The 72089-nt window shown below is 43.2% G+C and overlaps 1 protein-coding gene across 2 annotated transcripts; it reads right to left on the bottom strand.

The window, feature by feature from the left end:
• Window positions 1–19689: 19689 nt before the first annotated feature.
• Window positions 19690–41828, bottom strand: LOC143985802 (carbohydrate sulfotransferase 4-like). 2 transcript variants are annotated; one of them, XR_013276048.1, is made up of 3 exons: window positions 41704–41787; window positions 25205–25292; window positions 19690–19828 (listed from the first exon to the last, which is right to left on the bottom strand). XR_013276048.1 is itself a non-coding variant. In XM_077484748.1 (2 exons), the coding sequence occupies exon 2, from the start codon at window positions 31568–31570 to the stop codon at window positions 30452–30454; it is 1119 nt and encodes a 372-aa protein (XP_077340874.1). In that variant the 5' UTR covers window positions 31571–31583; window positions 41704–41828; the 3' UTR covers window positions 29857–30451. The 2 variants fall into 2 exon arrangements, 1 of the variants encoding a protein (XP_077340874.1); XM_077484748.1 differs by lacking the exons at window positions 19690–19828; window positions 25205–25292 and adding an exon at window positions 29857–31583 and having other exon boundaries at window positions 41704–41828.
• Window positions 41829–72089: the final 30261 nt, after the last annotated feature.

Below are 72089 nucleotides of genomic sequence, written 5' to 3'. Positions count from 1 at the left end.
CGCCGCACACCGCGTCCCTGTCATTGCGGCCAGAGAGAGCGTCGAGTCAACATCTCAACAATAAGAACAAGAAGAAGAGAAGGCGACGGTGGCGGTGATAGAAGACCGGGCCACTGCTAGTAAAAGAGCTGGAAGAAGGCGCGGAGGCCCGGAAAGAAGAACCGAAGAGGGAACCAAGACCCCCCAAAGTCGAGCTCCTCCGCTAGTAAAAGAGCTAGCAGAAGATAGCGGAGGAGTCCAGCGAGAAGACTCCCCAAGACGGAAGAAGACCCCTGGAGCTGTGCAATAAATTAATAAAACATTTTTTTACATTTTTTTCACCAGGTGAATGGATGGGATAGGGTGGGGGGCCGGTATCTTATTAAAGGGGGCTCCCGGGTTCCGATAAGCCCCCCGCCCGCAGACCCCGACAACCAACGGCCAGGGTCAACATGGGGACAAGGTGCTTTGGGGCGGGGGGGCCGCACGCCCCCCTTTCCCAAAGCACCCCCCATGTTGAGGCACGCGGCCTGGTACAGCTCAGGAGGGGGCGCTCACTCGTCCCCACCCCCTTTCCTGACTGGCTGGGCTGCGTGCTCGGATAAGGGTCTGATATGGACTTTGGGGGGGGCCCCACGCACTTTTTTTCGGCGTAGGGCTTCCCCTTTATGTCCATACCAGGTGACGGGGCCAGTGAAGTGTCTATCTCACCGCCAATAGAGACGACATTGACCTCCTTCGCTAGTCCCGGCTACCTGGAGCCGTGTTCAAAACAAACGGACTTTCTTCCGTGTGTGGGCAAGTCCGTTCATTTTCAAAAGTACGGCGAACTCCCGGCAAAAGTCCGGCGGTGTGTGGACAGGTCCGCTCATTCGGATAGTCTGGCGGACCTCCGCTTCAAAGTCCGGCAGTTTGTCCGCCGGGCTAAGTCCGCCGGACAGTCTGATCTTGTGTACGTGGCACTACTTTGAATAAATCCAGAGAATAGCCATTCACAGCTGGATCTTCACTCTAGTTGGATAGTCCCTCTCTCACAAGGCCTAGCAGCCTACAGGGTGTTTAAGTCAGGAACACGTCTCTGCCACAGACTTTGTCATAGAAGATGAACAAGGAAACTTGTAGAACACTCGTGTGATACCAGTATCTTGCAGCCGGTCTGGCAGTACTGCACAATATTGGATTCACTTAGGTCCTTCAGCTTTTCCAGGCTCTTACTGAGAAGCCAACCCTTGCATGGTCTTCTCCCGAAGAGTCCTCCCATGGGTAACTACGAAGTTGCTGGGCCTCTACACAACTTGAGAAGCAAGAACGCCCCTGCTTGGGACAAACATAGATCAATACTCAGACAAAATATATATATATAATATATACAGTGGGTGCCGCCGATATTGAGACACCCACGAGCCCCGAGCCCCGTTGTGGGAGCCAGCGCCGAGCTATGTCGCTCCTCCCACTCGTCGCCCCCAATACATTCCTATGGATACGCTGCATCTCGCAGAGGCGGCGAGCGTGGGAAGCACAGAATTGCAGCAGTGATTTCCAGCGCAGCACAATATTGGCGACAGGTACTGTGTGCGTGTGTGTGTATATATATATATATATATATATATATATATATATTAGGGCTGTGGAAATTAAAGATTAATTCCTCGATTATTCGTTAATTTGTTTGAGCAATCAAAATTCTTTTGACCGGTACTCACCTCTCCGCCGGTTTCCAGGTTTCCAGGGAGTTCCGTCTGAGATCCGGTGATGTCATGGACATCGATGTCACTGGACTCCTCCCCCTTCCCCAAGTGCCTCCATCTGCTAACAAAGGGAAGGGGGAAGAGTCTGGGGACGTTGAAGTTCTGATTGAATGTAGCGCGTACGGGGGAGGAGCTCCGCATGACGTCACCCGCTGCTGCCCTACGGAACTAACACGATTGTCGGCTTTACATGCTGTGTTTTTATCATCTTTATGTAAGTAGCTTGTGTTTGAACACAAAAATTTAAATCTTATACTTAAAGCGGAGCTCCACTGCCTAAATCATTTTTTTTTTTAATGCAATGACATTGATTAAATGAATCATAATTAGTACTCACTTGTCCCATTTTATAAGTCTTTACCATATCGATTTTAGCTATATAAATGAAGTTATATAGCATCTGTTCGGTGGTTTTCATCTTGCCTGTGGGCATGTGAAGCCCACAGGCATCCTCTTCTGGGATACAGTGTCCCTTTAGTCCCAGCATGCACTGCACACTGTTCTTCCGATCTCGCGCATGCGCAGTGACTTCAATTCGGAACGCAGACAACAGCTCAGGCCGCCGCAATGACTCCTGGGAACTATGACACAAGCTCCCAGGAGACAGTGCGGATAGGGGATATTGTGAAGTAGCCGCAATATCCCCGCCCATATCCGCGATCACATACACAGGAAGTCCAGCATGTCAGCAGAAAAAAAAAGGTACTGTAAAAAAAAACAACTACCGTTTTGGATAGATTCGTTAGTATATGCATTTTAGATTATATGTTTAAATCAGGTGGAGCTCCGCTTTAAGCAGTGAGCACTTAGATCTTTTCTTTCTACCCATGACCTGGCGTCCTTGCTGAGATCTAAGGAGACGTGAGAGAAGTTTATGGTCCGTGTTCACCCTTTTGATACCCGCTTGCATGACCACCTGTTTGCACAGGGGTCCATGCCATAAGGTGAAAGTGATTAGTTAAACCGGAGGTGGAGGGATTGTTGTCACGCTACTGCGGAAAAAAAAAATTACTTAGGTCAGTGCTACAGTTTGAATTTATAACGTATTTGTGTGAACTGTGAAGTTAAGTCATGAATTGTGGAAACTAACTAGTGTTGGGTGATTGTTTATAGTATATACCACATTTACCACTGACTAATGCAGAGTTACAATGCAAGGAGATCAGCTAAAAGTAGTTGGATCTGTATGTGCGTTATAATTAATCGAAATTAGTCGATTAATCGATTTAAAAAAAAATAGATTAATCGAACGCAAAAATTTCATTTCATTTTCATCTACAGTACTATTTTCAGGACCTGACAGCAGAGGGCGCCAATGTATTAATTTAAACATGTGATAGAGGCAACTCTTCAAGTTATCATACAGACAGTAAATAAATTGTTACAAGCCGGAGAGAACCTATCAGTTCTCTGAATCCTCTTATTGTAGCTCTGAGTTTGGGTTTCTCTGAGGGAATCTCACTAGCAATTGGCTTGATAACCGATCGCTCAGAATGGTGTCAGAATGACTAAGGCTGGCCATAGATGATTCCTTTTTTTTTAGATCAGTCAAAGGGCTGAATATAAAAAAAAAAAAATGTCTTCCCCGATCCACACCAGCTAATCAAATGAGTTTTGTTCATTTGGCAAAAGTCAATTATTATGTAGCGCTGATATCCTTGTCTTCTGATGTGTATTAGCATTATAATGAAAGTCTATGGACGGTTCTATAGCTTAGTGTTTGGCGCCATCTAGCGGCTAAATACTGAAAGTGAACTTAAATGATACTTGGCTTTCAAGCATTGAACTATTTACAGGAAGTGACTGTTATTTACATTGGATAGTTGACCCCTTTACCCAGGATGCTGAGTGACCTACCCATGGACACTCTCTCTTGCATTGCATGCTGGGTAGGAGATAAAAGGACCCTGAGCAGCAATTTTAGGTCTCTTGGGAATGCATGGCCTGCCTGTGAGGACTTGTGCAGAGGCCTCCCAGAGGAAGCAACCTGTTGCCTGTGCGGAGTGCAACCCTGCTCGGTCATGTGAGTGACCTGAAGTGACAGCGACATAGAGATCAGATGGAGAGGATCCAGAGATGATCATTTGAGCATCGGAAGACCAGGTCCACCTGTCGGAACGGGACGGAGTGATGAAGCTGGCTGACGCAGAAGCAAGCTGCAACTACTGGACCAAAGTTATCACACCAAGGTTCCGATCCAGTTGGTGAGCGGGTTGCTACCCACCGTTTTCTAAACCATTGCACCTACTCAGACTTATATACAGGCCTCGCTAGGATACTTAGTCCCACGGGGGAGGAGTATAGCAACTGACGCTAGGCAGGCATAAGGCCTACTTACTATCACACTTCAAGCACTGCATTATATTTGTGGAAACAACACTAGAATCATTCCTAATTCAACTTTGACTGCTTTAACCTTGGATTACAAATTTATATGGAGTTACCCTTGCTAGCGAAGATCCAAAGATAAAGACTGAGTACTTTACGTCAGATCTCATGCATAGCTATAAAAGTAGGGGGAGCTCCCATATTATATATATATCGTTTGAAACTGTTTTATCGAAGTTCATTGTCCTGTCAATCTATGTTGGATGATAGTACAATTGCAGTAACCTATTTACAATTATATATAGTAAAATATACTTTGGTTAAGTACCCCGTTGTGTGGAGTATTGTTTTCTCCCAGCAGGTGGAGGCAGTGGATTCTGAGAGAACAATACAGGTATATTGTGATATATTATATTGTACTGTATTGTATTGCACCACAGCTGTGTCAAGGGGACTGAGGCAAGTTAGTGGGGTGTTGCTACTAGATTGCAGGCCCAAATCAAACCAGCTGCTCCTTAGGGAGTCAGTCCTACAATTAGGTTGATATCTGTTGAGCAGGAACAGCCATAGTTGGATTGAAATTCAGCCAGTACCCATACCTCCCAGCTGTCCCTGATTCCGAGGGACTGTCCCTGATTTGGAGAAATGTCCCTCTGTCCCTCATTCCTTCTCATTTGTCCCTCATTTTGGTCTGATCTATATATCGTTGTATATAAAATGCACTTTTTATCTTTCAAAAAGTGTTTCCCAGTGCTAAATCTTCCATCCAAATTCTAAATTGCTGCAATTGTCAATTTTAAAAACCAATATAAAGGAATATTAGTGGTAAAAAAAGCACTTGTAGATTTAATTAACCTTTTTTTGGTTATATTCCCTTTAAGGGGCGTAGCAGGGGGCGTGTCCTATGCCTACATACATTTGCTAGTAGGTGTCCCTCATTCCCATCTCAAATGCAGTACCTGCTGAACCCGCTGAATTTCCATCCACCTATGGCCAGCTTAAAGCGATTGAAATGATCACCTTGTAAAACAACCCATTCAGTTTAACCACTTCAGCTCTGGAAAATTTACTCCCCTTAATGACCAGGCCTTTTTTTGCAATATGGCACTGCGTTACTTTACTTGAATGCCACCTTTATTTACATATCAATGCCGCCAGCCGCAGCTATTTACTTATGAATGTCGTTATTTTACATGGAAACACAGGGTCTGCAGGTGAGTACACAATAATAGGGCAGAGCTGGGCAGCTTTAGTAGCAGTAACCGCGACAAAATCGCACCGCGTTTGATGTGCCATTAACAAATAATGGCATTGCAAACGTGCCCTGTGTTTTGCCATGGTTTTGGAATCGCGGGCAGAATTACCTGATTCTGGGATGCCCAGGTGTGAATGGAGCCTTAGGGCTCTTAGTGTCGGCTTCCAGGCCCTGCTCCTAACACTATATCGACTGTGCGCTTGGCGGGCAAAAAACCCACCTAACGCACAGAAATTTCTGGTATTCTGCGAACACCCGAACGGGCGATGTTCAGGCCCAACACTAGTTAGGATCTTAAAAGTAGAACAAAGTAAGTTAAAGTGGCTGTAAACCCTTACATATACCCAGTGAAGTGGCCTCAGGTGATACACAGAGATGAAAACAAATCCTCCTACATAAGTTTTACCTGCTTATCTGCAGTCTTCTCTTCTCTACAGCTGAGCTGTCAGAAAAAAAGGGGGGGGGGGATCTGAAATTATACTCTGCAGAGGTCAGTGAGTAGATCACTGAGAGCTGATTGGAGGGAATGGGATACATCCCCATTTACACAGCACACAGGGACAGAGCTCAGGCTGTCAATCAGCTGGAAGTCCCTCCCCTGTCACCATTTTTCTCTTGGTGTCAGAAAAATTTGTCAAAAGTGACTATGCTGATAGCAGAGGAAGGAGACAGCAGACAGAAATAACACTTATGCCGCATACACACAATCGGACAAACTGCCAGACTTTGCAGCGGAGGTCCGCCGGACTTTCCCAACGAGCGGACCTGCCCACACGCGACCGGACGTTTGAAATGAACGGACTTGCCCACACACGGAGTAAAGTCTTTTCATTTTGAACGTGGCTCCAGGTAGACAGAACTAGCGAAGGAATTGAATGTCCCCGCCTCCATCAGCGAGATTGACACCTCGTTAGCCCCGTCACCTGGTATGGATTTAAAGGGGAAGCCCTACGCCAAAAAAATGGTGTGGGGGTCCCCCCAAAGACCCTTATCCAAGTGCGCAGCCCGGCTGGTCAGGAAAGGGGGTGGGGACGAGTGAGCGCCCCCCCCCGAGCCGTACCAGGCCACGTGCTCTCAACATGGGGGGTGGTTTGGGGAACGGGGGGCTCTGCGGCCCCGCCAGCCAAAAGCATCTTGTCCCCATGTTGGTGAGGACAAGGGCCTGCGCGGACTTCTTCTTCCCAAAAGTCCGGCGGACTTAGAAAGAAGTTTTGACTCAAAATTATCCGCCGGACTCGACAGTCTGGAGAACAATTCGCCCGTCTGTGTGCTAGTCCGCCGGACTTTTGAAATGTACGGACTTGCCCACACACGGAGAAAAGTCCGTTCATTTTGAACGTGGCTGCAGGTAGACGGGACACTCGCTAGTCCCGTCACCTGGTATGGATTTAAAGGGGAAGACCTATGCCGAAAAAAACGGGGGTCCCCACAAAGTCCATAGCAGTCCATAGCAGACCCTTGTCCGAGCACGCAGCCCAGCCGGTCAGGAAAGGGGTTGAGGATGAGCGAGCACCCCCCTCCTGAGCCGTACCAGGCCGCGTACCCTCAACATGGGGGGTGCTTTGGGGAAGGGGGGCCCTGCAGCCCCCCACCGAAAAGCACCTTGTCCCTATGGTGATGAGGACAAGGGCCTCTTCCCGACAACCCTAGCCGTTGGTTGTCGGGGTCTGCGGGTGGGGGGCTTATCAAAATCTGAGAGCCCCCTTTAGTAAGGGGGCCCCCAGATTCCGTCTCTACCCATTCACCTGGGGGAAAAAAGTGTACAGAAAAAAAACACAACACAAGTTTTTAAAATACTTTATTAGACAGCTCCGGAGGTCTTCTCTTCTGTCTTCGGGGATCTTCTCACCGGACTCCTTGGCTATCTTCTGCTAGCTCTTTAACTAGCGGAGGAGCCCGGCTTTCTCCTTCGTCGCCGCCGCTGTCCGGGGGTCTTCTGGCTTCGGGGGTCTTGTCCCGCTCTTCAGGGGTCCTGTCCCGCTCTTCGGTTCTTCTTGCTGGGCCTCCACTTTCTTCTTCCAGCTGTTTTACTAGCATTGTCCCGGTCTTCTTTTTCTTCCAATGTTGACACAACACTCTCTTCAGCCTTAATGGCAGGGACGCGTTGTACGGCGACTTATATAGGGACAAGGGGCGGGGTCACCAGGTGATGTCATATGGTGACCCCACCCCCTTATGATGTCACAGCCCACAGGATGCTGGGACTGTGACATCATAAGGGGCGGGGTCGCCATGTGACATCACACAATGACCCCGCCCCTTGTCCCTATATAAGTCGCCATACAACGCGTCCCTGCCATTAAGGCTGATGAGAGTGTTGTGTCAACATCGGAAGAAGAAGCAGCGACACCGACAGAAGACCGGCCCAACGCTAATAAAAGAGCTGGAACTGCCGAGTCCGGCGGACAATTTTGAGTCAAAACTTCTTTCTAAGTCCGCCGGACTTTTGGGAAGAAGAAGTCCACGCAGCCAACACACGTGCAGATTGTCTGGCGGACTCTGGTCCGCCGGATAATCCGATCGTGTGTACGTGGTATAAGTGCTCTGGATTGAGACAAGTACATACTATACAGGGATGTGCTTTGTTCATATTTCATGTCTGAGGTTTACAACCACTTAAAGTAATTGCAAAGTTTTTTTGTTTTTTTTAAATAACAAAAATGTCATACTTACCTGCTCTGTGTAAGGATTTATGTACAGAGCAGCCAGATCCTCCTGGCTCCTCCTCTTCTTTTACCTCAGAGAGCTGCCTTCCATGAGGGCACCCGAGCTGGCGCACTCGGCCCCGCCCCCCGGCTCCCGTCTTACTGGATTTGATTGACAGCAGCGGAATCCAATTGCTGTGCTGCTATCAATCTAACCAATGAGGACCCAAGACAGCGGCTGGAGCTGCTGCGCTCATTCTTGTCGCTGGAACAATTGGGTTCAGGTAAAAAAAAGGGAGCTCTGGGATTGAGCTGCAGCACAGAAGACTTTTCACCTTAATGCATAGAATGCAGCCTCGAGACTTTACAACTCCTTTAACTTGTATTAGTGATTTTCTTCTGTGTTCATGACGCTGATCACAACCACGAAATATAATGCAGGAGGAGCTGCAGCTACATTGTTCATTAGAATATTTCAACCACGGAATTAAAGAGTAACTTTTGCAAGCTCACCTGCATGCCTCTCAATTTATTGAGCTGGGAATGAGGGACACCTATCAAGTATGCAGGCATAGGACACACCCTGGCCACGCCCCCTTAAAGGAGAATTGTACAAAAAAACAAGATTGGCTAAACCCACAAGTGCTTTTTTTACCACTACTATTCCTTTATATTGGCTTTTAGAATTTACAATACGGCCATTTACAAAATGTTTAGCACTGGGAAACACTTTTTGATAGAGAGAAAGTGCATTTTATATACAACGATATATAGATCAGACCAAAATGAGGGACAAATGAGAAGGAATGAGGGACAGAGGGACATTTCTCCAAATCAGGGACAGTCCCTCGGAATCAGGGACAGTTGGGAGGTATGGGTACTGGCTGAATTTCAATCCAACTATGGCTGTTCCTGCTCAACAGATATCAACCTAATTGTAGGACTGACTCCCTAAGGAGCAGCTGGTTTGATTTGGGCCTGCAATCTAGTAGCAACACCCCACTAACTTGCCTCAGTCCCCTTGACACAGCTGTGGTGCAATACAATACAGTACAATATAATATATCACAATATAGATCAGACCAAAATGAGGGACAAATGAGGGACGGAGGGATATTGATCCAAATCAGGGACAGTCCCTCTAAATCAGGGACAGTTGGGAGCTATGCACCTGGCTTAGTGCGTTCCCAGACTCTGACTGTCACTATTGCTAGACAGCTTGATCTGCATGTAAATGTAGAGAAAGGTATAAATAAAGATATGTGAAATAAAATGGACTCTATATACCTAATACTATCATTGCCTGCCAGATTCAGCTATCAGAATGCAGAATCTTGTTGGGATATTGGTCCTTAAGGGGCCCCTTAAGGACCAATATCCCAACAAGATTCTGCATTCTGATAGCTGAATCTGGCAGGCAATGATAGTATTAGGTATATTATATATATATTCACACCAGACACTGCATGTTTACTGCAGCGGTCTTACAAGCACACTTTTTTTTTGATAAAAATACACTTTTTTGAATTAAAAAATAAGACAACCTGCTCATGGAAGGGCAACAAACGTTTACCCTTAAAAATATCCGTAGGCAACATTTAAAAAATTCTGCAGGCTGCATGTTTTGCGTTATAGAGAAAGTCTAGGGCTAGAATTATTGCTCTCGCTCTACCAATCATGGTGATACCTCACATGTGTGGTTTGAACACCGTTTTCATATTCCGGCGCTACTCACGTATGCGTACACGTATCACGTATATCACTTCTGCATGCAAGCTCGGCAGGACAGGGTGCATTTTATTGTAATATTTTTTTTTTCTTATTTATTTTACCTTTTTAATTATTTTTAATTTTTTTAAATGTGTAACTTTTATTCCTATTACAAGGAATGTAAACATCCCTTGTAATAGAAATAAAGCATGACAGGACCTCTTAAATATGAGATCTGGGGTCAAAAATACCTCACATCACATTATTTACACCAAAATGCAATATAAAAATAAATACAAATTTTTGTCATTTGAAAATAAAAATAAAAACTGGCCCTTTAAGAGCTATGGGTGGAAGTGTCGTTTTTATGTCGCTTCCGCCCTGCAATGATATGGAGATGGATGGGGGCCACCTTCCCCTCACTCGTCTCCATATCAAGCCTTCTCCGGTAAGCAGCAAGGCACCGGAGCATGGCGGGAGGGGGAGGTCCCCTCTCCCGCTGCCGATTAAAAGTGATCTTGCGGTGAATCCACTGCAGAGACCACTTTTATCTGAAAGCGGACCGCCCGCCGAAGAAGATGATACCGGGGTTATGGCAGCTAGCATAACGATATCCCTCTTCAAAGTAGCGACATAAAATTGGGTTGGGTGGTCCGTAAATGGTTATTGCACATTTGCATGCAGTTGACGTACGCTTTTCTATCCGCATTTGTTCTGTCACTTCCATCTCCTTTTTTTCTTTGTGCATTTATGAGCACTGTGATGCATTGTGGTGCGTTTTAGGGTTGCCATCTCATCCCTTTAAAACTGAACATATATTAATTACACGGGTTCTGTGGCTGATTAAGGTGGCAATTAAACTCACTCGGTGCCTTATCTGCATTAAATCAGCCACAGAACCTGAGTAATTCATATGGGTTCGGGTTTAAAGGGATGAGGTGGCAACCCTAGCGTGTTTGAGTCTGTTTACATGCATTTGCAGTGCGGAAAAATGCAGCATGCTGTGATTTTTTTTTCTCTGCATTGCACTGTAAGATGTGACCTGTGCCCATAGGATCACCTGGATTTTGGACTGTCTATCAGTGGCGGCTGGTGGTCGGGTCATCGGAAGCACTGCCCGGAGCACTCATCCCATCTATGGCGGTGGCTTCTCCTTCCTCTGCTCTCCTCCTCGGCATCACAGGTGGCTTCCCGTAACATAGGCATGTTATTAGAGCCCATGCTTCATAAAAATATCCACCCCCCATTGGAATCCATGCACCTGGCACCCTTTATGTAGCTCAAGGGGCCGTACGCCTGGATGATTCCCGTGCGCCCCTAATGAATGGGCCGCCACTGCTTTCTATGCAGTTGGAGTGCAGTCAAAAATGCATCCCACTGCATCTTGTTTGAATGGGCCCTGTCTGCAGCAACGTCTTCAATTAATGTTTTTTTTTGTGAAGCTGGCGACATCTAGTGGTGAGAAAGGAGTGTTGTAGGTGAGGTGTGGTTGGTAAGGATGGTGTCTGGAAGGCAGGACTAATCATGATCTTGTAGTGGTGTATTAGCTAGACAAACTATATAGCCCAAAGTATGTGGAAATTTTTCCAAATTACAGAGTTCAGGTGTTTTCAGTGTATGGAAAGCCATTTTAGATAACTGCATGCTACCAACCCTGTGTTTTGGCCCTTTTCTGTTCCAGGATGACTGTGCCCCTGTGTACAAAGCCAGCTCCACAAGGACATGGTTTGATGAGTTTAGTGTGGAGGAACTTGAGTGTCCCACACAGAACCCTGACCTCAACTCTATGGGACATGACAAGGGATTCCCGAAGCAAGAAAGGCAAACTTATATGACAGCACAGCAGACTTGGCTGACCAAGGAGACATGGGGTCTCCAAACTTTCTAGGCAAAGGGACAGTTTACTGTCCTTCGGGCTTGGGGGGGGGGGGGGGGGCAGACTGTGGCCATTGGGAGTAGAAAGTGTCCCATCATTGGTTTTGATGGAAGGAATCGTGCCCCATAGTTGATATCAATAAGAAGAATAGTGGCTCATTGATGGTGTTAGTAGGTGGAATGGTGCTCCATCGCTGGTTTCAGTTGGTGGAATAGTGTCACATTGTTGATATCAATGAGAAGAATAGTGGCTCATTGATGGTGTTAGTAGGTGGAACGGTGCTCCATCGTTGATGTCAGTTGGTGGAATAGTGTCCCATTGTTGATATCAATGAGAAGAATAGTGCCTCATTGATGGTGTTAGTAGGTGGAATGGTGCGCCATCGTTGATGTCAGTTGGTGGAATAGTGTCCCATTGTTGATATCAATGAGAAGAATAGTGCCTCATTGATGGTGTTAGTAGGTGGAATGGTGCGCCATCGTTGATGTCAGTTGGTGGAATAGTGTCCCCTTGTTGATATCAATGAGAAGAATAGTGGCTCATTGATAGTGTTAGTAGGTGGAATGGTGCTCCATCGTTGGTGTCAGTTGGTGGAATAGTGTCCCGTTTTTGATATCAATGAGAAGAATAGTGCCTCATTGATGGTGTTATTAGGTCGAATGGTGCTCCATCGTTGATGTCAGTTGGTGGAATAGTGTTCCATTGTTGATATCAATGAGAAGAATAGTGCCTCATTGATGGTGTTATTAGGTCGAATGGTGCTCCATCGTTGATGTCAGTTGGTGGAATAGTGTCCCATTGTTGATATCAATGAGAAGAATAGTGCCTCATTGATGGTGTTAGTAGGTGGAACGGTGCTCCATCGTTGATGTCAGTTAGTGGACTAGTGTCCCATTGTTGATATCAATGAGAAGAATAGTGGCTCATTGATGGTGTTAGTAGGTGGAACGGTGCTCCATCGTTGGTGTCAGTTGGTGGAATAGCGTCCCATTGTTGATATCAATGAGAAGAATAGTGCCTCATTGATGGTGTTAGTAGGTGGAATGGTGCTCTATTTTTGGTGTCAGTTGGGCTGCAGTTTGGCAACCACTGACATAGACTAATGTCCTGTCCTCGGACATTCCAACGACAAAATCCATGGGATTTTAGGGTGGCGGGCAATCTGGCTCTAACGGTCGCATTTTCCGACCAAAAGCTCTCATCGGACATTTGCTGGTGGAATTTCCGATCGTGTGTACGTGGCATAACAGACACAATCTGGCAGGATCACTAGCAGACACTGATGTTGCTAGTGACACTAATACAATGATCAGTAATAATACTGTTCACTGACACTGTACTAATGACACTGGCAGGGGAGGAGTTAACATCTAGGGGCAATCAAGGGGCTAACTTTGTGCCTAACTATGTGTAATGTATGTAATGTGTGCTGCTTTTCTTTTACTATCTGGCTGTTTTTTCTCCCTTGCAGGGAGAAGAACGAGCCACATGGCCACACCGAACTATGTAAGTGACTGGCCACAGCCGGTCAGCTGCTTTCAGATTAAATCATTGGCATGCGCTAACCCTAGAAGAAGACCAATTATGCACATGTACGTGGTGGTGCTTGTACCTGTCACACATTTGCAGTATATTTACTGAGCGGTCAGCAGGTGGTTAATTCAGTCATTCGCTTTTGTGAACATACTTCAGCTTCTGCTATTGAGGTCTGTCAACAACTAACATATTCAACAGAGCAGCAGAAAAAAGACAGAGAATATATGTGAAAAGAAGTCTAAAGATTGACATGTTTAAGCTTAATAATCTGTTGGTTTATATATTGTTTGTTTTTTATATCTGTTGCTGTTGTTCTATCTATCTATCTATCTATCTATCTATCTATCTATCTATCTATCTATCTATCTATCTATCTATCTATCTATTCATGATCCTGCCTGCTTTGAGGCTGGCTTTTTTCAGACTAAACCCATGGACGGAGTTGTCCAATTAGCACTTTTGTGCAGACATTTCAGCTTGAGCTATTGAGGTCTATTAACAACCACAGCACAGTGGCCTATTGGTTAACGCTCTGCCTGGCAGCACTGGGGTTATCAATTTGAATCCCAATTATGACACTACCTGCATGGAGTTTTCATTTTCTCCCTGAGCTTGCATTGGCTTTTTTCTTAATTGACCTTAGTATGTGTATGTATGAATGTGAGTTAGGGGCCTTAGATTGTAAGCTCCTCAAAAATATATGTGTGTAAAGAGCTTCATATATTGTTGGCAACATACCAATATCTGTATTGAATAAACTACCATCTGTCAGCAATGAGAAAGAGGAAATGAAGAGAAGATTAAGGTTAGGTTCACATTACTGATTGTCAGGAATGCGTGCAAAAACAATCACACGCTTTCCTGACACACAAAGAAACGCACAGTCATTTAGGAAACACGCTGTGGTCATATCTGCAAATGTGTGCAGAGCACCACGCAGTTCAATGCAGCGCATCAGAAAACAGAACTTGGAGCGCTACTCAAGACTCCATAAAACCTCCCCCCTGTAGTCCAAAACAGTGATCGGGTGCAGGCTTGACTTTGTCCGATTGTTTGTAGAGAATTCCGTTCGGACAAAGTGCCACGCATGCTCAGATCAAATTCCTAGACCAAAGCTATTGGCTACTAGCCTGAACGTAGTCCCGTCGTCATAAAGGAATGTCATCATGTTTCGAACGATCGGGTTTTCCGACAACTTTGTCCGACCGTGTGTATGCAACACCAGTTTCGGACAAAATCCGACGGATTTTGTTGTCGGAATGTCCGACCGTGTGTACAAGGGCTAATATTTCATAATTACCTAAGGAAAATAAAACAATAACAATTTGGTCCTGACCTTTATTAACCACTTCCCACCCATAGGGCGTCATATGATGTCCTGGACTTTAAAGAGGAAGTAAACCCTGATGGCTGCTTCGTCGTTGAGAATGCCGCGCTCAGTGCGCCTGCGCGCCGCTGTCTACGGCGCATGCGCCGTAGACAGCGGTGCCTGTTTTCGGGCAAATATCTCCTAAACCATATAGGTTTAGGAGATATTTCTTGGACCTACAGGTAAGCCTTAATCTAGGCTTACCTGTAGGTGAAAGTAGTTTGTAAGGGTTTACAACCACTTTAAGTGGTGACATTGGGATGATGGTTGCAGCTACAAGCATCATCCCGGTCTTTCTTTTCAGCCGGTAATTCCTTACAATGTAAAAGCCATCATAGCGGCTGATCAGCTGCTGGATGGCTCTTACATGCAGCGGGAGAAGACAACACCCACCCCCGCACCTTTTATCCCCAGTGCACACGGTCGGACATTACAACTACAAAATCTGTCAGATTTTTTTCCGACAGATTTTGGCCCAAACTTGTCTTGCATACACACAGTCGCACAAAGTTGTCGGAAAATCCGATCGTTCAGAACGCGGTGATGTAGAACACGTATGCCGGGACTATAAAGAAGGCAGTAGCCAATAGCTTTCATCTCGTAATTTTTTCTGAGCATGCGTGGCACTTTGTCTGTCGGAATTGTCTACACACAATCAGAATTTAAATTATCGGATTTTGTTGTCTGAAAATTTTAGATCCAGCTCTCAAACTTTGTATGTCAGAAATTCAGACGGAAAAAGTGCAATGGAGCCCACACACGATCCGATTTTCCGACAACAAGCTCCAATTGCACATTTTCTGATGTAAAGTCTGACCGTGCACACAGGGCATAAGGGCTCTCCCGCGTGATCGGGGTGACCACGCAGCACCTCCAGGTTACCACCATAGACTGAATGGTGCCCGGCCATCTCTATGATCCTGGGAGGCCAGAAGCAACATTGAGACGCAGAGGCGTATCTAGTGAGAATGGCGCCTATGGCAAGCACTGAAACTGCACACCTGTCAAAACATTTGAAACCCATCTTTCAGATAACCTTTACAAAAAAAAAACAGCTAACAAAACTAGTGAAACTCTTTAATCTTCCAATTAACAAATTATGGATTGGCACTACATAAAAAGTACAACTGCACCTTCCTTGTTTTCACTAATGCAAACTGGTCTATGATGTGCTCAAGGTCAATTCACCCATAAATGCGGCCTCACCAGCACCCATAAATGCAATAACATCAGCACCCATTAATATTGTTCCAGCGCCTCTAACACTGTACAGAGGCAGAGAGGGAGTAGGATCACCAGCGGCCGAGTGCCCTAGGAGGCAATGTGCCCTAGGCGGCTGCCTAGTTTGCCTAGTGGTAGTGCCGGCCCTGTCTGCTTGGCACACACGCACAATCACACATGATGACTTTAAAGCGGAGTTCCACCCAAAAATGGAACTTCCAATTTAAGTGAAGGTGATCCCCTGACATGCCACATTTGGCATGTAATGTTTTTTGTGGAAGAGCGTCTACCCTCTTTTTAGAGGAATCCAGCTCCCACTTCCTCCCGGGGCACTGCAAGATCACCTCTCCCCCCTCCCTCTTGGCAATCATCTGGGACACGTCAGAGGTCCCAGATGATTGCCCGGCCAGTCACAGTGTGCAGCGTGGCTCGTGCATGCTCAGTGCGTGCCCGGCTGTGAATGCTGGTGCCGCAGAGAGGATCGGGGCTTCGTTCCCCTGCATCGCTGGACCCTGGGACAGGTGAGTATGCGCTTAATACAAGTCAGCAGCTACACTTTTTGTAGCTGCTGACTTTTATATCATCATCATATGCGATTATGCGTGCGTGCCAGGCCCAAGCAGAAGCAAGCAGCCAATCAAATATAGTGTTCAATATGGATTGAATAAATATGCTTAGCCATAGATATCATAAATAAAGTGTAACAAAGTGATCAGATAACAGGAACAGATACTACTTGCACAAATCACTTTATTACACTTTTTATGATATTCATGGCCAAGCATATTTATTTAATCCATATTGTTTGAGCACTGCATTTTATTGGCTGCTTGCTTCACTTCTGCTTGGCAGTTGGCACTGGTACACATGCTCATGATGATGATGTTCAAGTTCATGATTGCTTAAGTACTAGTACCTGCTCGGCTGCAGTGCTAATCCTTGCAGTTGCTGCTGCCTGGGGGTTCCCCATCATCCAATTTTTTTTCTCTCTAGTCACTCTCGTCTCTTCTCCAGCCTCCAGGTTCCCCTCTAGACTCCTCACTGGTCCTCATGTCGCGGGCACTTCACAGACCCGGGAAACACAGCACACAATTGTTGGCCAACAATCACAAACGTAGTGATGTACTTCATGTTTTTTCAGCTCTTTAGCTAATTTCGTGTTAGTAGATGTTTGGTGAGTGCTGATTCACGCTTTTCAGTTTGCGCTTTTCATTTCACACTTTTCATTTCGTGCTTTTCAGTTAGTTCCGGAATGGCCGTTCATCAACTAGTCATGTTGCGGAATCGGAAGAGATAACTTGTTATTTATTATTGGCCTTGGAGTTATTGCTGTGACATTATTTTTTTGGTTGAATAATAATGATTTGATTCGGTATATTTTCTATATTTTTGGATGCATAGAATGCACTTTTTGGTTAAGTTCTATTGGCAGATAGTATGTCTAATTTTTTACTTTTTATTTTTTTAATGCACAATAAAGAAAATTGTGTAGAATAATACTTGGCTATGTGTTTGACTTCAAATGACATTTTGGGAGAAGGCAGTTACATTTTAAGAAATACAATGTAAAATTGACAAGGGGCACCAACATAATGGTGTTGTGGTAACTTGCCCCCCAAAAAAAGAAGAAAAAAAGCATAAATAAAAATATATAGATATATAGATGTAGCACCCTGATGTTTAGGCAGGGTTGCTCTGAAATGTATTTGCCAAGTGATAGCTTCCTTGGCTAATTGTCAGGAGGTCAATTGATTTTACCCTAATTCTGGAATTGATGCACTTCCATCTTCTGTCACTAGATGGCCAGGTATCTGATCACATTAGATAAGAAAAGGGCATTGCAAGGTCAGATTAGGAATGAATGGGGTGTCTCAGCCAACGGGCCGGGATCTTCTTGGGCCCCTTGGCAGGCTGAGACAGTCTATTTATTTGGGTGGAGTGAGGTGATCAGGGTTCTGTGCCACCTGGATGGCTGTCTGGGTGGACATGTGTTGTATTGCCCAGGCTGCTAGGCCAGAGACCTAAGGCCTATCCCGGGGACGTCTGCCTGCTAGGCTGTCTGAGGGCTTATCCAGAAGCAAGAAGCAGTATAGGGTTGAGACTGCTTGTAGTCCAACCAAACATAATAGTTCTGCTGGCTGGAGAACCACCGCATACTAGCTCATTATGAAATACTTACCTTAGAACGAGGCCCCCGACATCTGGCCTGATCCACGCCGAGGGAGCTGACATGTTCCCTCTGCGTTTCTTCTGGGTATCGCGGCTCCGGCGCTGTGAGTGGCCGTAGCCAGGATATCATCACTCCCGCGCGTGTGCGCGGGAGATTCCTTTCCGGCAGGGTCCACCGTCTGCTGGACTTTCAGCCAAGAATCCCCTGTGCACATGCACCGCTGCAGTCAGCGGCGCATACCGAGGGGAATATCGGTATATACCTGTACGGTACCTGTACGGTTTAGGAGATTTTTTTTTTTACCTACACCTTATTATAGGCTTTCCTGTAGGTAAAAGTTCTAAAAATGACTATACAACCACTTTAATAACAAACGAAAACATGTACACAAAACCACAATTCGATCTCTTTTAAACAAACCTGTCATACGGTCTGAAGGACACCGTTTATTTTATATGTAATATGATTGCTCACCAAAATGGGAGTTCAGGTTAAGAATTTACAATGGGGCAAGGCGGCTGGATAGGAGAGGTGGAAACATTTCACAGGTGAGAACATGCTGAGATTATCCATTACCTGCGCAGTTACTCGTTAGATCAGGAATGTACCTCCTCCTTTGTGTTTCCACTTCACAGATCAGTACATGGGTGTGTGGTTTAGGGACATAAATTGCACTGTTTGTTTTTGCAATCAGTTGGTGACGGTTTCCCAGGTCAGCACACCTCCACGAGGAAGTACTCCAGACTTCCTATAAAAATTTTTTTATTTAGCCGAAAAAAGACGGAACTCCTCACCCGCAACATTTTTGATCCAGAGGCTCGTAGGGGAAGCATCACGATGCACCAACTCCAGCCAAACTTTTTTGCAGGGATGGATTAGAACAGTCTTTCTCAAATTGCTCTTCAGAGAGCATCACATGTGTGAACAAGCCCCTAATTATTAAAATATATATATATAATTTTTTAATATATTTTTTCAGTCTTCAGACACTAGATGGCGTTAAGTATTACAGTAAATGCCTTTGATAATTAGCACCATCTAGTGTCCAAAAGTAGTAATTTCCTGTTTTAAATCAAGAATTGGGGACTCTAGGAATACCGGGGCAGTTGCTGAGGCTGCTCCCTTGGTATCCACACCCAAAAAACGCCGGAGGAGCCCAATGACCAAAGGATCCGGGCAAATCCAGCGCAAGCGGGACCCTAAAAATAGGGACCCACCAGGGCGAGCGCACATCTGCCAAATGGGAGAACACGACAAGGGATCCAAAGACAGACCCAAACTGCCCCCAGGGGGGAGCGGATCTCCTTTGCAGCAACACTATTGACAAAATATAAAAATAATTAAGACAATAATATTAAAGACACAGTACAATCAAAATAGTAGTATAGTAAACAAAGCATGGGAATAACCCCTACTTATGCATCACGACGACATAAGGAATAACAATCCCACTAAATATCGTGGTGAAAAACAAAAGATAATTAGTTATATAACTAAATATAAAAATAGAGGAACTCAAAAGGAGGACACTCACCCCTGTTGCTGTTCAGAGGTAGGTGCCTCATAAAACGGGTGTGTTATCCACCCAATGAATATAGCAATAGACTGAGTATAGCCTCAAGTAAAAAATAGACACAATACACATAACAGTACCATCATCCCAGTTGATAATTGTCAAGAATTGGGTACTCTAGGAATACCAGGGCAGTTGCTGAGGCTGCTACCTTGGTATCCACACCCAAAGACGTTTTTATAAGGACTATCTTGGGAACTTGATAGAAAATGCACAGAAAAAAAACTTGTATAAAAAATTACAAATGATTTAATAGAGACAAAAAGATGAATCCAACAAACATTCACAATGCTAAAATCATATACACCGCAGTTTAACAAACTACCGACGGGTTGCCCCGTAAGGTTTCTGTTGAAAAGGGTTGTAGGAAAATTTGCTCTACCGGTTTCGTGGCAAACCGCTTCTTCAGGAGGATAATCTACAGAATGAATAAAAATATTTACAAATAATCAAATAACAGCAAATAATATAATAGCATAACAGAAGATTTACAATAATTCAAACAGTAAGGGGATAAGCTCATCCTCAAAAGAGGAAGCAGTAAATCACAGGACCCATCATTGTACCCCCACGGCAGATGCAGGGGATTGTAAAGGACTCTTCAAATTTAAGCAGATATATATGGTATGAGAGTTATAGTGAGATGAGACACTAACCCATACACACCTAAAGAGCAATATATGAGTGAAAAGGGGTGAGAAATTAACTGTGTGCCTAAGGGCTGAAGAAAACAGCCTAAAGAGAAGGGTGCTTAATTGTGCATCCAGGTGCCCCAAACATACGAAAATTATATCACCAAGATACCTAACCAAATTAGGATGGAAAAGAATAAGGAATAAAGAAACTGTGAGAAGGGTGGATCCACCACAAAAAATAGAGTGAAAAGGAAAGCGTTGGTATCTATTTACTCGGTGTAACATCATCTTTCACATTATATGCAAAAATTGGGATAACTATACTGTGTTTGTTTTTTTTGTTTCATGAAAGTGTCCCTTTTCCCAAAAAGTTGCGTTTAAAACACCAGTGCACAAATACCGTGTGACATAAAATATTGCAACAATCGCCATTTTATTCTCTAGATTCTTTGCTACCGGTAATATATATATATAATGTTTGGGGGTTCTAAGTAATTTTCAATTCAATTGCAAAAAATAGAGATTTTAACTTGTAAACACCAAATATCAGAAATAGGCTTAGTCATGAAAGGGTTCATATCAATTCAAAATGGCCCCCAATGTATGTGTTTCCTAAAATACACCTCCTGCTGATTTCAGAGAAGCATCTATGACTTTGCATAGCAAGATGGAGCAGTGCATTTACTATGGTTGCTTTTCTAATTGTGATAACATGCAATGTTATCTAGACATGCAATGTGATTTATTAGCACATTGATAAGAGGGAAAAGGGGGCGCTAGGGAAGTCAAATATAAGCAGATTAAACTTTAGCTTTAAATACATTGAAAAATACTCTTGAAATTACATTAGAAGCTGTCTGAGAAAGTAAAGCACGCTAAAAGATCTCAAAAGGCAACATCTCATGCCGTGATCTAAAGAAATTGAGAAAACCAAATAATTGAGAAACAATATAATTGACATGTATCAGCCCTGGAAAGAGAGTTACAAAACCATTTCTAAGGCTTTGGGACTCCAGCGAACCACAGTGAGAGCTATTATCCACAAATGGAGAAATCCTGGAACAGTGGTGAACCTTCCCAGGAGTGGCCGGCCTCCCAAAATCACTCCAAGAGCACAACGACGACTCATCCAGGAGGTCATAAAAGAACCCAGAACAACATCGAAAGAACTGCAGGCCTCCCTTGCCTCCGGTAAGATCAGTGTTCATAATTCAACAATAAGAAAGAGACTGGGCAAAAATGGCGTCCATGGGAGAGTTCCAAGGCCAAAGCCACTGATGACCCAAAAGAACACAAAGTCTCATCTTACATCTTGATTATTCCCAAGACTTTTGGGTAGGGTTGTCCCGATACCACTTTTTTAAGACCGAGTACAAGTACCAATACTTTTTTTCAAGTACTCGCTGATACCGATACTTTTTTTGAATGTTATGTGACAGTTTTCAAAGCACAATACAGATTAGGTGGCACTGATCTGCAGCACTGATAGGATTAGGTGACACTGATATGCAGCACTGATAGATGGCGGGCACTGACAAATAGCAAGCACTGACAGATGGCACTGATGGCTGGCACTGACAGGTGGCTGGCACTGCTAGATAGCTGGCACTGATAGATGGCATTGACAGGTGGCGCTGGCACTGATAGATTGCACTAACAGGTGGCTGGCACTGGTAGATGGCACTGACAGGTGTCTGGCACTGATAGGCAGCACTTATGTGCATTGGCCAATGATAGGTGACATTTATGGGCACTGATAGGCAGGCCAGGCACTGTCATGCCATGAAGAAAGGCTGTCTGCGATACCCATCTTGGTACTCCTTGCACTCGGCCGCATTAAAAGCAGCAGCGGCCATCTTGTTACACCCAACGCGAACTAATGGGCTCAGTGTAATAAGATGTCCGCTGCTAGCTTGCTGCAGCCAAGTGCAGGGTGTACCATGATGGGCATCGGGATGTCCAACCACTGACATCGACACAGAGCGTCACTTCTGTTGTTCCTAGCTGCTGACTTCCGGTTTCGCAGGGTCGTTTTATTCATATCTCCCATGTATCGGATCCTGGCATCGGGAGCATTTGCGTGAGTACAAGTACTCTCGCAAATGCTCGGTATCGGTCCCGATACCGATACTAGTATCAGTATTGGGACAACCCTACTTTTGGGCAAACATTCTGTGGGCCGATAAGACAAAAGTTGAAGCTTTTTGAAAGATGGGCATCCCGTTACATCTTGCATAAACCAAACACAACATTTCATTAAAAAAAACATCATACCAACAGTCACACATGGTGGTGGAAGTGTGATGGTCTGGGCCTTCTTTGCAGCTTCAAGACTTGGACGACTTGCCATCATTGATGGAACCATGAATTCTGCACTCTACCAGAAAATCCTGAAAATGTCCGGCCATCAGTCCATGACCTCAATCTCAAGCGCACTTGGGTTATGTAGCAGGACAATGTTCTGAAACACACCAGCAAGTCAAGCCAAAATTCCTCGACAGCGATGTGAAAGACTCATTGCCAGTGATCTCAAATGCTTGATTGCAGTTGTTGCCGCCAAGGGAGGTACAACCACTTATTAGGTTTAGGGGGCGATTACTTTTTTACCAGGCTGATTTGGACAGCTTTTTTCCCTTAATACATAAAATCAGCATTTAATAACTGCATTTTGTATTAACTTGGGTTATCTTTGTGTAGTATTAAAATTTGTTTGAGGAGATAAATCATTTAAGTGTGACAAATATCTATCTATCTATCTATCTATCTATCTATCTATCTATCTATCTATCTATCTATCTATCTATCTATCTATCTATCTATCTATCTATCTATCTATCTATCTATCCTGTTAATTCCCTTGAACCCTTCCCCTAATATGTACAGTATATCCCACCAGTCCCCAGTAAGATTTAGGTCACTCAAGAAAACATTCACTGCAACTCCTCCCGTGTTTGGTGGAAAGTTCTTGGCCTGTGTCCCCCCCCCCCCACCCCCCACGCAGTGACGGAATTATAGGGGTCACCAAGATCGCCATGGCGACCAGGCCCCTTGCTGCAGGGGGCCCTCAGGCCCCCTGTACTTTTCCGTAGGAGGGGAGGCTGAGAGGAGCTCCTCTATCATCAGTCGAACTGAAATCGGCTCTGTGCGGGAGCTCCTCACATTAGGGTAAAGTGTGTGCTCTTTGTCTCCCCCTACAGTGCAGTACCCGGCAGGAAGAGCCAAGGTACTGTAAATGTCTGCCGTTTTTTTTTTTATAAGACTAGCTACTGCATTTGTGTTTATATGTGTGTGTGTGAGCATGCTTGTATGTGTGTGTGAGCATGCTTGTATGTGCGTGTGTGAGCATGCTTGTATGTGCGTGTGTGAGCATGCTTGTATGTGCGTGTGTGAGCATGCATGTATGTATGTGTGTGTGTGTGTGTGTGAGCATGCTTGTATGTGCGTGTGTGAGCATGCATGTATGTGTGTGTGTGTGAGCATGCTTGTATGTGTGTGTGTGTGTGTGTGAGCATGCATGTGTGTGAGCATGCATGTATGTGTGTGTGTGTGTGTGTGAGCATGCATGTGTGTGTGTGTGTGTAAGCATGTATGTGTGTGAGCATGTATGTGTGTGAGCATATGTGTGTGTGTTCATATATGTATGTGTATGTATGCATGTTTGTGTGCGCATGTATGTGAGTGTGCATGTATGCATATGTATGTATGTGAATGTGCATGTGTTTATCAGTGGCGGTGCATCCAAAAGGGTGCACAGGTGCCACCCCCTCTCTCCAGCCACACCCTCTATGACCAATGGATAGATTCATGCATAGCATAGCATGAATCTATCCATAGCCACTGCTGGCACCCCCATATTTAGGTGTCTGGTCCCTTTTGGGGTGTCGGGCGCCTGAATTACAGCGGCGGGGGGTGTTTTTGCAGCACCTGATTAGAGCCATGGGCTCTAATAGGCTTCAAAATAGGTGAACTGCGAGCGCCATGCTTGACGCTCACAGTCTGCCCAGGTGTGTTAGAAAAGTGAATTAATATTCACTTTCCTAACACTGAACCGCCTCTCCACCAATCAGGTGTGCGGGTCTGTTACCCATCACCTGATTGGCTGAAACGATAGGCGCAGCTATTGGACGCCTATCAGGAGGAGAGGACAGGAGATGAGGATGGCAGGAGATGCATGGAGGACCCCGCTCATGGCCGTTACCCGCTGCCCCACCCAGACAGGGTAAGTGGCGGGCAGACAGCGAGCGGGTGGTGGGGATTCACAGTGGCAGCATTTGATGGGCACACCTACAGCATTTGATGTGCACAGTGGCGGCATTTGATGGGCACAGTGGCAGCATTTGTTGGGTACACTGGCAGCATTTGATGGGCACAGCGGTGGCATTTGATGATGGGCACAGCGGCAGAGTCGGCACAGCGGCCTAGAGGCGATTCAGTTCGCATTGTGCGCTATATAAGTATTTCATTCATTCATTCATTCAGAGTTTGATGGGCACAGCGGCAGAATTTGATGGGCACAGCAGCAGAGTTTGATGGGCACAGTGGTGACATTTGATGGTACAGTGGTGGCGCTTGATGGTACAGTGGTGGCGTTTGATGGGCACAGTGGCTTTAATTGATGTTTTTTAAATCGGTTCCTTTATATGCGGCCACCCACTTGAGACTGGGCCCTGGTGTTCCACCATCGGGCTCGGAGAAAAGAGCCCTGTCCGGAGGTCGGGGGGGGGGGGGGCCCTCCAAGGTTTCCTGCATCGGGGGCCCTGAAGGTTCTAGTTACGCCACTGCCCCCACGGTAACATATTTCCAAACACCATAACTGCTTTTTATTATGTATTTTACATATTTACTGTAGTTTAAATACTTTTCTTTTATCTTTTTAATTTGTATGCCTTATAAGACCATTCCTGCTCAAGTCAAGCAAACAAAGGCACAGACGGCAATGCAAATTGGGTAAGATCGTTGCCAGCTGAGAAGCTGCAGGATGGACCCAATTGGTGGGGCCACAACATTTGGTGGAACACTAATTTCAATCTTCTTTCAGTCCTCTTTTTCCTGTGAGTTTTTTTTCCTAGGACACGATGGAAAGGGCATACAGCAGCATAAATTAAAGCGGTATTATTAAACCCTTCTGTTTTCCGCTGGTGATCTGACCAGTAACATACCTCCTGTATTATTGAGACACATCTCTAGATGAATGAGAACAGGAGGCTCAGTAGAACTTGAGCTGTTGAAAAACAGTGGACTTGCTGGCTGGAGAAAGTAGAAAATAGAAGAAATAAAACCTAAAAAATAAAATGAATGCAGCCATCACATCTAAAAATTAGTAAGCTGCAATATAATAAATGTTTGTTTTTGGTTTAATACTGCTTTAAGAATACAGACTTACAGCCATAGGCTGTCCACTTATCTCCAAATGAAAGGCACACTTACCAACACACCTCATTCTCTCCAGTAACAACCTTCCAATGCCAGATTTCCTTTCCCCTGCTGTATAAACAACTTCCTTTTTTAAAACACATTTTATTTACATTTTTTTATTATTAATATTATTTTTTCTTCCTAAGGCTGCCCCTGCCCTGGTCAAGCAAACACAGACAGGGATAGCAAGGCTGAAAAAAAAAATGCGCTTCCTGGTATGAAGGATGTACCACAGGTAATGGCCTACCTACTGCAGGTGTCATGTCAGAGCGTTGTGGGGGTTTGGTGACCAAGAAGTTCACTTTTATTAAAATAAAGCATAAAAGAAGAGAGCGCAAAGCCATCCAAGTGTAACTCGGCCTTAATGTGGTACAGTTAAAAACACTACAATGGCCAAACTCACATTCTGAGTGACCTGAGGAAGGAGGCCAGGCCTCCGAAACTCATTGTCATGGCAACTGTGTAATGTCCTCACTCTCTTCCCCCCTGTATCGTGTGGGTTTGCGTGCCCTCAGAGAACAGCTCCGGCTGAACTGGGCGCATGCGCATTAGGATCTGCACATCGAGCGTGGTGGTGGATAGCCTTGGATGTGCTGCCAGGATCCGGGCAGCTAGCTTGAACGTCCCAGGCTCTCCCTTTCATGTTGAGGTGGTTTTAGGAGTGCGGCCACGGTGGAATCCTTATACTGCCTCTATCTTCACACAATGTGAGTTTGACCATTGTAGTGTTTTTAACTGTACCATATTAGTAAGTCAAGTTACACTAGGGTGGCTTTGCGCTCTCTGCTTTTGTGTATTGTCTAGATGTGTTCCTGCCACCCAGAGGATCCATAGAGAGCAGCAGCACCCTTTGACTTGTCTAATTATCACCAATAGCCAGCTGGGGGGCTATACTAAACTGTTGCCCAGCACACCTGCCAGTTTATCTTATTGTGTGTATTTTTTTACTTTTATTGAAATGAATCAAGCTTGGATCACAGATGACTACCAAATCCCCGCCACTTTCCTCACTGATGGTCACCATTGCTGCCGCTGAGGCTAACATTTCTGCCTCTTGGGACCTTTCTTCTTTAATCACGTTCCCCTCCTTCCCTTGACCAAAACGAAATGACCCCCCTTAAATCCAAAAAGAGCTGACACTCTAAGGCCACTTTCACACGGACGGCTGTTCCGCCGCAGTTTAGCATGTTTATTTTTTTCTGTGAAATTCAAGACTCCAGGCACAGCGATCAGCTGCATTTGTACAGTGCAATTACCTGCGTTTATGTGCGTTTCTGTGCAGTTGCGTTTAGCTGCAGTTATCTAATATAGTCGTTCCCATAGCAACCCTTTTAAAAAAAAAATTTTTTTTTTTGGTCCCTTGAATCCCTTCTCACGCTGCTATCTGCAGTTGACACAAAAGACTGCGATTACCTGCGGTTATGTGCATATAGTTGCGCTACATCGCACCTGGACGCATTCAATTCTATTTTTGCTATTCGCACCGAACCGCATGTAATGAAATCGCAGCTAAATGCAGTGTGTGAATGGGGCCATAGGAAAGAATTGTGTGCTTTTAACTGCGGTAGAAAACTAGAAAATCTGCAGCTAAAAGCACCATTGTGAAAGGGGCCTAATGCCGTGTACACGCGATTGCACATTCCAACAACAAAATCCATGGGATTTTTTCCGACGAACGTTGACGGAAATTCCGAATGTCAAGAACACGGTGATGTACAACGAGCTGAGAAAATGAAAGTTCAATAGCCAGTGCGGCTCTTCTGCTTGATTCAAGCGATGCGTGGAACTTTGTGCGTGGGAATTATGTATTATTATGTACACACGATCGGAATTTCCGACAACTGATTTTTTTGTCAGAAAATTTGAGATTCAGATCTCAAATTTTGTGTGTCGGAAATTCCAATTAAAAATCTCAGAGGGAGCCTACACACGGTCGGAATTTCCGACAACAAGCTCCCATCGAACATTTTCCATTGGAAAATCCGACCATGTGTATGCGGCATTATTCTTTTGGAAGAGTACTCTTTGTGTCTTCTGTTTATGGCCAATTTGGCCTGTTTTCTCAGTCTTGAGAGTCTCTACATATAGTCCTGTGGTTGTTTTGAAAATGTGGTGCCCGAGACCCAGGGCGTAGAGTTGAGGGATCTGCCTAGTATTCAGAAGTACATCTGCCAAGGGGTAATGACTTTGCTGCAGTGCAGTTCCCAAGTTGTGGGTACAGTAAGATGTATATTTATAAAGCAATGAATGTGACTTTCACCAAACATTACTTGGTGGTGAATCAGTCACTGTCATTTAAACACATGCACCAAGAACATTCACCTGCATCGTATGCTTCATGAATGTCATATTCACTCCTTCAGGCCCCATTCACACCTCAGCGTTTTTCAATTATTCTCTGTGGAGACGGTTCACATCTCCACTACGGGTCGCCTCAAGCGAAACGCCTGAAGCTCAAAAAAGTTCTGGAGCTTTTTTTGTAGCCTGAATCGGGCAAATTTTAGGGTTTTTGGCATGTTTTGATTTCCATAGAGATTAATAGAAATGCGCCCGGGCTTCTTTGAGCCTTGTACCTCTGTCACCACATTCAGGTGTGCTTGGACCAGGGCCGCAAGGGAAGCCCTCTCGTCAACTCGGCCTCCAACCAAGGTACGTGACACCCTAACGCCTAACCCCTAATCCTAATCCTAACCTTAACTCGAACCCTTTACCCTAACGAAAACAAATAATAATAAATTAACAATAATCATTTAAAAAAAAATGAAAGCTAATGGGGAAGCTAAAAAATCTGAAATACCTAGCAACAAATGATGCAACAGATGATAGTTTTCTCTATTTGGTAATAAAAAAAAATGCCAAAGCTCAAAAACGATGCATAGAAATGCGCAAGGCGTGCATATAAATGTGCCAAAATCACACATTAAAACTCGCCAAGAAATGCCACAACAAACTCTCAAAGACACTGCGCTCAGGTGTGGGTGCAGCCTTATAACTACTTGCCTACTGGCCACTTTTACCCCCTTCCTGCCCAGGCCAATTTTCAGCTTTCAGCGCTGTCGCAGTTTGAATGACAATTGCGCGGTCATGCAGCACTGTACACATTTGACATTTTTAGCATTTTGTTCACACAAATAGAGCTTTCTTTTGGTGATATTTAATCACCAGGTTTTTCTGTTATCAAAATTTGCAAATAAATAATCTTTCTTCATAAATTTGGGTCAAAATGTATTCTGCTACGTTGCTTTAGTGATAATAACCTATGCTCACCCCCAGGACTTTTCCCCATTCTCTCCCATCCTATAGAACTCCCTACCACAGCCTACCCCAGCCCAACCTGCATATGACTATTTCCTACTCTGCTTGCTTTTAGACGATCTCTGAAAACCCTTCTCTTCAGAGAAGCCTACCCTACCTACACTTAACAACTGTACTTTTATTTTCTCCATCAGATCATTCCCCACAGTTATTACCTTTTGGATCACATGACCCTTCCTCCTAGATTGTAAGCTCTAAGGAGCTCCTGTATTGAATATTGTTACTGTACTGTCTGCCCTAATTTTGTAAAGTGCTGCACAAAATGTTGGAGCTATATAAATCCTGTATAATAATAATAATAAAATCAGTGTATATTATGCCGCGTACACACGAGCGGATTGTATGGCATACTTAGTCCGTCGAAACACATTTCAGCGGACAATCCGCTCGTGTGTGGGCTTCAGTGGACTTTTTCAGCGTGCAGTCCGGAGTACTAAGAATTTCGTTTTTTCCGAAATTCTGTCCGTCGTACTTTGGTTTCAGCGGACAATACGGTCGTCAGTATGCTAGTCGGACGGACTAAGAATGGTGCATGCCCAGAAAGGATTTACAGGGCTTTGCTGTGTCTTGGACTTCCTATTTCTAGTCCCGTCGTACGTGCTGTACGTCATCGTGCAAGCTTTCATCGGACTGTTTGGGTATCCGTGTGTGGTCAAGTACATTCAGTGGAAAGTACGACGGATTGTCCGTCGGATTGTATGACGGACTAAGTACGCCATACAATCCGCTCGTGTGTACGCGGCATTATTTAGTCTTTAGGAAAGTTATAGAGTCCACAAATTATATCTGGAAAATCGATCAGCCCTGATTTACTAACCTATCTCATTTCTTGAGGCCTGAAAATACCAGAACAGCTCCATCACACGCCAAATGACCCCTTTTTGGAATGTAGACAATCGACGGTATTTGGTAAGAGGCATGGTGGGTTTTTTGAAGTTGCAATTTTTGTCACAATTATTTGGAAAATAGTGTTCATAGTGTGCAGTGACACACTATGAACTGCAATTCAAAGAACTCAAAACTTAATACATACTTTAACATAATAATATCACTTGAAAAGTCTTTTAATTATTAGCTTTCATAAAAAATTACATCTGGTTCATTAATTTATTAATTTCTATAATGGTAGTTTTTTCTAAAAAATATTCAATTATCAATCTATTTATCTATCTATCTATCTATCTATCTATCTATCTATCTATCTATCTATCTATCTATCTATCTATCTATCTATCTATCCATCTATCTATCTATCTATCCATCTATTATCGCAATTGCCTTCACTTTATATCCAGGTAAACATTCTTCACCATCTAGCTAAAACAGTTTTTATTTCTGGTTGTGTTTCTGCTAAAGAGAATCTCCCCAGCTCCTTTAATGGTGCCTCGGGGGCAGAAAGTAAAGGAAAATCTTGCTTAGGAGATATAGATAACAGAACAAAAGCAAGGTTTCCAAAGGTTTTTCACTCTATCCAGATCTTAAAAAAATATACTGCAGTATAAACAAAAATAAGTAGTATAACAATATGACAGATAACAAAGGTAAAAAGAAAAAAGTCAGGTTCTCCATTTTAATGGTTCACCTACAGTACATTCCTACTTTTCCTTCTACTTTCAAAATTGTTAAAGTTGTAAACTTTTAAAAGCCTTTGTTTTATAGACAGTTTCTGTAGCACACTATAAAATTAGATTGACAGTCATATTTTTTTGCTCTTTTATGGATTTCACTGGCAAATAACCAAAATTTTCCATGGCATCTTTGCAAACCTGTTCAATCTCCTTCACTTTTTTAAAGTCCATTATCGTTCTCCACTTTTGTACAACTTTTGAGGATTGCCTTGAAAACGACAAGAACCCACTTTTCTGTCTATCCTCGGAGTGTGTAATGTTATAGATCCATCGGTTCAGATTATCAGACGTTTTTAGACCAGCAAATTTATAAATCTCTTTGACATTTTTAATGGGCTCCAATGCCAGATCTTCATGACGTAAAAGCATGTATCGCCCGTTCAGTGAATGTCCTGCTGCCTTGGCCAGTTTGTTTATGGCTACCTGAGCATTGCAGATCTTTGCCATGACCTGGTTGACAGTAATCTTGTTGTTTTGAGTTTCCTTCTTAAGTACGATTTGGTCATCAATAGAGAGACTAAAATGTTTCCTTGACAATGCAACAGCTCGAGGATCTCTTACAAGGTGCAGAATCCTTAGGTCAAGAGCAGGGTCTCGGAAAAGTGGAAGCAGGACAGATAAGTCAAGAATGCGAACTGTTTTCATTACTATGTGACTGTATGTGGTACACGCCTCTGCCATTCTATTCAACGACGTGTTTCTACAACGGTACAAGCATTTCTGACGATCAAAACCTTCAGAAGGGATGTAACCAAAGCAAGATGGTGGAGAACACAAAGCGCGGCTCTCCGCAAAGAAACCCATTTCAGAAATCCGCTGCCCACCTCCGGGAAGGTATTGTTTCAGTGGAGACACATCACAAGTAAAAAGTGATCGGAAGAGATCCCTGACCAGGTAGTGAAGTAGCTCAGCACTCTCCCTCCTAAACCTCATCCACACGGAACGTCCAGGCTCAAAGAGGTAGAAGACATCTTGGTGGTGGTTGAAGATCTGCCCAAGGAATGAAGAACCAGAGCGCCAGGAAGATAATATGAGGAGGTGCACAGGCCTCTTCTGGTATTTATGGGAAGAGGAGATAAAGGAAATATGGCTGAAATAGACAAACTGGTAAAAGAAGAAAAGGAAGAAGAACAAGAGGGAGAGAAAGAAAATGAAGCGAATGGACATGGTCTAACTGAACCTAGGGGTGAGAAAAGAAAAAGGAAGATGTTAAATAGAACAATAAAAAGTGAGAAGGCTTTGAAGCTAAACAATTATGCATGGAGGAAACCAAGGCGCTTATATCTTTGAAGGTTACCATTCATCCAGGTCGTGGTATAGCTAGTAGTTTTTAGCAACACTCAACTGGACATCTGTAAAGGTAAGCATTTCCAAGCAGTTTTTTTCAGTTCTAATGTGTATCAGAAGTACTATTAGCTACAACAGAATCATTGTAGACATGAGTAACTCATTCAACTTAATCCAATGTCAAGGAAAATGCTGATTGCCTTCCTACATTCAAAGACTTTGAGGTGCACATTTTGGACAGAGAGGACACTGGTTTACAAAAAGCTGGAAATAGGTAATCAGTGTCAAACCAGAACAACCATCCCTAAACAGGTGTCAGGAAAACTGAGTTCATGCCTGTGCTCAAGTGCACAAAAGTAAAACCGTGCGCGCATCAACACTTTAACACCCTATACATGAGCATAGCGCACTGCAAGACTCAGGATCATTGCTGAGTGGTCATCAGCTCCTGTGATCAGACCCTGCTTGTTCCTGTGCTATACCCTTCTGACTACGCCCAATCTTGATCCTTCCGGACCTTTGTCTTACTTCTTGACTCTGCACCTTACTTTTCCCTTAGGCTTGACTGCTGCTCATCTGATGCTGACTTTGGCCTGGAACCTGTTTACACTCTCATTTTATGAATTTGTGCTTCTTCTGCCCACCCATTGCCTTCTTCTGCCTGTTTGACCATGTTCTTGCCTCCTGCTTCTACCAGCTCTGTGATGACATTCGGCTCGAGTCCCTGTTCCTCAGCTACCATCACAAGATCCAGTTCTTATGCTGGCCAGGACTTATTACAGGCTGCACCTGTCCTACCCTGTCATCAATCTCAGGGGACAAGCAGGACAGGATATGTAAGGGAGAGTCCAGGGGCGGACTGACAACTCATGGGGCCCCCAGGCAATAGGAGATTATGGGGCCCCCAGGCAATGACAGATTATGGGGCCTCCAGGCAATCACAGATTATGGAGCCACACAGTATACACACACACACACACACACACACACACAGTATACAATCACACAGTATACACAGACATGTTTCTATTGGCTGAAAGGTACTGAAGAGGCGGTGCAGCTATAATCTCAGGATTTTTAGACCAAAAGGATGTCGGTAAGGGGCATTTCAGAGACAGATGTAAAAAAAAAAACACACATTTTTACATATTGTCCCTGGTTTTACTGAGGCTGGCAACCCTCATGGGGCCCCCTAGTGGCATGGGGCCCTTGGGCAGTGCCCGAGTGGCCCAATGGTCAGTCCGCCCCTGGGAGAGTCTACTCATCAGTTTGGCCTCTACCAGGTATGTGAAAACAGGGGGTGGGGACATTCCACACCTACTTATAATACTGTACCCATTCCAGACTTTATGGTACCATGGAAATGGTTTATGCACTAAGAATAGGGAGGCTTCACAACCTTTCACACCTACCATCCTGTTCTTGGGCAATAAACATCTGCCTTGACACATTCCATGGTGATTGACTCCATCGATGTGACTGCGTTACCTATGTAGCTATAAATTCTGGGGTATGTTCATGACACTCATTAAAACTGAGGAAGCTCTGTGGATGAGCATCAAAACATCTTGCAGAACACGTCCAGCTGAATGTGACTATGCTAAGGTGCACATAATGAGTCTAGTGATTGTGATGGCCTTGTATGGAACATACACTGAAAAGTAATATGAGCTGAGCGATTTCACCACTTTGCTGCAATTGAGCAGGAGGATCTGGTGAAATTAACAATTATTTATTTATATAACAGAAATATTAATGTTAATATAATTAAAGCCCATCCCCAAGAAACTTCCCAACACTCTCCGATTGTTCTTTATAAATTAGTAGTAGATCCAAAAACACTTTCATGTACCATGCTGCAGATTTGCCTTTCTCCAACCCTGTGGCAAATCACGGGGTCTTATTGGCTCCCTTGAAGGTGTGTGGATGAGCACTACATATTATTCTTGAAAAACCTAATACTTATTGGCTTCTAGGCAATGCAGCCATTCAGTAGGACATTTGGTGGATATGAGGTGGATTTGGAAGACAATGTCATATTATTGATCCTATGGTTGTGATTGCATCCCCTTGGGAGCAGCAGGGAGAATTTTGCCCTATTTTGTGATATCCTCTGCGGGTCTTTTCCTCCTCTTGCTCGTTAAGTGTCCAACCCATAGGACTGGTTGGACACTTAAACAGGAGCATGACACTTGATTTTATAATGGCTGAAGATTATTTCAGACCTACTCCCATTGTCATTCTTTTCCTGCTCATGGAAGCGCTGTGAGAAAACATTCTGGGTTTTTGGAAACCTTATTAACCGCTTGCTTACAGGGCACTTATACTCCCTACCTGCCCAGGCCAATATTCAGCTTTCAGAGCTCTCACATTTTGAATGACAATTGAGCGGTCATGTAAACACTGTACCCAAATAAAATTTTTATCATTTTTTTCACACAAATAGAGCTTTCTTTTGGTAGTATTTAATCACTGAGTTTTTTATTTTTTGATAAACAAACAAAAAAAGACCAACATAAAAAAAAAAAAAAATCCAAAATGTTTTTCATATTTTGTTAAAATTATATATATATATATATATATATATATATATATATATATATATATATATATATATCCACAACGGTTTTGTTGTCTGAAAATCCGATCGTGTGTACGCGCCATTAGTGTTAGGAAGGTGAGGGAGCTTTTTCAGGAGTAGTTAGGGTTAAGCTGGAATTCCACTTTAGCCATTGGCCTACTGGGTATTCCTGCCCAGGCCAATTTTCAGCTTTCAGCGCTGTCACACTTTGAATGACAATTGCGCGGTCATGCAACAGTGTACCCAAACGATTTATTTTTTTACTTTTTCACACAAATAGAGCTTTCTTTTGGTGGTATTTATGGTTAAATATATTTTTTTATTATTAATTTTCAAGTAAAGCATTAGGGAATACAAAATTAAGAAAAAGAGGAAGGGAGACCAGTGGTAAACAAATACCCCAAACCATTCGGTACATAACATAAAAATATACAGGTGTGAGTAACAATCCTCAGAATTGTAATCAGTACCAAAAACAGTCATGTTTCCTGCGTGGGTAGACGCAGAAGTCTAGAGAGAGTCTACAGAGAGAAGAGGGGGGGGGGGAGGGCATGAGGATAAAGAGGGAGGGGAGGGGGGGTAGAGGGTAAGGGAAAGACATATATACAGTGTATCTGAAGTGTACTCTAAACGTAGTGGCTGGAAAGCGACCATCGGTAGTGTAATCTCTGCCACACAAGGCCCCTGTTCTCTGGGGATAATTTGGGCATGGGCATCCAAAACAAAGGATGACTCTTCATAAAGACAGTCTGTGTAGAAGTTCATGTGAGGATGAATAATGGAGCCAGATATACCACAGTTTGAGGTGTTTGTCCCAAGTGTCACCTTCTCTAGCTTACATCTCCTCCATGAGCATGGCGTAGTTGAGGATATCAATCCACTTATGAAGGGGCAGAACAACCTCTGATTTCTAGAACTTTGTTATCAGTTGGCGTGCTGCTGACATAAAAGAAAATCTGAGGAGGTTTGTTTTATGGGATTTAGCTAGGCCCCCGGTAGGATGGATAGAAGGGCCACCTTAGGGGAAGGGGTGAGAGAGTCATCATACATTTTGTTATAAACCTCAAAAATCAGTTTCCAGAAAGGAGCGAACTCGACTGCATTCCCACCAAACATGGAGGTAGGTTCCTCTTCCTCTGTGACTACGCCAGCACGTATCACGAGTGTTGGGGAAAATTCGGTTAACAGTGACTGGCTCTCTATACCATCTAGAGAGCAGTTTGTAGTTGTTCTCTTGGGTGAAACTGGAGATCGAAGATTTGTGGGTGAATGTAAATAAGGCTGCCTCAGGAGGATCCTTAAAGGATTCTTAAAGGGGATGGTCACCAAGGACTACACAGTTATACAAGTCCATGCTGTTACCTTACAGTAGTAAGGTAAGGGGACACCCATATAATTACCACGAAAGGAACGCACAGGATATCCACCACTTGCAGCACTTTTACACCGAAGTTTGTGTATAAGCACCAGCACTTTATTCTTTGGATTCAAATTACCATCACACTGTGCACCCTAGAAGTTTTTTTTTTACGAATGGGAATATTTATGGACATTTTAAATTATATATGATTTTTTTTTTTTTTTGCTTGATGCATTTTTACTCTGTTGTGTATATCTGTGATTGCACGTTGAGATGCTAGCACTTTATCATTTTGTTTTAGCACGTGGGTTTACCATCACCAATATTTATTGCTACATCTGCACTGGATCTTAGCACACACTCCGTATACGCAAACGTATATATTTTTTTATTTATGTTTTTTATGCTGGTCATGTTTTTAAAAATAAGCACTTTGTTGCACATCGGAAAATTGATACCATCTTTAAATTTCAAATATTCACCTACGCTATTATATTATCTAAAATATTTCTGTCTACTACTAGTGGAGCTATTATCTAGTGTGATCTGATTTTAGTCCTTCTGTACTACTTACCTTTTTCATAAATGAGGTTTGCCATTCTCCCGTAGAGATCTCTGTTCCTAGGTTTCTGGACCATTTTTATATATAGGTGGGTAAAGTGTTATGTGTGTGGGAAAGGATCTCTTTGTATATTAGAGATAGAGTATGCCTAGGGACCTGAGAAAGACCACACATTCTCTCAAAATCCGAAAGGGCTCTATGTATCTGGCCAGATAAGTGTAGGGTGTTGCAGACATCATAGATAACCAGTAAGTTGTGGGGAATTGGTGCCCGACTTAGGGTCGAAAACAGCCCATCGTAGCATGAACAAATAAACAAGCTGTAGGCCACACCCTTTTGGTGGTATTTAACCCTTTCACGACTAAGCCTATTTTTGACATTTGGTGTTTACAAGTTAAAATCCATATTTTTTGCTAGAAAATTACTTGGAACCCCCAAACATTATATATATATATATATATATATATATATATATTTAGCAGAGACTCTAGAGAATAAAACGGCGATTGTTGCAATACTTTATGTCACACGGTATTTGCGCAGCAGTGTTTTAAACGCAACTTTTTGGGAAAAGGGACACTTTCATGAATTTAAAAAAAACGAAACAGTAAAATTAGCCCAATTTTTTTGCATAATGTGAAAGATAATGTTACGCCAAGATGTAAACATCCCTTGTGACAGTAATAGGTGGTGACAGGTATTCTTTTTGGACCCCCCATCCCTCCTTTACACTTCAAAGTATTCAGATCGCCGTTTTCGGCGATTCTGAATACTGTTTATATTTTTTAAATCCGGCAGCCGGCAGCAGAGTAAACGGGAAGGGACTTCATGACGTCGCTTCCGTGTTTACAATTAGGAGACTGGAATTCCAGTCCCTCCCTAACTGCCAGAATCGGCGGATGTGCGATCGGTGCTCCCGAGCCCCGGTAAGAGCGGCGTGAGGTGGCGGGAAGGGGAACGTCCCCTCCCGCTCCTCCGGCATAACAGCCAAGCAGCTTTTAGCTGCATCGGTTGTAATGTCTGGAAAGCCGATCGCCCACTGTGAAAATCAGTACCGGGATGATGCCTGCAGGTGCGGGCATCATCCCGGTATAACCCCCCGGAAGCCGAGTACGCACATCTGCGTACGCTCGGCGTCAAGGGGTTAATCACTGCTGGGTTTTTTATTTTTTTGCTAAACAAATGAAAATGTAGAAAAAACAAAAATGTCAGTTTGTTATAAAATTTCCCAAACAGGTAATTTTTTCTGCTTCACTAAGGTGCGCTAATGAGGCTGCAATGATGGGCTCTGATAAGCTGCCGTTTATGGCAGAGGACTCACATGGGTTTGCCGTTCCTTCAGAGTGCATGCGCTGTGATGTCACCGGCTGCATGTACAGTAAATATCTCCTAAACGGTGCATGTTTAGGAGATATTTACACTACCTATAGGTAAGCCTTATTATAGGCCTAGACCTATAGGTAAAATTAATGCATGGGAGTTTACTCTCACTTTAAGAACGGAATGGTTAAGACCCTTATCAGTTTATTTGTCATCTTTGTCCCTTTGGGGAGACTTTCTTTGACCTGTAGACACTGCAGGAAGTTAAATAGAAAACATGTGAAATGAGCTGAAGGTTCGAGTTACCAAACGTCAGCCTCAAAACCTTAATGGTTTGGAGAGGATCTGCAAAGAGGAGCTGGACAAAATCCCTCCTGAGATGTGTGCAAACCTGGTGGCCAACTACAAAAAATGTCTGACCTCTGTGATTGCCAACAAGGGTTTTGCCACCAAGTATTAAGTCATGTTTTGGGGTCAAATACTTATTTCACTCATTAAAATGCAAATCAATATATAACTTTGATCATTTCTTTGTCAGTGGGAAAACGTACAAAATCAGCAGGAGATCAAATAATTTTTCCCCCTCACTGTATTTAAGGTGTACAAAAATAAGGGCGTAACTAAAAGCAATATGGGTAGGTTAACTGGTTCCAGACCGGCGCACGCCGATGTACATCGGCAGAATGGCATGGCAAATGGGCGTACCTGCACATCCTTTTAAATTTGCCACAGCGCCATCGCGTGCGCACTGGCTGGGACCTCTGTGAGTCGGGTCAGGCCGATCTCCGCAGGGATACTTGTGATCGCCTCGCAGAGAGGAAGAACAGGGAGATGCTAATGTAAACAAGCATCTCCCCGTTCTGCCTAGCGACAGAGTCACTGATCTCTGCTCCCTGTGATCGGGAGCAGAGATCAGTGACGTGTCACACGTAGCTACGCCCCCCCCACAGTTAGAATCACTCCCCAGGACACACATAACCCTTACACTGCCCTCTAGTGGTTAACCCCTTCACTGCCAGTGTCATTTACACAGGAATAAGTGCATTTGTATAGCACTGATTGCTGTATAAATGACAATGGTCCCAAAAATGTGTCAAAAATGTCCGATGTGTCCGCCATAATGTCACAGTCACGATAAAAATCACTGATTGCTGCCATTACTAGTAAAAAAAAAAATTATTAATAAAAATGGCATAACACTATCCCCTATTTTGTAAACGCTATAACTTTTGCACAAACCAATCAATCAACTCTTATTGCGATTTTTTTTTTAATCAAAAATATGTAGAAGAATACATATCGGCCTAAACTGAGGAAAAAAAAAGTTTTTTTTATATATTTTTGGGGGATATTTATTATAGCAAAATGTAAAAAATAATGCATTTTTTTCAAAATTGTTGCTTTTTGTTTGTTTATAGCGCAAAAAATAAAAGCCGCAGGGGTGATCAAATACCACCAAAAGAAAGCTCTATTTGTGGGAAAAAAAGGACGTCAATTTTGTTTGGAAGCCACGTCGCGCGACCGCGTAATTGTCAGTTAAAGTGACGCAGTGCCGAATCACAAAAATTGCTCTGGTCAGGAAGGGGGTAAAATCTTCCAGGGCTGAAGTATTTAAAAAAAAAAAAAAAACAGAGACAGAATTGACCATCTGGAACACATGCTAGCCTTGGAGGAAGACAGAACAGAGTCATATTGGCTCACATGTACGGTATGGTCCCATTTTCGCTATTCCTCTAATTTTACGTTCTTCATATCAGATGTGGGTTGAATGTTTGGATATTTCCTGGATCTACATGTTTGCGTCCCTCTTTTTCTTTCCTTCCTCCCCCTATTTTTATTTTCTTCTTTCCTTCCCCTTGCCTTCCGTACCTATCCATGCTTCTTCCCCCTCATCAGTCAACATGACAACTGCCCCATTATGCACACACTACTCAGGAGAAATAGTTTGAGAGGGGGTCCCTCCTTGTTTATACTAATTTTTGATACAATGCTGGGTTATCGCATATTAAATAAAACTTTTTGGTTTCTTACATGTATGGTGCAACTTGTCAAGTCAGTGCAGTGTGAACTGGGGATAAATATAAAATTTAAAAACAAAAAAACAAAAAACACAAGATCTATTTTGCCAAAATCACTTCACACATCCTATTACCATATACCGGTAATTTCCCCACTTTTCCTACCATTCTGGTCAAACAAACCCACCTAAATGACCCAATTTGTTTTTTGTACTCTTTTCATTTCTTTTTTCTTTATAATCCTCATTTCCTCTCTCTCTTCTTCACTCCTTCTCATGAAGTTTTTTAAGTTGATTCGTAATATTAAATTTATTTTAATATTTTATTTTATTTCTTTATGTCAATTTTTTTTTAATTTTTTTTTTGTATTACTTTATTTATTTATTTAAATGATTGAAGTAGAACTAAAGGCATTTTTTTCCCCCATTTTGGATAATCTAATGCCGCGTACAAGCATATTGGACATAGTGTCACACAAAACTCCAAAAATGGGCTGGTCAAAATTCTTGGCACCCTTTAAACTCACCTGGGGCAAGTAACAGGTGTGGGCAATATAAAGAGAGGAGAAGTTCACTTATGCCGCGTACACGCGATCAGAAAAATTCGGCCAGCAAAAGACAGATGAGAGCTTTTCATCGGAAAATGCGACCGTGTGTATGCTCCATTGGAATTTAGCTGGCCGAATTCCTGCCAGCAAAAAATTTGATAGCATGTTCTCAATTTTCCAGACGGAAAAACTTTCTATCGGAAATTCTGATCGTGTGTATGCAATTCCAATGCGCAAAAACTCACGCATGCTCAGATTCAACTATGAGATGGAAGCTATTGGCTATTGAACTTCCTTTTTCTGTTGTACGTGATGTACGTCACTGCGTTCTTGGTGGTCGGAATTTGGTGTGACCGTGTTTATACAAGACAGCTTGAGCAAAATCCCATCGGAATTCCAGGAAAACCATCAGAGCTTTTTCCGACCAAAATTCCGATTGTTTGTACGCGGCATAAGGAAGGATTTTAGCCCTAGGTTCAGGTTTTTTGCCTTCTACGTCCCATTAGGAAAATTTCCATTCACTTCCTTTTCCCATAACCAAAACAGGAAGTCAAAGGAAATCCCTCCAAAAGTGATGTAAACCCTGGGTATCACCAGAAATGGTGTCCCCATTGGTAGATTTATTTTTCTCTATTACTATTCTGGTGGCAACCTGAAATTCAGGATTTTCTTTCATGTTCACTCTTGGTGCTAATGGTAAACAGGACAGAGACGGTGAATCTCTCTAAGCCCTTGTACACACGGTCGGACATTCCGACAACCAAATCCGTCGGATTTTGTCCTACGGATTTTGTCCGAAGGTTGTCGGAAAATCCGATCGTTCAGAACGTGATGACGTTATTACGTTACAACGGGACTACGTTCAGGCTAGTAGCCAATAGCTTTGGTGTAGGAATTTGATCTGAGCATGCGTGGCACTTTGTCGGATCGGAATTCTCTACACACAATCAGAGTATGTTCGATCGGAGCATTTTGTCGGAAAATTTTACCAACAAGTTGGAAAACTTGGTCTGTCGGATACTCAAACGGAAACAGTCCGATGGAGACCACACACAGTCGGAATATCCGACAAAACGGTCCGATCGGACACATTCCGTCGGAATCTCCGACTGTGTGTACAAGGGCTAAGGCTGGATTCACACCTATGCATTTTTAGGGCTTGCAGATTTGGACTACAGTCCATTTATCATGGTTTCCTATGGAACACCTTCTGTAGTGCAAATCTGCAAAATGTAAAAAGTACTAAAAATGCCATAGGTGTGAATCCAGCCTAATGGGGACACAGACATCAATAAAAACCCGACAGGTGTTCTATTCTCTCTTCACTTTATCCAAAACTAAAAAAATAAAATAAAAAAAAACATTTTGCCTTTATTTATGCTTTAATATGTTACATGATTCTCTGCAATATTTAATGCACTTTTATGACACCTCTGCAAAGTACATATACTTTAGAAACAATGTATTGATTGCACTGCTAACATCCTGCACAAGATAAAAAAAAATAAAAAATGTATTCAAAAAACAAAACACAGTAATAAAAATGGTAAATCAGACTATAGGAGGATCAACATTTGAAAGATGATTCTATTTAAATCTGGAAGAAGAAGTAATAATTTCTATACCTTGAGTGCCCGGCTTGTTTAGAGGGATCGGCAGATTTCTGCTTTCTGAAGATTAACTTCAAGTTCAAAAGATTTACAGGTGGCAGGAAAATGCTAAAAAAAAAAAAAAAAAAAAAAAAAAGGTACAGCCCACAACAAATGCCTGTCGTTTGACTATTTCCTCTGTAAAGTGCAGAACAATTTGAACGGTGAAAGCACTGCAACAAATCAAGTGAGATAACTCATTATTTCTAGCCCAAGTAATCTTTCCACCTGGCTGTGCAGAACTTTCTGTTCTCTGCAGAAAACAAGAAAGGGCACTTGGCAAAAACTGGTTAAGATAAATGTGTGATTTGGTTATGATTGGAGTGGGAATTTTAGTTAAAGAGGGATTCCACTAAAAAAAAAAAAAAATATTAAAAGCCAGCAGCTATAAATACTACAGCTGCTGACCTTTAATAAATGGACACTCACCTGTCCCGGGTTCCAGCGATGCCGGCAGCCGAGGCCGATCGATCGCTCGGCTCTCGGCTGCTGCCGCCACCATTCTAGGTGAGGTAATCAGGAAGTGAAGCGAATCGGCTTCACTTCCCGGTTCCCTACTGCGCATGCGCGAGTCGCACAGCGCAATAGGAAATCTCCGCGCTGTCACTGGGACCCGTGTGTGTCCCAGCAGACAGCGCGGCAGGGCAGGAAATGGCGTAGACTCCCACGGGAGTCTATGCCCGGAAGTGGGTGTAAATACCTGTCTTTGACAGGTATCTCCACCCCCCTCCCCCCTGAAAGGTGTCAATTGTGACACCGGAGGGGGGGAGGGATCCGATCAGCGGAGGTTCCACTTTAGGGTGGAATCCCGCTTTAAGCTTGAGGTATGGTTTTATGGTTCTCTAGTCTGGATTTATTAAAGCTCTCACCCTCCCCCACCCTTTACCTCCAGCCTCCCCTATTAATAGTTAAACAAAAAAGGCCCTTTTAGTTACCTAAATCTGCAGTTACAAGACACATCTTCTGAACTGGAGGTTCCTTCTTTGGACGCACACATTGGTGCTTGGTTGATGTCTTCTTTGTGTGCACATGTTGTTGCTTGGTTGATGTCTTCTACAGGTGTACACACTACTAGCTGGCTGATGTCTTCTTCAGGCGTACACATTGCTACCTGGATGATGTATTCTTCAGATGTACACATTGCTACCTGGGTGATGTCTTCTTCAGGTGTACACATTGCTAGCTGGGTGATGTCTTCTTCAGGTGTACACATTGCTAGCTGAGTGATGTCTTCTTCAGATGTACACATTGCTAGCTGGGTGATGTCTTCTTCAGGTGTACACATTGCTAGCTGGGTGATGTCTTCTTCAGGTGTACACATTGCTAGCTGGGTGATGTCTTCTTCAGGTGTACACATTGCTAGCTGGGTGATGTCTTCTTCAGATGTACACATTGCTAGCTGGGTGATGTCTTCTTCAGATGTACACATTGCTAGCTGGATGATGTCTTCTTCAGGTGTACACATTGCTAGCTGGGTGATGTCTTCTTCAGATGTACACATTGCTAGCTGGGTGATGTCTTCTTCAGGTGTACACATTGCTAGCTGGGTGATGTCTTCTTCAGGTGTACACATTGCTAGCTGGATGATGTCTTCTTCAGATGTACACATTGCTAGCTGGATGATATCTTCTTCAGATGTACACATTGCTAGCTGGGTGATGTCTTCTTCAGATGTACACATTGCTAGCTGGATGATGTCTTCTTCAGATGTACACATTGTTAGCTGGATGATGTTTTCTTCAGGTGTACACATTGCTAGCTGGATGATGTCTTCTTCAGGTGTACACATTGCTAGCTGAATGATGTCTTCTTCAGGTGTACACATTGCTAGCTGGATGATGTCTTCTTCAGGTGTACACGCTGCTAGCTGGATGATGTCTTCTTCAGATGTACACGCTGCTTGCTGGGTGATGTCTTCTTCATGTGTACACATTGCTAGCTGGATGATGTCTTCTTCAGATATACACACTGCTAGCTGGGGGATGTCTTCTTCAGGTGTACACATTGCTAGCTGGATGATGTCTTCTTCAGGTGTACACATTGCTAGCTGGGTGATGTCTTCTTCAGGTGTACATCCCTGCTGCTTGGGTGATGTCTTCTTTGGGTGCACACGCTGCTGTCTTTTTGGGGTGCACACACTGCTGCTTGGGTGTCTTCTTCAAGTGCGCATGTTGTTGCTTGGGTGATGTCTTCTTTGGGTGCACATCAGTGGCGGCCCATCCATAGGAGGCGCATGGGCACTGCCTCCCCTCCAGGCAGTCACAAAAAAAACTAAATTTTTTTAATACTGGCCCTTTAAAGAAAAAAAATACAAAAAAAAAGGTCCTTAAGTGCACTGTTTGGACGCCGGACGCGGTGCACTTATGGGAAGCGCTACGTCTATGCAATCATGAGATTGCAGTCACGGCGCTTCATTTGTGGGCTTTTATCCCGCCTTGGAATTTGAAGGCAGCATAGATTACCATTTAAGCATGTTTAATGACCAGTCGCGCAGTTATATTGAGGCAGGTTGGCTCCCCTGCATGAGCCGTCATAGCTCATGGGAGTGTGCTGATGCTCGTGGCCGATGGTCGCAAAGACCGCCTGCCACAAGCGATCATTAGCAGGAGACACAGAACAGGGACAAGTGTTTGTAAACACCCACTTCCCTGTTCTGACAGGAGTGACAGATCGTGCGTTCCTATTAGCTAGGAACCACGATTCATCACTTCCTCTAGTCAGTCCCTCCCCCTTCAGTTAGAATCACCTCCCAGGGAACACAGTTAACCCCTCGATCGCCCCCTAGTGTTAACACCTTTACTGCCAGTGACATTTTTACAGTAATCAATGCATTTTTATAGCGCTGATCACTGTATAAATACCAATGGTCCCAAAAATGTGTCAAAATTGTCTGATGTGTCCGCCATAATGTCACAGTCACGATAAAAATTTGCAGATCGCTGCCATTACTAGTAAAAAAATAAATACTCAAAATGCTATAAATCTATCCCCTATTTTGTAGAAACTATAACTTTTGTGCAAACCAATAAATATACGCTTATTGCGATAAAAAAAAAAGAAAAGAAAAATACATATCGGCCTAAACTGAGAAAAAAAATAGCTTTAAAAAAAAATAAAAAATAAAAAATGGGGATATTTAATATAGCAAAAAGTACAAAATATTGTGTTTAACAAATTAACACTACTCCTGGTAAGATGCCCACAGAAAATGTACCTAAAAAAAGAAAGCTCTTTTTTATTTTTTTATAAATGGGCAAATGCAAATCAATAATCCGGATGTGGGCATTTATGTTATCTAGGTCTGCATTCCTTCATATTTCTCCATGTTTTCAACTCTCTATCACCTCCTCTGTGTGATCAAGAAACCTGATCAATGCTCATAATTGATCGGGTGATTGTGCTTTACAATGTGTTTTGCCAAAGGTAACTCTAGTTATGGGATACAAATTGAGTATGACTATTTATCGAAACCAGCCTTTCTCAGTCTTTTTTTTTTACCCAAAAGGAATCCCTTTAATATTTTTTAGTCCTCAGGAAACCCTTGCAAAAATCAATTCATCAGGGGTCAATGACAAAAATGCCTCTTACATTGGTGGCCAGAATGCCACCCTTCCAGACAGATAAAAAAATTATTGCGTCATGCTGTTGGCTTTGCCACCTGACATTGGTACTGGAACTAGGCTGGCATCATCAAATGGCTGATCAATCAACCAACCACAGCTCAAGAAACCCCTAGCAACCTCTGGAGGAACCCTAGAGTTTCATGAAACCCTGGTTGAGAATGGCTGATCTAACCCATTATTTTAACACAGTGGCGGTGGGGGGGAACAAGCTGGAAAATGAAACTGTTAGTAACGCAGGACTGTAAATAGCCATTTGATTATGTATCATTACTGTTAGATAAAACTGTGCCCATCATATGCAGCCTCACTGTACCCATCACAGTAGGCCACTCACTTCCACATTTCAAATAAATGAAAATGAAACCACTTAACATAAGGTGTCCCTATCAGAGTCCCCCTTTACAGCAGGTTCCCCCTTTACATCAGTTGTCCCAATCAGAGTCCCCCTTTACAGCAGGTTCCCCCTTTACATCAGGTGTCCCAATCAGAGTCCCCCTTTACAGCAGGTTCCCCCTTTACACCAGGTGTCCCAATCAGAGTCCCCCTTTACAGCAGGTTCCCCCTTTACATCAGGTGTCCCAATCAGAGTCCCCCTTTACAGCAGGTTCCCCCTTTACATCAGGTGTCCCAATCAGAGTCCCCCTTTACAGCAGGTTCCCCCTTTACACCAGGTGTCCCAATCAGAGTCCCCCTTTACAGCAGGTTCCCCCTTTACATCAGGTGTCCCAATCAGAGTCCCCCTTTACAGCAGGTTCCCCCTTTACATCAGGTGTCCCAATCAGAGTCCCCCTTTACAGCAGGTTCCCCCTTTACATCAGGTGTCCCAATCAGATTCCCCCTTTACAGCAGGTTCCCCCTTTACATCAGGTGTCCCAATCAGATTCCCCCTTTACAGCAGGTTCCCCCTTTACACCAGGTGTCCCAATCAGAGTCCCCCTTTACATCAGTTGTCCCCATTAGGGTCCCCCTATACATCAGGTGTCCTTATCAAAGTCCCCCTATAAATAAGGTGTCCTTGTCAAAGTCCCCCTATAAAGCAGGTGTCCCCATCAGAGTCCAGTATACATCTATGAAGGACGGAAAGGGAACAATAAATTAATTAAATATAAATTAACTCATATACAATGTGTATCTAATTAGTAAAGTGCACAATAAAATGAACCATCAGAAATGTCCATAATAAACATATGTGATCAAATCTTCTGGTGTCTACTCCAACACCGTGAATAATAAAGCGCAAACGTGCTTCAATAAACTTGCTTAAAGTGCTTCACCCGAAGTGATCACAAAATGCTCCCACCAGATCGCCTCGGGCACAAGGTGACCACAAAGCATGACTTTTAGGAAGGAATCCATAACTCAATGCTGTATCTCCATCACGTATACCATTCCAATCAAGCAATCATGTATGGAGGAAGCCGAACCCCAATCCACTATGCAGGTAATGAATGTAGGTATCTTCACCTTATAACATCTCTCCACTGCATATATCAACTTGCATCAAGTATGTCTGTGAAAAAGCTCCACAACAAAGAGCCACAGAAGGAAGGATATAGTATAATACTGCTTATGTTTTATTGCTTTAAAAAAAGCACTTGCATAATCCAGCATGGGATCACAAACAATCCGCTCGAGGGGAAGCGGGAGCCGGTCCGACGCCGGTATATAACTCACAATATGCGCAGTGTATCTCCACTATGCAGACAAAAATCTAGGGCTCTTGTGGTTGTAGGTGTCAGGCCTCGCTTCTATGCATTTCACGCTACAACGCGTGTCATCAGGAAGATGGTCTGACTTTATTTTCTTGGACCCTAAATACCAGCAAAATGGCCGCGATTGGTAAGGATCATTACCAATGCTTTCCTTAGGCAAAAACGATAAAAAATAATAATAATTTGAACTCAGCAAAGAAACAAATAAAAGCCGGATTCTGCTTACCCCTATGGCATATACAATCACTTAAAATAGTGCATCACAAATACTTTTTAATACATGTAGCGCTGGTATTTTTGCCTGTTAGTGCTATGTAATGTTAAACTATGGAGAGTGTTATAAGTTGGTATTTGGCACCATCTAGTGGCCTAAATGTGGAAGAACTTTGTCTATTTTTCTATTTGAAGAACAGAAGTGTGTCTCTCGGGGCGCAGAGAGTGCGCCCTGAGCCCATCCAATTGTGAGAATAGCAAATAAATTTTTGTTATTTTCACACTAACCCTCCTCCCGGCCAATCAGAAGGCAGGACGTCAGACCCAGGCACAGTGGCTGCATTTGTTGGGCAAGTGGCTGTGTTTGATGGGAACAGGTGGCTGCATTTGATGGGAAAGTGGCTGCATTTGATGGGCAAGTAGCTACATTCATTGGGCACAGGTGGCTGTATTTGAAGGGCACAATTGGCTGCATTTAATGGGCACAGTGGCTGCATTTGATGGGAACAAGTGGCTGCATTTGATGGGCAAGTGGCTGAATTTGATTGGCAAGTGGCTGCATTTGATGGGCACAAGTGGCTGCATTTGCATAGGAAAGTGGCTGAATTTGATGGGCACAGTGGCTGCGTTTGATGGGCACAGTGGCTGCATTTGATGGGCACAGGTGGCTGCGTTTGATGGGCACAGGTGGCTGCATATGATGGGCACAAGTGGCTGCATTTGGGCACAAGTGGCTGCATTTGATGGGCATAATGGATGCAATTGATGGGCAGAATGGCTGCGTTTGGGCACAAGTGGCTGTATTTGATGGGCACAAGTGGCTGCATATGATGGGCACAAGTGGCTGCATTTGATGGGCACAGTGGCTGCATTTGATGGGCACAGTGGCTGCATTTGATGGGCACAGGTGGCTGCGTTTGATAGGCACAGGTGGCTGCATATGATGGGCACAAGTGGCTGCATTTGGGCACAAGTGGCTGCATTTGATGGGCATAATGGATGCAATTGATGGGCAGAATGGCTGCGTTTGGGCACAAGTGGCTGTATTTGATGGGCACAAGTGGCTGCATATGATGGGCACAAGTGGCTGCAATTGGTGGGGGGGGGTTTCAGAATTTTTCAGTTTGTTTGCGCCCCCCCAAAAAAATTTGAGCACCAGCCGCCACTGATAGGCATAATGATATTCCCAAAAGGAGACCATTCACAGGGCGACCCTTTAGAGCAGGAAATAGAGGGAGAGGTTTTCCCGGACCTTCTACACAGGGGTATGATGATCAATACTACCAGCAGTCAGGGGAATGGAGGGATTGGTGGGAACCCTACAAGGCTACCTACATCCCCCCACAAACACAGCATACAGAGGAGGAAAAGAGGCTGTAGAGGAGGCAGACAAAAAAGAAAGAGAGACAGTTATGCCCCGTACACACAATCGGATTTTCCGACGGAAAATGTTTGATAGGCGCTTTGACCCTGTGTAGGCTCCATCAGACATTTTCCATCGGAAGTTCCGTCACACAAAATTTGAGAGCTGGTTCTCGAGTTTTCCAACAACAAAATCCGTTTGCGTAAATTCCTATCGTGTGTACACAATTCCGACGCACAAAGTGCCACACATGATCGGAATCAAGCAGAAGAGCCGCACTGGCTATGGAACTTCATTTTTCTTGGCTCGTCGTATGTGTTGTATGTCACCGTGTTCTCGACGTTCAGAATTTCCAACCAACTTTGTGTGACCGTGTGTATGCAAGACAAGTTTGAGCCAACATTCGACGGAAAAACATGGATTTTGTTGTCGGAAAATCCTATCGTGTGTACAGGGCATTAGAGTCGGGTATATTTATTTTGGCGGAGGAGGTCTTCACCGAGGAAGAGTCATATACTCTCCAGGAGGGTTTGAAGTTTGCTCCGTCCAGATTTTTGAATACATTTGACACTATGATAGACATTGAGAAATTTTCCAGAAAGCTTAGCATAAAAATATTTGTTATTTTAGAAGCCAAATCTGAGGCAACCTGGGTCACACAAACAACTTACAAGCACAGTGGTCTTAGCCCTTGTACACGGTCGGACCGTTTTTTCGGATATTCCAACTGTGTGTGGTCTGCATCAGACTGTTTCCGTCGGAATATCCGACGGACCAACTTTTCCAACTTGCCGGTAAAATTTTCAGACAAAATGCTCAGATCGGACATACTCCGATCATGTGTAACCTACTCCGACGGACAAAGTGCCACACATGCTCAGATCAAATTCCTAGACCAAAGCTATTGGCTACTAGCCTGAAAGTAGTCCCGTCATAACGAAATAACACCATCACGTTATGTACAATCGGATTTTCCAACAACTTAGTCCGACCGTGTGTATGCAACATCACTTCCGGACCTCTTTCGGAATTAATCCGTCGGAATTACTCCGACGGATTTGGTTGTCGGAATCTCCGACCGTGTGTACAAGGGCTTAAGAATAAATCTACGTTTAATCTAAAACCATATAGCCATAAATCCATCGATGTTTTTAAAAATAAGATACAGGAAGATGTTAGGAAGATAAAAAGTGATAGAAAAAGGAAAACAAAGTCGGTGTGGTACAGATTTTTAATAGTATCTTTGTATAAAATTTTTTTTTTGCTATTAATATCTATTTGTTTCCAAGCCTATGGTACCCTTAGGAGAGAATGGGCTTGGGCATGTTCTTTGGGAGGTATACTAAAGTTGTCTATCTAATGTTCTTTTATATCCATATGGCTGGCTATAGGCAACCCTGTCCCCTGCACAGCTATTTGGATATGTGGATTGTGATATCACTCTTGTCCGCTAGAGGGCGATCTGTGTATTCGCAATACCTGTGCTATAATGTTTTGTAATACATTTTTCCATTTGTATTTTATTTTATTTAATAAAATTTTTAGATTTTAATTAATGCCAACCACTGTACTAGTGATACCCCCTTTTCCCTCATGTTCATATTCTACGAGACTGTCTGCATAATTATTATCTAGGATTATCGCCTAAGGCTGTATTAAGCTTGGAGCGTTTTTAATATTATTGTTTTAAATATGTATTAAAATGTATTTGTGACGCACTATTTTAAGTGATTGTATATGTCTTAGCCCTTGGACACATGGTCGGACATTCTGACAACAAAATCCGTCGTATTTTGTCCGAAACTGGTGTTGCATACACACGGTCGGACAAAGTTGTTGGAAAATCCGATAGTTTCGGAGCGTGATGACCTTATTTCCTTACGACGGGACTACGTTGAGGCTAGTAGCCAATAGCTTTGGTCTCGTAATTTGATCTGAGCATGCGTGGCACTTTGTCCGATCGGAATTCCCTACAAACGATTGGACAAAGTCCGATTGGATCATGTTGTCGGAAAATTTTATAGCCCAGCTCTCAAACTTTGTCGGTCGGATATTCCGACGGAAACAGTCTGATGGAGCCCACACACTGTCGGATTATCCAACAACACGGTCCGATCGGACATTTTCCGTCGGAATGTCTGACCGTGTGTACAAGGGTTTAGGGGTAAGCATAATCTGCCTTTTATTTGTTTCTTTGCTGAGTTCAAAAAGTTTTTTTATTGTTTTTGCCTATGGAAAGCATTATTAATGATCCTGACCAATCGCAGCCATTTTGCTGGTATTTAGGCTCCAAGAAAATGGAGTCAGACCCACTTCCTGATGAAGCACGCTCTAGCGGGAAATGCATAGAAGCGAGGCCTGACACCTACAACCACAGGAGGCCTATATTTTTGTCTGCACTGTTGAGATGCGCCGCGCATATTGCGAGTTTTATACCGGCGTCGGATCGGTTTCTGCTTGCCCTTGAGTGGATTGTTTGTGATCCCATGCTGGACTATATAAGGGCTCTTTTTAAGCAATAAAACATAAGCGGTATTATACTATATCCTGCCTTCTGTGGCTCTTTGTTGTGGAGCTTTTTCACAGACATACTTGATGCAAGTTGATATATGCAGTGGAGAGATGTTATAAGGTGAAGATACCTACATTCATTACCTGCATAGTGGATTGGGGTTCGGCTTCCTCCATACATGATTGCTTGATTGGAATGGGATACGTGATGGAGATACAATTTTTTTTAAAATAAACCCCAGATAGAGAATTACTTAGGGTAACCTTCACCACACCGCTTGTGTAACCATCCCCCTCAAAAGTAATGCACTTACTAAATAGTGCTGGAAAAGAGCTTGTCTTTAAATGGTTGTAATCAGTGCACACTGCATCTCTCCATCTAAACGTGTTGCTCATCACAAGCGGAGAACAAAGATACACATTACGTAATCCAGTAACTTGACATGTGTTTATTTAAAAAAATATTTCCCTTATAATCGTACACTCACAATGTGACAGAAGATTAAAAGCATTGAACATCGAAAACTTGAAAAGTCGTTGACTCCTGTTTACCTCTCACCGCTACGGCGGTGTTCCTGGGTAAGACAAGCAGGTAATCTGACAATGTGGGTTGCTACGTGGTCACGACCTGGTGCGTTTCGTCATCACTTCACACTTCACACACACATACAAGCGGCAGGAAATGAACCCACTCGCGCCTACATCTTTGTTATGTTAAAGGGATTGTAAAGGTATTTTTTTTTTTCTTAAAATAACAAACATGTTAAACTTACCTCCACTGTGCAGCTGGTTTTGCACAGAGTGGCCCCGAACCTGCTCTTCTGGGGTCCCTCGGCGGCTGTCTCTGCTTCTTCCCGCAGGTGCTTCTCACGTTCATGCGAGCTCCCTCACAAGGTAAGAAGCACCTGCCGGCGCGCTCCTGTGATACAGCGAGCGGCTATAGCCGTTCGCTGTATCACATGGCCCGTCCCCCGGCGCACCGCATCATTGGGTGTGATTGACAGCAGCGCGAGCCAATGGCTGCGCTGCCTTCAATCCATCCACTCCAGCCAATCAGCGGCCAGGCTGAGTGGTGAAGAGGAAGTCGGGGGCGAGCGCGGGACTTTCGAGGGGTGAGGCAAGTAAAACGGGGGGGCTGGGGGTGCGGGCACTGTGAGATGTTTTTTCACCTTAATGCATAAAATGCATTAAGGTGAAAAAACATTTACCTTTACAACCCCTTTAATATACAACGCTTACTGTCTAACATAGACACCTAATGTTATGCATCCGGACAATCTGTGTCAGTAATCGTGCACTAACTTAATGCATATCATATTATAGTCTATTTAAAAGACACAGTAGTTAACCATGCTCAACCGAAGGTTGAACGCAGCTCCCATCTCTAAATACACACACAAGCATCAGGAAATTAACCCACTCGCTGCATCTTTGTTATGCTAATATACGATAGACATGTGTGGCTCGTTTCGTACGAATTTCCGAAAATTCGTACAATTCAGAAGCATCCGAAATACGAATTTCAATGCTTCCAAATTGTATACGAAATATGAAATTTCATTGACGAATTTCGGATCCAAATTCAGTTACAACGGAAACGTGACTGGTGTTTTGTTGATCAATCAGAGGTTTTCTTCTGCTGCAGAGTGAGGGTTGGGAAAATTACCTTTTTTAATATGGGAGTGGCAGACTGGTACTGGTAGTCGATGGGAGATTCAGAATCGGACAAAATAAGAATGTTCATTAATATAGTTTTATCATTGTCATAATAATTACGATTATTTGTTATGATGAAGTTAAAAACCCAGGAAGTCAGCACAGCACAGGGATGGTGGGAGCCACTCATAATGATCACAGCACAGGGATGGTGGGGGCCCCTCATAATGAGCACAGTACAGGGATGGTGGGGGCCCCTCATAATGAGCATAATGAGTCGACAACTGCCATATTGAGAAATGTATTTTTTGCTTTTTAAATTCATCATAACGAACGTTCGTAATTGTTATGAACCTAACGAAAATACGAATTAACGGCTAATACGAAACGGAAAGGAACAGAACGAAACAAATTTATTGATGGCACACAGGTCTAATATACGACACTTACCGTCTAACATAGAGACACCTAATGTTATGCATCTGGACAATCTGTGTCAGTAATCGTGCATTAACTTGATGCATACCATATTATAGTCTATTTAAAAGGCACAGTAGTTCACCATGCTCAACAGAAGGTAAAAGCATATGGACAGCTACTAACAAAATATGTGCTAAAAGCGGGACGATCACGGTCGGGACCAATCGTTCTGTGTGTGGCAACCAAAGCATGATCCAAAAAACCCAACAACAGAAAAATGGGAGTATATTGCTAATCCCAATGTAAGCGGACCATCTAAGGATTATTTTCATCTATATTAAAAAAATTATGCCATACTTGTTTATGACTCAAACAATACCACATTACAGTATTGGATGTCCAAACCATCAATTACATAGTATTTGTGCATAAGCACAATTAACATTCTATGAATATCCAATGCTACTACCAAATGGATTAAAATTGTGTCTTAAATGCAATGTTAATGACTTAGATGATTTATTTAAAATATATTTTCATATTTATATTTCTGGATTAGAAGGAATGTATAATTTAGCTAATATCCAACTTAACAAGAAAGATTTAAATTCAGGTCTCAAATGTGCAACCAATCAATAAATTCAGTATTTATATTGATGTCCAGAAATATATATATATGTATAAAAATAAATAATAATATGAAAAGATATTTTTTGGGCATCAATTCAGGGCCAACAAATAAAATAGACTACACAACAGTTGGTGTGGATAGTGGGCTAAATCATTATTTAACCCCCCCCATAACTTTCCAACAAACACGTGGAGGTTTTTAAATACATGGTATGAAAAGATGTAGATAAATTAGTACCCAGAAAAAATGTAAATCCCAAATATATAGAAGAAGGTTTAAAATCTCTGGAAGCTAAGAAAGCAGATAAGGGAAGGGGGGGGGGGGGGGTGGATAGTGGTTTTCTTTCAGGCCGCGTACACACGCGCGGACTGTTCGCCCAACCTTGTTCGTCAAACAGTTTGACAAACAGTCCGCTCAAAATTAGCATGAACGGACTTGACCACACACGATGAACGAACAGTCCGCTGAAACCGTGCGCGATGACGTGAACGGCACGTACGACGGGACTAGAAAACGACGTCCTATACACTGCAATGCAACCTTCGCCGTGTAAATCCTTTCTGAGTATGCGCGGAACTTAGTTTGACGAACAAGCCTACACACGAGCGGACTGTCCGCTCAAACCAAGTTTCAGCGGACAGTTTTACGGAAATTCTGAAAAACTTTGTTCGTCAGACTGTCCGCTGAAACTGTCCGCTGAAGCCCACACACGAGCGCACTGTCCGCTGAAACACTGTTCAGCGGACAAAGTTGGGCGAACAGTCCGCCCGTGTGTACGCGGCCTCACTCTCAATTGAGTAATATGTTATCGGATGGAAATACATATACACTTAATTAATTAATTAATGAGTGGTCCTACAGACAGTTATAGAAAGGATATAGCTAAACTGGTGGAACATGGTTATAACATGAGAGTATTAAATAAAAAATAAAAAAGATACTTGGTTCCAAGCTTTAGCCGTGTCTCAACGGTATATACACTGCAGGGGTCAAGTCCTGGGGAAAAAAGCGTGGGAACTCCCACCCAAGATCCATTCCCCCACCAAAAAAAAATCATATGCACAAGCGCTTCAAAAGTGGTATTTTTCATCCAATTTTCGTATTGTGTGTATGAAGCTTAACTGTTGGTACATTAAAAAAGAAACAATAAACATAAATACGGTAATTCTCTGAATATGTAAAACAAGGATACACTTACTCTTTCCCTCCATCTATTGTGTATCACCACTGCGCTAAACAAAACACTCTAAACTAAGCCGCCACTTTAAAAAAACAAAATGTGTACAATATTCCTTATCTAAACAATAGAAAAAGCAGCGCTGAATATAAATCCACACCAGTGAATTCAAAAATATTAAAGATGATAGACCCAGTCCAGTGAACATGAATTACTAAATGTTACTACACTGTGCAACCCTGCCCCGAGCATACAGAAAATAGAGAAAATTAATAGTTTGTATCGAAATTAATTAACACAAATTATTATATAGTGCATATCACCAGCTGAATAGTGATAACAAATATATACGATCTGTTGAAAAAAATATCCTGTGACTAAATATTATTCAACACTAAAAAGTAAATAAACAAGTAACGAGAATCAAATGAATTGTTTCAAGTTCTATCAAACAATGTCCACTTCCCAAGAACATTGTTACCAACACCACTGTGAAAAGCTCCTGAGAATATAATGTATCCCAGTGAAATCATAGTCCATACGTTGAATCTTCAGATCATAATCCAAATAATGGAATAGTGAAAAAAACGTTTAACCCGTGTCTCTTGAATAAACAGCAGATTACATCTCCACTCCTCCACCACACCGCTCTAGATGTGACTCCTCTCCCCTTATGTGATTACACTCACCCGCTGTATATGCCTCACACTTTCGTGTTTGGCTGGATGTGCTTTTTCCCTTTACAGGGTTTAAATGGGGTATCCGGGTTTCCACTCCAGAATGCAGGGCTAGTACCATGGCTGTTCTCAGACGCCACGGATGTTTCCATAGGTGTCACGGCTGTTCCCATAGATACTTTCATGCAACAAAGAAAAGATTTGCTTCCATAGCGTGATACAGTATAAAACTTTTTAATCACACATAAAAATCTCTCACATTGCACTCACATCAAAGGATGAATAAACACGCCAAATATAAAAATTCACAGCACTCTTGAGTAACCCATACTGAAGCATAGGTGGTCACGGCGGACCCAGGATATGCGGGAATAACGGATAGTCTCTCACCGCTCCTTAACTGTACCGCCGCTTTACAGGGATCAATGTAAGATGTTCAGCATCCTATATGTATCTCTCTCATTCGCCTAGTAGCCAAAATCCGACATGTTTCGTCATAAAAATTTACTTAATCATGGACCTGGTCACTAGGCAAGACAAACTGACTTATATTTTCCCCAAACTGCTCTCAATGGGCGGTGTATAATCACCACACATGCGCATCACCTGTGTCCCCAATTCCATCAATGCTTCAGTTCACACTGCTCATTAATCCAGAGTCAATCCATGATGCAATCTAACAAGCTTTTAAAGATTATATATAAATATCATTCCAACAATCTAAAACTCAATTGCACAAAAGTAAAAGTACATTAATACTCTATACAGATATTGGTAGTGAATAGTAGCGGAGAATTTCCACAAGGGGAGTCGCTCTTAACATATCAATCTGTATCAGCATATATAGCGTCCTATCTCCCCCAATTTCTATTGCTATCCTATATCAGATGCTACATGCATTGGAGAAGGGGGGTGACCTGCAGACTTAAAATAAACAAATTGTAAATGGGTTTTATTGATATCTATATTTCCATTAAGGAGAACTAAATACTACACATGAGACAAATATAATTAATGCATTCCAAAATGCCTTATGACTTAATAACATCTGACCCATTTACATGGATCATGCCCGCATGCAGGGGAATACACCTGCATAAGCCCATATGTATATATCACTAATTAAGTCACTGGTCCTATTTAAACTAAAATTACAAAACTATATAAAAATATATAAAAATACATATATTTATATATGTGTGATCACACTGCTTGCAGTGCGCGTGCAACACACATATATACAAAATCCTACTACTGGTGTTCCTCAAAGTGCAATGACACACCATGGCACTGGAACCCCTTCCGGATGTTTCCTGGATGTTCAGAGATTCGCACTCCTAACATCCGTTTGGTGTGACCCACATACACCAATCCGCAGGGGTACTATAACAAAAAATTGATCATTCCTTCTGATAGTAACAGAGGTCAAAACATCCCACCATGTTCAAGCCTACTGCTCCAGCAGGTGATCAAGGTTTTATTTAAAAATCCCTGATATATCTAACTCCCCTTCACTCATCTCACAATTAGTTGAGAAGATGTTGTCAGGGTTGATCTGTCTGTTTGACGGATCCTGATAGCATCCATAGCAGCAGGTGGTTATATAAATAATATGTAAAACAAGGACACACTTACTCTTTCCCTCCATCTATTGTGTATCACCACTGCGCTAAAGACAGATCAACCCTGACAACATCTTCTCAACTAATTGTGAGATGAGTGAAGGGGAGTTAGATATATCAGGGATTTTTAAATAAAACCTTGATCACCTGCTGGAACAGTAGGCTTGAACATGGTGGGATGTTTTGACCTCTGTTACTATCAGAAGGAAGGATCAATTTTTTGTTATGGTACCCCTACGGATTGGTGTATGTGGGTCACACCAAACGGATGTTAGGAGTGCGAATCTCTGAACATCCAGGAAACATCCGGAAGGGGTTCCAGTGCCATGGTGTGTCATTGCACTTTGAGGAACACCAGTAGTAGGATTTTGTATATATGTGTGTTGCACGCGCACTGCAAGCAGTGTGATCACACATGTATAAATATATGTATTTTTATATATTTTTATATAGTTTTGTAATTTTAGTTTAAATAGGACCAGTGACTTAATTAGTGATATATACATATGGGTTAATGCAGGTGTATTCCCCTGCATGCGGGCATGATCCATGTAAATGGGTCAGATGTTATTAAGACATAAGGCATTTTTAAATAAAACCTTGATCACCTGCTGGAGCAGTAGGCTTGAACATGGTGGGATGTTTTGACCTCTGTTACTATCAGAAGGAATGATCAATTTTTTGTTATAGTACCCCTGCGGATTGGTTCATGTGGGTCACACCAAACGGATGTTAGGAGTGCGAATCTCTGAACATCCAGGAAACATCCGGAAGGGGTTCCAGTGCCATGGTGTGTTATTGCACTTTGAGGAACACCAGTAGTAGGATTTTGTATATATGTGTGTTGCACGCGCACTGCAAGCAGTGTGATCACACATATATAAATATATGTATTTTTATATATTTTTATATAGTTTTGTAATTTTAGTTTAAATAGGACCAGTGACTTAATTAGTGATATATACATATGGGCTTATGCAGGTGTATTCCCCTGCATGCGGGCATGATCCATGTAAATGGGTCAGATGTTATTAAGTCATAAGGCATTTTGGAATGAATTAATTATATTTGTCTCATGTGTGGTATTTAGTTCTCCTTAATGGAAATATAGATATCAATAAAACCCATTTCCAATTTGTTTATTTTAAGTCTGCAGGTCACCCCCCTTCTCCAATGCATGTAGCATCTGATATAGGATAGCAATAGGAATTGGGGGAGATAGGACGCTATATATGCTGATGCAGATTGATATGTTAAGAGCGACTCCCCTTGTGGAAATTCTCCGCTACTATTCACTACCAATATCTGTATAGAGTATTAATGTACTTTTACTTTTGTGCAATTGGGTTTTAGATTGTTGGAATGATATTTATATATAATCTTTAAAAGCTTGTTAGATTGCATCATGGATTGACTCTGGATTAATGAGCAGTGTGAACTGAAGCATTGATGGAATTGGGGACACAGGTGATGCGCATGTGTGGTGATTATACACCGCCCATTGAGAGCAGTTTGGGGAAAATATAAGTCCGTTTGTCTTGCCTAGTGACCAGGTCCATGATTAAGTCAATTTTTATGACGAAACATGTCGGATTTTGGCTACTAGGCGAATGAGAGAGATACATATAGGATGCTGAACATCTTAGATTGATCCCTGTAAAGCGGCGGTACAGTTAAGGAGCGGTGAGAGACTATCCGTTATTCCCGCATATCCTGGGTCCGCCGTGACCACCTATGCTTCAGTATGGGTTATTCAAGAGTGCTGTGAATTTTTATATTTGGCGTGTTTATTCATCCTTTGATGTGAGTGCAATGTGAGAGATTTTTATGTGTGATTAAAAAGTTTTATACTGTATCACGCTATGGAAGCAAATCTTTTCTTTGTTGCATGAGAGTATCTATGGGAACAGCCGTGACACCTATGGAAACATCCGTGGCGTCTGAGAACAGCCATGGTACTAGCCCTGCATTCTGGAGTGGAAACCCGGATACCCCATTTAAACCCTGTAAAGGGAAAAAGCACATCCAGCCAAACACGAAAGTGTGAGGCATATACAGCGGGTGAGTGTATTCACATAAGGGGAGAGGAGTCACATCTAGAGCGGTGTGGTGGAGGAGTGGAGATGTAATCTGCTGTTTATTCAAGAGACACGGGTTAAACGTTTTTTTCACTATTCCATTATTTGGATTATGATCTGAAGATTCAACGTATGGACTATGATTTTACTGGGATACATTATATTCTCAGGAGCTTTTCACAGTGGTGTTGGTAACAATGTTTTTAGGAAGTGGACATTGTTTGATAGAACTTGAAACAATTCATTTGATTCTCGTTACTTGTTTATTTACTTTTTAGTGTTGAATAATATTTAGTCACAGGATATTTTTTTCAACAGATCGTATATATTTGTTATCACTATTCATCTGGTGATATGCACTATATAATAATTTGTGTTAATTAATTTCGATACAAACTATTAATTTTCTCTATTTTCTGTATGCTCGGGGCAGGGTTTGCACAGTGTAGTAACATTTAGTAATTCATGTTCACTGGACTGGGTCTATCATCTTTAATATTTTTGAATTCACTGGTGTGGATTTATATTCAGCGCTGCTTTTTCTATTGTTTAGATAAGGAATATTGTACACAATTCTCTGAATAATCAGCATTCATTCAATTGTGCTTCCATGGAAATGTGAACATCGTGTTCTGATCTTTATTGGGGAATGTTATTTTGCATATAGAGTGTTTATGTGGTGAATTTACACTTTTCATTGAACAGAGTTTGGATAACACAGGGTTAAATGGAAAGGTCATAAATTAACTGCACATTATCTGGACAGAATGCTTGGGGAGATAGTGATGTGTTCCTGCTTAGGAGATGTATGTTAGTTTGGGGGGGCTGCAAACTCTGCAGGGCTCCAACACACACTCACTGCTATTCCAACCCTTCACATATTTCTACATAAACTTCCCTCCTGGCATTAAAGAGGAAGTAAACCCTGATGAGTTTACTTCCTCTTTCATTCATTCCCTGCAAAGGCAAAGCATAATGTACTACTATGCATCGCATAGTAGCCCATTATGTGTCACTTACCTGACACAGGAGCCAGCGAAGTCGCCGCTGTCCCCTGTAGTCCGCCGCATCCATCTTGTTGGTGGGGCCACGCAGCTCCGCAGCTGTCATTCGGCGAAGCCGTCACTCCCGCGCATGCGCACGGGAGTTGACACGAGCGGCAGCTCCATTCTTGGAAATGCCGCGCTCAGTGCGCATGCGCGCCGCTGTCTACGGCGCATGTGCCGTAGACAGCGGTGCCCATTTTCGGGCAAATATCTCCTAAACCATATAGGTTTAGGAGATATTGCTTGGACCTACAGGTAAGCCTTAATCTAGGCTTACCTGTAGGTCAAAGTGGTTTGTAAGGGTTTACAACCACTTTAAACTTTTGCCGGGTATTGTGCCCAGCTTACCACCCCAAACTGATGTTCCTCCCTCAGCTCATCTCTCTCCCTGCATGTCCTGTGAGAAGAATAGCTGTGCTCCCCCTCTGGGTTCTCTCATCATATGGCACTGAAGATAGAGGAGGGGGGGATTCAGCGGGACACACAGCGCAAGTATGCAGGAGACTGAGGGGGAGATGAGGAGACAGAAAATCAGGAGGGGCCGGCGGGGAGGAGCGCATCACGAGAGGTCTGATTAAATACAATCTCTTAGCAGCAGAGACCTGATCTATCCGTCAGCTAGCTGTGATTGACAGGTAGATCGAAGTGGAAGCTGTCATGGGGCCCCCTACTGGCAATGCCTGAATTGTCAGTCCACCCCTGGTGTGTAGCACTTACTATTGCGAGCTGTGTCGGCAGCTGCTGGTGTAGCACTTGCCATACAGCTCACATACTACAAAGTCAGGCAGGACACGGCTGCTAATGGAAACTGAGTTCCTGTTGTGGAAAAAGTACAGGAACTCCATTCCCATGCGTTCCTGCAGGACTTGAGCCCTCTATACACTACTTAAGGTACATAAAGACCCTCAGAACCCCCCTACTAGACCCATAGTAAACAGCATAAATTCAGTTTCAGCCAGAGTAGGCCAACATTTAGATGACTTCTTACAGAAAAGCGTAATTGAAATGAAAGCCTATTTAAAAGATACAAGGCAGTTTTTACAGCTTTTGAACAACATTGGCATCCCAGAAGGCCAAGATTTATTCTTGGTCACCACGGATGTAACATTGTTGTAAACTGTAATACAACACGACGATGCTCTATTATCTTTAAATTGGGCACTAAGTAAAAGGGAGGATATACCATTTGTTCAAAAAAAGTTTTTAGGAATGGCCTTATGCCGCGTACACACGATTGGACTTTCCGGAAGACTTGGTCCGTCGGACCAGAATCCGTTGGACAATTCGATCCTGTGTGGGCTCTGTCAGACTTTTTCTTCCCAAAAGTCAGACGGACCTAGAAATAGAACATGTTTTAAATCTTGGTCGCTGGACCAAGTTCCTATCCAAAAGTCTGTTCGTCTGTATGCTAACGGACCAACAGCACCTGCCCGTGAGAATGTTTCCAGCACGATCCTATCACGCTGGTTCTCGGCTACAGGGTACTGTACACCAGGCCCTTAGGTCTGGTATGGATTTTAAGGGTAACCTCTATGCTGAAAAAATGGCGTGGGGTCCCCCCCAAAGTCCATACCAGACCCTTATCCGAGCACGCAGCCTGGCCAGTCAGGAAAGGGAGTGGGGATGAGCGAGCTCCCCCCTCCTGAACCGTACCAGCCCTGTGTAGTGTTTTTTCTTTATTGACACTTTTCCCCTAGGTGAATGGGTAGGGGTACGATGTACCCCATACTTATTCACATAGGGTGGTGAGCCGGGATCTGGGGGCCTCCTTATTAAAGGGGGCTCCTGGATTCCGATAAGCCCCCCGCCCACAGACCCCGACAACCACCGGTCAGGTGGTTGTCGGGGTCCTCATCAACATGGGGAAAAGGTGCTTTGGGGTTGGGGGGGGGTGCAGGGCCCCCACCCACCCCCCCATGTGAGGAGGAATTGCAAACGAGACAAGGATTATTCAGTACAAGCACAGATTTTAAAAAATAGTTTTGTGAAGAAGGGCTATAATATAATAGCCCTTGAGAAGGACATACGAGAAATGCATAAAGTCCTCCAAAGTAGTTGTCTGATTGACAAAATCAAGCAAAAGGATAATAGACATGAATGGGGCTTTATTAGTGCTGATCACGCACAATATAAAGAAGTGGAAGCGATTTTTAAGAAATACTGGCTGCTATTAAGTACTGATAAAATCCTTACAAAAGCTATTCGTGACAACCTAATATTTGTTTACAGAAAGGAACAATCCTTCGGAGGTAAGGTCGTTAAGAAAATTTTAGACCCACTGACCAGACCTACCATATTTCGGGCCAGTCCAGGTTTTTTCACATATCATGGATGCATTTTATGTCACCAAGTACATACGAGATTGAGAGGTCTAACTGAGTTCCAATCAACAGCCAACTCTAAAATGTTCAAAATAAAAGACTTAATTTCATGTAAGTCTACCTATGTGGTATATGCACTCCAGTGCCCATGCAATTTCATGTATATATACACCAAATGAGTATCAGAACATACCAATAATATTAGGATTGGTTACAAAGAGCACAGTGTCTCAATGCACTTTAACCACTTGCTTAGTGGGCACTTAAACACCCTTCCTGCCCAGACCAACTTTCAGCTTTCGGTGCTCTCACACTTTGAATGACAATTACTCATGCAACACTGTACCCAAATGAATTTTTTCCTTTTTTTCCCACAAATAGAGCTTTCTTTTGGTGGTATTTGATCACCTCTGGGGTTTTTATTTTTTGTGCTATAAATGAAAAAATTACAAAATTATGCAAATTATTAATTTTTCTTCATACATTTTGGCCACAATTTATACTGCTACATATCTTTGGTAAAAATAACCCAAATTAGTGGATATTATTTGGTGTTTGTGAAAGTTAGAGAGTCTATAAGCTGTGGTGCGAATCATACAAAATTGATCACATCTGATGTACTGGTGGACTATCTCACTTCTTGCGACCCGAACAAGCCAGGAAAGTACAAATACCCCCCAAATTACCCCTTTTTGGAAAGTAGACATTCCAAGGTATTTAGTAAGAGGAATGGTGAGCTTTTTGATGTTGTCATTTTTTTCCCACAATTCTTTGCAAAATTAAGATTTTTTATTTTTTACATTTTTTTCCACAAAATTGTCATTGTAATAGGTTATTTTTCTCACATGGCATGTGTATACCACAAATGACAACCCCCAAAAATTCTGCTACTCCTGAGTATTACGATACCACATGTGTGGGACTTTTTCGCAGCCTGGCCACATAGAGAGGCCCAACATGCAGGGAGCGCCATCACGTGTTCTAGAAGCATAAATTACACATCTAACTTGTTGACTACCTATTACACTTTTGAAGGCCCTGGAGCACCAGGACAATGACACGTGACACTGATGACAGATGGCACTGATACCTGGCAATGATGACACTTATACATGGCACTGATGACAGATGGCACTAATATGTGGCACTGATGACAGGTGGCACTTATACGTGGCACTGATGACACGTGACACTAATACGTGGCACTGATGACAGATGGCACTAATACGTGGCACTGATGACAGATGGCACTAATACGCGGCACTAATACGTGGCATCGATGACAAATGGCACTAATACGTGGCACCGATGACGCATGACACTGATGACAGATGGCACTGATAAGTGGCAGTGATGACACATGACACTGACAACAGATGGCACGTGACACTGACAGGTGGCACTGATGACAAATGGCACTGATACATGGTACTGATGACAGATGGCACTAATATGTGGCACTGATGACAGATGGCACTATGTGGCACTGATGACACGTGGCACTGATGACAGATGGCACTTATATGTGGCACTGATGACAGATGGCACTGGGGACAAATGGCACTGACAACAGGTGGCACTGGGGACAGATAGCACTAACAGGTGGTACTGGGGGCAGGTAGCACTGGGGAGGATGGCACTGGGCGATGATGGCACTTGGGTGGATGGCACTGGGGAGGATGGTACTGGGGAGGATGGCACTGGGGGAGGATGACACTGGGGCGGATGGCACTGGGGGAGGATGGCACTGGGGCAGATGGCACTTTTTAACTTTTTTTTCACGTACGGCCGCTGCAGCCGTTCATCTCTCCCTTCTCACACGCTGTCTGTGTGAGGAGGGAGAGCGGTGCTGAGAGATGATTTCATATGTTTATATATGAGATCATCTCTCATTGGATAGGCCAATCGCGCTGTAAACGGCCGCTGTGATTGGCCGTTTACAGCGATCTGTGACTGGCTGTGTCCAAGGGACACGGCCAGCACAGAACTTCCCCAATGCACGCTCCCGGGAGCGTGCATTGCGGAAGTAAACAGGAGGACGTCCAGGGACGGCCTCCCGGCAGATAGCATCCGCTCTGTAGCTGTCTTTCGGCTATAGGGCGGGCAGGAAGCGGTTAAAATCAAACATAATATTGACTAGGGATGAGCTTCGAGTTTGAGTCGAACTCAGGTTCGACTCGAACATTACCTGTTCGCCTGTTTGGCGAACAGTGAACAATTTGGGTTGTTTGTGGCAAATTCAAAAAGCCGTGGAACATCTTGTACAAGTCTATGGGAGAAATCTAAAGTGCTAATTTTAAAGGCTAATATGCAAGTTAAGCCCCGTACACACGAGAGGACTTATGTCCGACAGACTTCCGAAGGAGTTCTGCTGGAATTCCGACGGAGTTCTGACAGACTTTTCGGCTGAGCGGACTTGGCCACACACAATCACACTAAACTCCGACGGATTCGAACGTGATGACGTACGACTGGATTCGAATAAGGAAGTTCATAGCCAGTAGCCAATAGCTGCCCTAGCGTCGGTTTTAGTCCGTCGGAGTAGCATACACACGAGCAAATTTTTCATAGGGACCGTGTCCGGCGGAGTTCCTTCGGAAAAATTTGAAGCATGTTCCATATTCTAAAGTCCTTCGGACTTTGGTGAGTCAAAAGTCCGTTGCAGCCCACACACGATCGAATAGTCTGACGGACTCAGTCCGTCGGACTTTGGATGTTGAAAAGTCCGCTCGTGTGTACGGGGCTTTAATGTCCTAAAAAGTGTTTGGGGACCTGGGTCCTGCCCCAGGGGACATGTATCAATGCAAAAAAAAGTTTTAAAAACTGCAGTTTTTTCGGGAGCAGTGATTTTAATAATGCTTAAAGTGAAACAATAAAAGTGTAATATTCCTTGAAATTTCATACCTGGGGGGTGTCTATAGTATGCCTGTGAAGGGGCGCATGTTTCTGGTGCTTAGAACTGTCCCTGCACAAAGTGTCATTTCTGCAGGAAAAAAAGTAATTTAAAATCACTCGCGGCTATAATGAATTGTCGGCTCCCGTAATACAGAGAACACTCATTGAAAGTCATTGATAAAAAAAAAAATTAAAAAAAAAAGCGTAGGTTCCCCCAAATTCAATTACCAGGCCCTTCAGGATTGGTATGGATATTAAGGGGAACCCAGCGTCAAATAAAAAAAAAATGACGTGGGGTTCCCCCTAAAAATCCATAGCAGACCCTTTATCCGAGCACGCAACCTGGCAGGCCGCAGGAAAAGAGGGGTGGACGAGAGAGCGCCCCCCCCTCCTGCGCCCCTTCACAGGCATACTATAGACACCCCCCAGGTACGAACTTAAAGGAATATTACACTTTTATTGTTTCACTTTAATCATTATTAAAAATCACTGCTCCCGAAAAAACGTCAGTTTTTAAAACTTTTTTTGCATTGATTCATGTCCCCTGGGGTAGGACCCGGGTCCCCAAACACTTTTTAGGACAGTAACTTGCATATTAGCCTTTAAAATTAGCACTTTAGATTTTGAACGTTCGAGTCCCATAGACTTTAATAGGGTTCTAAAGTTCACACAAAGTTTAGGTCTGTTTGCAGGTTCTGGTGTGAACCAAACCGGGGGGGTTTTTGGCTCATCCTTAATAGTGACTCCTCAGGAATAAAATTCTGGGGGGTAGATAAAATGTATACTGATTGGTGAGGTAGTAATAGGGTAAGGGAATTATCCAAATTCTAAACAAAGTGGATTTATTTAACCGATACCCTGAGTCCGAGAGGAATGAATGTCAAGCTAGATTTAAATTGTTTCTAAGTTTTATATCGTATTTTATACATTTTTTATATTTTGAGTTGGTTTTATGAATTTCACTGTGTATTTTATATGTATGACCAATCAATATGCTCTCTATAGTACCATGATGTATATTATTCGGACATATATTATTTATTTTGATTGTTTTTGCATATGATGCTATAATGATATACATAGAGGCATCAATAGGTTTAAGAACCTATTATCATATATGCTTTAATTCATCTAGGTCATTAACATTTCATTTAAAACACAATTTTAATCCGTTTGGTAGTAGCATTGGATATTCATAGAATGTTAATTGTGCTTATGCACAAATACTATGTAATTGATGGTTTGAACATTCAATATTATGTGGTATTGTATATAGTATTAAGCTAGTATGGAATCTTGTTTTAAATATAGATGAAAATAATCCTTAGATGGTCCGCTTACATCGGGATTTGCACTATACTCCCATTTTTCTGTTGTTGGGTAATTTGGATCATGCTTTGGTTGCCACACACAGAACGATTGGCCCCGACCGTGATCGTCCCGCTTTTAGCACATATTAAGTTAGTGGCTGTCCATATGCTTTTACCTTCGGTTGAGCATGGTGAACTACTGTGTCTTTTAAATAGACTATAATATGATATGCATTAAGTTAATGCACGATTACTGACACGGATTGTCTGGATGCATACCTTAGGTGTCTATGTTAGACGGTAAGCGTTGTATATTTGCATAACAAAGATGCAGGCGCGAGTGGGTTAATTTCCCGGCGCTTGTGTGCGTTTAGGGATGGGAGCTGCATTGCGTGGCCTCGCCCTCTGACGAAGTGATGACGAAACGTGGTAGGGCGTGAGCACGCAGCAACCCACGTCGTCCGATTACCTGCTTGGCTTACTTGGGAACACCACCGCAGCGGTAAACAGGAGTCAACGACCTTTCAAGTTTTTGATGTTCAATGCTTTTAATGTTCTGTCACATTGTGAGTGTACAGTTATAAGGGAAATATTTTTTTAAATAAACACATGTCAAGTTACTGGATTACAACCATTTAAAGACAAGCTCTTTTCCAGCATTATTTGGTAAGTGCATTACTGAAATGGATATTTTGATGATAGGCAACTCCTATCCTCATATTGATCAGTGGTTACAAATTAATAACTACTGCAGTAGGGAACAGACACAAAGGATACGCTCAGCATCTTTCCAAATAACCGTTCTCCTTTATTATGACACATTTGAAGGTTTTTATACACATGATTACGTAGGTATCACATTAATATTACAATTGTACGCTTATGGTAACAAGGGGCGTTACATAGGCAGGCTAATTCTAATCAGGACTTGAAAGAATGCAAAACATGTACTGAAAACATTGTTAGTGCCGTGTGCACAGTGAGGGCATCGGACTTTTTTTTAATCACAACAATGTTCTTATTGCTGAGCGCTACTAATGTTTGGGTATTTTTGCTTCACTATATTTCTGGTGATGGAGATACAGCATTGAGTTATGGATTCCTTCCTAAAAGTCATGCTTTGTGGTCACCCTGTGGCCAAGGTGATCTGGTGAGCGCATTTTGTGATCACTTCGGGTGAAGCACTTTAAGCAAGTTTATTGAAGCACGATTGCGCTTTATTATTCACGGTGTTGGAGTAGACACCAGAAGATTTGATCACATATGTTTATTATGGACATTTCTGATGGTTTATCCCTTCATATTTATTTCTTCAATGTGTTTTAATTTCTACTAATTTTAGATGCAGCGTTGGTGTAGTCAATTAATATTTTTTTCTTTTTGGTTTTCATTGTGGCGCAGAGGCCCTGCACTTCGTCCCCCTTTACACAGGTGTCCCCATCAGAGTCCCCCTTTACATCAGATGTCCCCATCAGAGTCCTCCTTTACATCAGGTGTCCCCATCAGAGTCCCCCTTTACATCAGTTGTCCCCATCAGAGTCCCCCTTTACATCAGGTGTCCCCATCAGAGTCCCCCTTTACATCAGGTGTCCCCATCAGAGTCCCCCTTTACATCAGGTGTCCCCATCAGAGTCCCCCTTTACATCGGGTGTCCCCATCAGAGTCCCCCTTTACATCAGGTGTCCCTATCAGAGACCCCTTTACATCAGGTGCCCCCCATCAGAGTCCCCCTTTACATCAGGTGTCCCCATCAGAGTCCCCCTTTACATCAGGTGTCCCTATCAGAGACCCCTTTACATCAGGTGCCCCCCATCAGAGTCCCCCTTTACATCAGGTGTCCCCATCAAAGTCCCCCTTTACACAGGTGTCCCCATCAGAGTCTCCCTTTACATCAGGTGTCCCCATCAGAGATCCCTTTACATCAGGTTTCCCCATCGGAGTCCCCCTTTACATCAGCTGTCCCCATCAGAGTCCCCCTTTACATCAGGTGTCCCCATCAGAGTCCCCCTTTACACAGGTGTCCCCATCAGAGTCTCCCTTTACATCAGGTGTCCCCATCAGAGATCCCTTTACATCAGGTGTCCCCATCAGAGATCCCTTTACATCAGGTTTCCCCATCGGAGTCCCCCTTTACATCAGCTGTCCCCATCAGAGTCCCCCTTTACATCAGCTGTCCCCATCAGAGTCCCCCTTTACATCAGGTGTCCCCATCAGAGTCCCCCTTTACACAGGTGTCCCCATCAGAGTGCCCCTTTACACAGTTTTTCACCTGATAGGTCCCCCCTATGCTGTAGAGGTTGTGGCAAACTGGGTAACCTTTTTCATATTCTTTGGTCTTGTAAAAATGTGAGGAGTTTCTGGAGGAGTGTGTTCCAGCTCCTCTCCAGTGTTGCAGGTATCTTAGCAGATCCTTTGCCTGACCTGGCGATACTAAACCTTGGTATAGATGATTTCCCTGTGCTGCACCGAAGAGGGACTACTAGCATTTTGCTGGCAGCTTGTCTAACGATCACCAGGCACCAGAGGGGAGCCCAGGCACCCAATCTATTTGAGGTCATAACCATCATCCACCTAATATATTCTTTTGAGAAACTCATGGCATACAGGTCAGGCTCACTGAAGTCTTTTGAAGCCACTTGGCAAGATTGGTCATTCTGGTACTCCCTACACCAGGGGTCTCTAAACTTTCTAAACAAAGGGCCAGTTTACTGTCCTACAGGCGTTAGGGGGCCGGACTGTGGTCAGCGTGAGTAGACAATATCCTAGTGTGGGAGAAAACAATATCTCAAACCCCATCATATCGCAAACAATATATTGCCCCATCATTGGTGTCAGTGGGAGAAATAGTGCCCTGTCACTGGTGTCAGAGGGAGGAATATTACCCCATTACTGGTGTCAGTGGGAGGAATATTACCCCATCATTGGTGTCAGCAGGAGGAATAGTGCCCCATCACTGGTGTCAGTGGCAAGAATTATGCCCCATCACTGGTATCAGTGGGAGGAATATTACCCCATTATTGGTGTCAGTGTGAGGGAGAGTGCCCCATCACTGGTGTAAGTGGGAGGAAAATTACCCCATCACTGGTGTCAGTGGGAGGAATATTACCCAATCACTGGTGTCAGTGGGAGGAATAGTGCTCCATCATTGGTGTCAGTGGGAGGAATATTGCTTCATCACTGGTGTCAGCGGGAGGAATATTACCCCATCACTGGTGTCGTCGGGAGTAATATTACCCCATTACTGGTATCAGTGGGAGGAATATTGCCTCATCACTGGTGTCGATGGGAGGAATATTACCCCATTACTAGTGTCAGTGGGAGGAATATTGCCCCATCACTGGTGTCAGCGGAAGGAATATTACCCCATCGCTGGTGTCAGTGGGAGGAATATTACCCCATCACTGGTGCCAGCGGAAGGAATATTACCTCATCACTGGTGTCAGTGGGAGGAATAATGCCCCATCACTGGTGTCAGTGGCAAGAATTATTACCCATTATTGGTGTCAGTGGGAGGAATAATTAATTTTATCGTTGCTGTCAGTGGCAGTGATTATGGCCAGTTGATGGTGTCTATGAGGAATAGTTCTTCATATAAGTGGGAAAAATAGTGTCCCAAGGCCCAGGCTAAGGCAAGCAAGGTGCCACATCTGACCCCCGGGCCGCAGTTTGGAGAGCACTGCCCTACACCATACTACTGTGAAAACCTGATGTGTATTTATGATGTACTGAACACCTATGTTAATGTTCTCTCTATGTGCGCATGATGCATTGGACACTATGCTGCCCTGCGAGGCTCTCTAATTGTTTTTCCCTTGTTCTTGTTCTCCTGCTCTGCAGTTGCGGTAATTTTGTATTAAAACTTTGATAAAGATATATTGAAACATAAGAAAGCCCACTAACCACTTGACCTCCAGAAGATTTACCCCTCTTCATGATAAGGCCATTTTTTGCAATACGGCACAGTGTTACTTTGACTGACAGTTGCATGGTCATCCAAATAAAATTGTGCCATTTTGTCCCCAAAAATAGAGCTTTCTTTTGATGATGCTTGATCACTTGTGCGCTTTTTTTTTTTCTTTCTTTCTTTTTTTTTTTTTTGCGCTATAAGGAAACAACCCCAATATTTCTTACTTTCTGCTATAGAACACATCCAATAAAAACATTTCAAAAGTCATATTTCTTCATAAATTTAGGCCACTATGTATTCTGCTACATATTTTTGGTAAAAAAAATCCCAATAAGCGTATATATTGATTGGTTTACGCAAACGTTATAGTATCTGTACTATAACTATGGGATAAATTTATGTCTTTTTTTTATTATACTAGTGATGGCTGTGATCAGCGACTTATAGTGGGACTGCAAAATTGCAGCGGACAATCGGACACCTAATGCCGCGTACACACGACCGGACTTAGGTCCGACAGACTTTCGACGGAGTTCTGACGGAGTTCTGACGGCCTTCCCGAATGAGCGGACTTGGCCACACACAATCACACCAAAGTCCGACGGATTCGAACGTAATGACGTACGACCGGACTAGAATAAGGAAGTTCATAGCCAGTAGCCAATAGCTGCCCTAGCGTCAGTTTTCGTCCGTCGGACTAGCATACACACGAGCGGATTTCTCGGTAGGAACTGGGTCCGGCGGAGTTCTGGCGGAAAAATTTGAAACATGTTCCATTTCTAAAGTCTGTCAGACTTTTGCAAATCAAAAGTCCGCTGCAGCCCACACACGATCGAATAGTCTGCCGGAATTGATCCGTCGGACTTTTGATGTTGAAAAATCCGGTCGTGTGTACGCGGCATTACTCACATTTGTGGGAACCAGTAACACTAATGCAGGGATCAGTGCTAAAAATATGCACTGTCACTGTACTAAAAACACTGGCTGGAAAGGGGTTAAACATCTAGGGCGATCGAAGGATTAACTGTGCACCTAGCCAGTGTTTTTGTGTACTGTATTTGCTGCTTTTGCTAAGGGAAGGGATTTATTTTATTCCATGCTTTGCAGGGACGCAAGATCCATCCCTTCCCCACCCCTTCAGAACAGAGACCCGCCTTGTTAACATAGGCAGATCTCAGTTCTGTGTGTCTTACCAGCGAT

This window comes from Lithobates pipiens, unplaced genomic scaffold, assembly GCF_037356315.1.
Source record: "Lithobates pipiens isolate NorthernLeopardFrog02 unplaced genomic scaffold, aLitPip1_a1.2 Scaffold_1, whole genome shotgun sequence".
Classification (NCBI taxonomy): Eukaryota; Metazoa; Chordata; class Amphibia; order Anura; family Ranidae; genus Lithobates; species Lithobates pipiens.
Note: the sequence above shows the minus strand (reverse complement) of the source record. Positions and strands in the feature narration are given on the sequence as shown.

Bases quoted from the DNA above. Each gene is read 5' to 3' on its own strand.
- LOC143985802 (XM_077484748.1), bottom strand. From the start codon at position 31,570: ATGTCCATTCGCTTCATTTTCTTTCTCTCCCTCTTGTTCTTCTTCCTT.